Source organism: Quercus suber, unplaced genomic scaffold (genome assembly GCF_002906115.3).
Source record: "Quercus suber isolate HL8 unplaced genomic scaffold, Cork oak 2.0 scaffold_8, whole genome shotgun sequence".
NCBI lineage: Eukaryota > Viridiplantae > Streptophyta > Magnoliopsida > Fagales > Fagaceae > Quercus > Quercus suber.
In genome coordinates, this window is record NW_027069474.1 from 868,544 (window position 1) to 927,934 (window position 59,391).

At 33.2% G+C, this 59,391-nt stretch overlaps 5 protein-coding genes across 7 annotated transcripts in view; 3 read left to right on the plus strand and 2 right to left on the minus strand.

The window, feature by feature from the left end:
- Window positions 1–3,367, plus strand: part of LOC112009231 (sugar transporter ERD6-like 16) — a 4,367-nt gene extending 1,000 nt beyond the window's left edge. The window contains exons 4-18 of the mRNA XM_065775438.1: window positions 220–279; window positions 418–483; window positions 569–634; window positions 744–819; window positions 924–988; window positions 1,085–1,177; window positions 1,263–1,343; window positions 1,530–1,614; window positions 1,754–1,800; window positions 1,880–1,942; window positions 2,051–2,110; window positions 2,214–2,267; window positions 2,387–2,446; window positions 2,552–2,666; window positions 2,888–3,367. Coding sequence (XP_065631510.1) covers window positions 220–279; window positions 418–483; window positions 569–634; window positions 744–819; window positions 924–988; window positions 1,085–1,177; window positions 1,263–1,343; window positions 1,530–1,614; window positions 1,754–1,800; window positions 1,880–1,942; window positions 2,051–2,110; window positions 2,214–2,267; window positions 2,387–2,446; window positions 2,552–2,666; window positions 2,888–3,003 — 1,107 coding nt within the window. The 3' untranslated portion in view covers window positions 3,004–3,367. The remainder of the gene's footprint in view (window positions 1–219; window positions 280–417; window positions 484–568; window positions 635–743; window positions 820–923; window positions 989–1,084; window positions 1,178–1,262; window positions 1,344–1,529; window positions 1,615–1,753; window positions 1,801–1,879; window positions 1,943–2,050; window positions 2,111–2,213; window positions 2,268–2,386; window positions 2,447–2,551; window positions 2,667–2,887) is intronic.
- Window positions 3,368–25,541: 22,174 nt separating this feature from the next.
- On the minus strand, window positions 25,542–26,418 carry LOC136068629 (sugar transporter ERD6-like 16). The gene is made up of 3 exons (XM_065776035.1): window positions 26,013–26,418; window positions 25,710–25,772; window positions 25,542–25,625 (listed from the first exon to the last, which is right to left on the minus strand). The coding sequence occupies exons 1-3, from the start codon at window positions 26,205–26,207 to the stop codon at window positions 25,542–25,544; spliced, it is 342 nt and encodes a 113-aa protein (XP_065632107.1). The 5' UTR covers window positions 26,208–26,418.
- A 2,534-nt stretch (window positions 26,419–28,952) lies between these two features.
- LOC112009230 (sugar transporter ERD6-like 16) lies at window positions 28,953–34,665 on the plus strand. Its single transcript, XM_065776040.1, has 18 exons — window positions 28,953–29,048; window positions 29,144–29,209; window positions 29,319–29,394; window positions 29,501–29,565; window positions 29,661–29,753; window positions 29,838–29,918; window positions 30,174–30,258; window positions 30,399–30,445; window positions 30,525–30,587; window positions 30,696–30,755; window positions 30,859–30,912; window positions 31,032–31,091; window positions 31,197–31,311; window positions 31,558–31,667; window positions 33,471–33,542; window positions 33,662–33,721; window positions 33,827–33,941; window positions 34,188–34,665. The coding sequence occupies exons 1-18, from the start codon at window positions 29,001–29,003 to the stop codon at window positions 34,301–34,303; spliced, it is 1,386 nt and encodes a 461-aa protein (XP_065632112.1). The 5' UTR covers window positions 28,953–29,000; the 3' UTR covers window positions 34,304–34,665.
- Window positions 34,666–36,258: 1,593 nt separating this feature from the next.
- LOC112014225 (LEC14B homolog) lies at window positions 36,259–40,490 on the plus strand. 3 transcript variants are annotated; one of them, XM_024046607.2, is made up of 5 exons: window positions 36,259–36,352; window positions 36,950–37,401; window positions 37,561–37,680; window positions 38,213–38,290; window positions 39,561–40,490. In XM_024046607.2, exons 2-5 carry the CDS (start codon window positions 37,222–37,224, stop codon window positions 39,642–39,644), a joined length of 462 nt encoding a protein of 153 aa, XP_023902375.1. In that variant the 5' UTR covers window positions 36,259–36,352; window positions 36,950–37,221; the 3' UTR covers window positions 39,645–40,490. The 3 variants fall into 3 exon arrangements, with proteins under 3 accessions (XP_023902375.1, XP_065631497.1, XP_065631502.1); XM_065775425.1 differs by lacking the exon at window positions 39,561–40,490 and adding an exon at window positions 38,454–39,507 and having other exon boundaries at window positions 38,213–38,289; XM_065775430.1 differs by lacking the exon at window positions 39,561–40,490 and adding an exon at window positions 38,454–39,507 and having other exon boundaries at window positions 37,029–37,401; window positions 38,213–38,289.
- A 6,554-nt stretch (window positions 40,491–47,044) lies between these two features.
- On the minus strand, window positions 47,045–48,109 carry LOC112014206 (uncharacterized). The gene has a single exon (XM_024046586.1). It carries the CDS (start codon window positions 48,107–48,109, stop codon window positions 47,045–47,047), a length of 1,065 nt encoding a protein of 354 aa, XP_023902354.1.
- Window positions 48,110–59,391: the final 11,282 nt, after the last annotated feature.

Consider the following 59,391-nt stretch of genomic DNA (forward strand, 5'->3'; position numbering starts at 1 on the left):
CGAGCTATTTCCTCCTACATCCACACCCACAACCTCATAAGCACTTATATTTACAGAGTAACCATTACGTTAAAGTTGCACAGTAGTATTTATTATTGTTGTTGATCCGGCACTAATCACATTTATTGTCACATCATTTTGTAAGATTTTTGTAGTGAAATTGGTATTAGTTTTATCATTTTCATTGTACTAAACTTTCTGGAGATTTAATGGGAGCAGGCAATGAGGATGTCAGGTGTTTTCTGCATTGCAGGATGGCTTGGTGTATATTTCTCTAAGGTATGCACTGTTTGCACGTGTTAATTCTTAAAGTAAGAAATAAACACTGTCATCTTGCTGAAATTACTAGCTGTTATGGTTTTTTTTTTTTTTTTTTTTTTAATAATTATTATTTATTTTTGCATGGCTTTAATACAGGGAGCTATTTCACTTGACATGGGAAGGTTGTTCACAGGATATGGAATTGGAGTTTTTTCTTATGTGGTAATTATTTAATATCTATATCCCTTTTTTGTTTTGTTACCTTGAAATGATAAAATTTCGAAATTTTAACAAAGTGGATGAACAGGTGCCAATATTTATTGCTGAAATTGCTCCAAAGAATTTGCGTGGAGGGCTCACGACATTGAATCAGGTGGGAGAATTAATCATGAAGATTATATTCTTTATGAATCTTGCTAACTGATTGAAGATTAATTGGTCAATATCTTAGTTCTTTCCCTTTTCTTTTGGTCGTTCTGCAGCTCATGATTGTCACTGGATCATCAGTTGCATTCTTAGTAGGATCAGTCATAACATGGAGAGCACTTGCTTTGACTGGTAAATTCTAAAATTTGAGTATTTTACTGTGTGTATACAGAGCGTGAGTGTTGAAAAGAAAATTCTAAAACTTTACTAAATGAAGTGTTGGCTTTGATTTGAAGGGCTTGTTCCATGCATATTCCTTCTTGTGGGTCTATGTTTTGTTCCGGAGTCTCCCAGATGGCTGGTGAGTATTTAAATAAAAAAATTTAAGAAATTTTGTTTTCAAATTAGATATGAGATTGAACAAGAAATGAGACCAAAAGAATGTCATTCTTTGCAGGCAAAGGTTGGCCGTGAGAAAGAATTTCAAGTTGCGCTACGAAAACTTCGTGGCAATGATGCTGATATTACTTTTGAAGCTGCTGAAATTAAAGTACTTCCCCTTCCTAACACCCATGTAAAGCTTGCTAATGTAAATTTGTATGTCTGAGGAACTGACTCCTTATGTTTCTTGGCAGGATTATATTGAAACTCTTAAGACTCTTCCAAAGGCTAAAATGCTAGATTTGTTCCAAAGAAGACATATTCGCTCCATGATTGTACGTGTCTTTTTTATATCTATAGAAATGTGCATTTGGATTAGCTTATTGTTGAAAACTTAAATGCTTATTTACTGGAAGTTAATAAAATTTCAGTTGTAAAAATTACTGAAGTATGTTTAGGCTGGTTATCCGAGAGGCCTTTTATGTTGTACTAATACTTTGCTGTTTAGTGACTATTTTCAGATTGGAGTAGGAATAATGATATGTCAACAATTCACAGGAATAAATGGAATAGGTTTCTATGCAAGTGAAACCTTTGCAGAAGCTGGTAATTCAGTGTTTCTATACACATCATTCCTTATGCCCTTTTTTTTAACGCGTCTTTTCTCTTGAAACTTATTTCTAATCCTTTCATAACACTTCATTTTTTTGGAACTTATTTTTTAATTGCATTTTCTAAACCGCAGGGGCTTCTCTGGCCAAAATTGGAACCATAGCTTATGCCTGTATTCAGGTATAATTTCTACCACTGTCCTCAAAGTCACATCATTAATTCTTAATCCAAACTCAGATTATCTGATATTGATTCACAGGTTCCAATAACTATAGTGGGCGCAATGATGATTGACAAATCTGGAAGAAAACCACTAATATTGGTAGATAATGTTATAGCATTTATCTTTTGAAACTTATGAAAATTATATCAGAGGGAGAGTAGTATTTTGATGCCTAATGAGTAATGAAAATTGTTTTTGGGTATGAAGATTTCTGCAACTGGGACATTTCTAGGCTGCTTTGTAACAGGCACTTCTTTCTTTCTCAAGGTAAGCCATCAAAATTATCCGTGTGTATTAAAAAGAACTCTTTTATCTAGTTGTTTCTTTTACATTTTAGTCTGAACTTGATTTTTTGATCATTATGAATCAGGGCCACAACTTGTTGCCTGAGTGGGCACCAATATTAGCTTTTGTTGGAGTGCTGGTAAATTAACCATTATAACTGCAAATTTGTGTAGTAAAACATGATCACCTTTTTGCTACTCCAAAATAAATATGGATTTTTATTTTATTGATTTTATTTTATTTTTTCATTTAAATCAGTTTTTCATAGCATTTTTCTCTATTGGAATGGGATCAGTCCCTTGGCTGATTATGTCTGAGGTAACTTTCTACATTTTCAAAGTGAATTTGTATGCTTGTTTAACAAATTAGCATTCAAAAACTTGATAATTTCATTGAGCTTATCTGAAACCTATTGTTTTGCAGATTTTCCCAATTGATGTGAAGGGGGCTGCTGGGAGCTTGGTGGTGCTAGTGAACTGGTTGGGTGCTTTTTTAATTTCCTATACATTCAACTTTCTTTTGACCTGGAGTTCCTCAGGTAAAGAAAAACAATAAGCCTAATGACACAACATTTTTCATAATAATTGCGATGACAGGTTGTGATTAGTAATGATCTCACGTGAAAGTGATATTGCACTAATTATAATCTGCCACCTCAAAAAATTGTAAAAAAAATTTGTGGATTTCTTGTGTCTGTAGCATTGTTAGCACCAAATTCTTGTATAACTGACACTTCTATGTTTGATTTTTCTTTTCCAGGCACTTTTTTCCTCTACTCTGCATTCTCTTTGATGGCTGTTCTATTTGTGGCAAAGGTAGTTCCAGAAACCAAAGGAAAAACACTGGAAGAAATTCAACAATGCATAAACTCCTAGAGAGGGAGAAGGCTACAAAATAAGAGAATGAACAATAGCTGGAGAAGCTCCTAGACAATTTGAGTTGATTGTGGCTCAAGAAGTATCATCTTTATTTGGTGCTGAAAATCCAAGTTCAAATGCGGCAAGAAGATATTAAACATTTTATTAACAAATTCTCTGGGCACCAAGTAGATGAAATTTATAGTAAAAAAAACCAAGGAAAGATAGATGTAATGGAAATTTTGGGTTGGACAAAAGTCAGTAGAGCCTATCAATTGTAAGAAAGATACATGAGCATGCTTCAATGCTTGTACTCATGTAAAAGAAAGCAAAGGTTGTTACTATCTTTATCCAATATATTTATGAAGAGAGTTTTCAGTTATTTGCTCAGTAATCCTAGTATAATAATTTACTAAATGCTATAACTACCTGAAGCATGAGTTGTTGGTATGAAAGTTCAATTGAAAGTTGAAACTAAAAAGAAATTCAATTAAACAGTAATGATGAGTTTTGGTCATAGCAATGTACCAAACCAGTTCTATTTTTCAAGAACTCAAATAGTTCAGAAGTTGATTGAGGGATGAGGCTTTGAAAAAGAACACGATGTCTCAGGTTCAGATTTCATTCTTTTGGCTGTTGATACACTTAATTTGTGGGTGATTATGTGTATAATAATTAATAAGATTACCCAAAAAAATAAAAATGTTCTTATTTTTCAAGTTCCCTTTTAGTTCTTGAGCACAAGTCAATGCAACTGACCTGTGTAAATAAGTGTACTAATGTACCCTACTTGACAAAAGATAAAAAGGTCAAATCACACACCCTTTGCGACTTGTAGCATAGCTTTGTGCTAGTGGTGGGCTAAGCTTAAGCCAGGCTGTTAACTTTTGAATATTTTGAACTCAATCCATATTTCATCACAGGTTTCAATGCTTAAACAAATATTGATCCTCAAAATATCATTAACAGAATCTTGAACAGTACCTGTCGACATAACAAGACAATAATAATATATAGTGTATACCATTCTACCGGTGCAAACAATAATGCTTTTTGCAAAAGAACATCTCACCATATAAAAAGAATATTTCACTATGCAAAATGGTGCATCATTCAACTGATGCAAACAATAATGTCTTTTGCAAAAGAACATCTCACTATATAAAAAGAATATTTCACTATGCAAAATGGTGCATCATTCTACCAATGCAAACAATAATGTCTTTTGCAAAAAGACATCCCACTATATAAAAAGAATATTTTACTACGTAAAATGATGCATCATTTCACCGTTGTAAACAATAAACGCATTACAATAATATTGCATCTCAATTCATAAAATTCATTCCAACTCATTTCAAAATCACAACTTTTTACATGGTGCAAATTCAAAAAAAAAGGATCAAGCCGAAGCCGGCCCATCTAGCATGTTACACATATTAGCTTAAGCCCAAGTGGGCCCGGATAATTACAGATCCTGACATACCACATGGGCCTAAAGGCCCATAAGCAATAACGAGCTTGACAGAAGAGTTCACATTTATACAATCCAACACGTTTCGCTCCAATTTCACCCAAAAAAAAAAAAAAAGATTAATTCATTTTTTAATACAAAGTGCCTTTTTTTTTTTAATTACTATTTTTAACTCTCACATAGAAAAAAATATATCATGTTTTGGTAATACCGACTCAGCATTTATTTTGGTATTTCCTACTCAATAAATGAGTGACAATTGTTTCAAAAAATCACATCGCTCCAATAAATGATTAATTTATCTTTCCAATAGTATAGAAGATTATGATTAAATTATTGGAGTAGTCTGATGTGGTTTTTTGAAATATGTGTCACCCATTTATTGAATAAGATATACTAAAATAGATACTGAGTTGGTATTACTGAAACATGGTATACTTTCTCCTCACACAGAGTTCAAATACGCAACGGAACTACCATTTTTTCTCTTTAATTCTAATTCTTGCTCTTGCTTCTGTAATTTCTTCAACCTCACATTTTATATAAAGAATATAAAATAATTATTAAATAATTAAATTCTCATTTTTTTAAAACCCTTTTACCTTTATCATATTTTCTCATTTTCAATCATGAATATTCAGGGAGCTGATATGGAGGTAATAAATCTGGCTGGATCTCAGTCGCTCATTGTATTTGTGCAGATGGACTATCAACCAACCATTTGATATGGATGGCAGTTCTTATTCCATGTTGATAATTTAAAAATCAGATCCTTGACAGTGGGAAATTCAATTGTATCAAGATTTAAAAGCAATAATGAATTCCATGACATAGGATTTAACAATTAAGATTGTTGCCCCTTTGGACAATTGTTTAGATTTGGATCACAAATGGGGATAGACGAAACTTGCAATATCGTTGTTGCAAATCAGACATTGCGCTATAAGAAGTCAGTCAAGCTTCTCGGACTTCAAAGAACTTGTATTTGTGCTACTGCAACAGCAAACGGAAGTGGAACTGGTGGCTACGATAATGTGGTCTGTTTGGTCACAAAGGAACTAGTTTCGGCTCAGACAACCTACCACCTCACTCCAACAGATTGTTCAGCTTTCAAAGGACAGGTATAGTGAATTCCTAGCTTGTGCAGCCCATGTCAGGAAGAGATGGACGCCTCCACCAGCGGATTTGGTGAAAATAAACTTCGATGGTGCGACTTGTTCAGGCACCAACAAGTCAGGTCTCAGTGTAGTTATCAGAGACAGTATGGGTCAAGTGTTGGCATCCTGTTCCAAGGTGGTAAATCAAGCGCATAGCAGCAGCGAAGTTGAAGCAATGGCAGCAGGGCTGGCGCTGTCATTTGCTGCAGAACTTGGCATGAGAAATGCGGTTTTGGAAGGGGATTCATTGCTGGTGATGAAAGCTTTGACAGAATCCGAGATCTCCATGTCTCACATAGGACCGTTGATCAATGATGCTAAGTACTACTCCAATACGTTTGAAGAATTACTGTACTCTCATGTAACGAGAGGTTGTAATAGTGTTGTCCATAGTTTGGCCAAACATGCATTTAACATTCAAGACTTTTTAGTGTACATGGAGGAAGCCTCACCACAAGTTTTTTATGTACTTCAAGCTAATTTAGCTGGTTTATTTCAATGAATTTACAGTTTTTCCTCTCAAAAAAAAAGAAAAAAAGATCAGACATTGCAAGTTGTCCTTATATTGTTACTATTTATTTCCACGAAACTGTCCAACTTTCCAAAAAAAAAAAAATCAATGCAAGTTGGCCTTATATTGTCACAATTTATTTCCATGAAATTGTCCAACTTTCCGAAAAAATCAATTTCAATTTTGGCTTTTGGGCAATTCAAGTACTCCTATTTGTTTGGACTCCCTTTCCCTATAAGAGCCTTTCTCTATTAGAGTTTGTTATTGGATCCTAAAATTTTATTCATTCAGGTTTGTTTATATATATATATATATATTCTTTTTTTTTTTTCGAGAGAGATACATTTTAGAGATTACAAAAAAAATCTACATGATCTTATCTATTTATACTTGACTACTAAATGATCTCTTCGTACTAATTGGGCAAGCTAATGCCTAATGAGTATGGTGTCAAATTATCTATGCAAGCTAATATATTTTAGGTTAAAATGTATATTTGGTTCTCAATTTTTGACATTTGTAAAGATTTGTTTCCAAATCTTTCTTACTCTTTAAAATGTTTCAAAAAGTTTCTTATAGTAATCTCATTCTCATGTATGAAAAATATTGATGCAGTAAATTTAATTTAGGAAACCCATGTCATGCTAATGACGTGGACTCTATGATATGACATGGTGTTCACATGCCATATCAACATTTTCTATTTATCAATTGACAATAAGGATATTTTGATACAATTTTTTGAAAATATAAGAATCAAAGTGAAACATTTTAAGTATGATTTTTGAACAAAGATAAAAGGTTGAAGACCAAAATGCTCTACAAATTACTGTTCATACTTATTTATTTTAATTTGGCAAATGCTCCAAACGCTAAAAAGTTTTTCTTTTAAATCTACAAGGTATTGTTTGGTTTTGTTTTTGGTGTTTTAAGTGGGTTAAACCTCATTTAGTTGAAAAGCTTTGTAGCGTTTGTCAAATTATAGTGAATAATATTTTAAAGTCATGATTTTATACATTATTGATAATGGATTGTCCAACTTTCCCAAAAAAATCAATGTCATTATCGGCTTTGGCGCAATTCAAGCATATGCTTGGAATTTGGAGTTTGGACTCCCTTTATCTATTTAGAGTTTGTTACTTGTTCCCAAAAGAAATCAATGTCGTTGTCAACTTTGGGGCAATTCAAGCTTTTCATTTGGACCCGCTTTCTCTATAAGAGCATTTCTCTATTTATTGGATCCTAAAATTTTATTCATCCATTTTAAATGAGTGGTTTAATTTTTTAACGTCATCAATTAATACCATATTTATTTATTTAGATTATTGATTAATTGACGGAATGCAATTTAAAGTGTATGAATAGGATTTATTTATTTTATTTTATTGTAAAGAAGGTAGAAAAGTGTATGAATAAAAATTTAGAAATTACTTTTCTTTTTTAGAGGGAGATTTTAGAAATTACTTGAAAACTCTAGATGATCTTATTCATTTATACCTAACTACAAAATGAACTCTTAATAATGAGTGGACTAATGAATATGGTGTCAAATTATCCATGCAAACTAATACATTTTAGGTTAAATTGTGTATATATATTTTTTGAGAATTAACGTGGCCTTGATTAAATTGTATATTTGGTTATCAATCTTTGACATTTGTTCCCAAATCATCCTTACCTTTAAAATATTTCAAAAAGTTTCTTCTAGCAATATTATATAAGGAAAAATACTAACATAGTAAATTTAATTCAGGAAATTGAGGCCACAAGTTAATGACATGGAGTCTATGATGTGGCATGATGTTCGTATGTCACATCAATATTTTTCCATCTATGATAAGAACATTTTGATACAATATTTTGAAAGTATAATGACTAAAGAGAAACATTTTAAGTATAACAATAAATATGATTTTTGAACAAATAAAAGGTTGAAAACCAAAAAACTCTACAAATTACTATTCATACTTTATAAATCTAAAGTTTTAAAATACCGTTCATTTTAATTTGCCAAATGCTCCAAACACTAAATTTATTTTTCAGTTAAAGGGTTAAAATTAAGAGGAGCTTGAAAAACTTTGTAGCGTTTTGAGTCTTTATCAAATTAAAGTGAATAGTGCTTTTAAATTAATGGATTTATAGAATATAAATAATGAATTTTAGAGCTTTTCATAAAAGCTCCAAATTTGAGTTTTACACTAAATATGCTTCAATTCTAAGAGCTTTTCCTTAACGAGTTCTGGTCAATTTCATAAATGGTGGTGCTTCTACAATGTCAAAGGTGCCCGGCTGCAAGAACTTGCTGACAGGAAATATGTATGGGAAAGTAGCCTGAAGCTAGCACTGGTGCGTTGTTAAAAGCCTGTGCAGTAAGATTTTTATTTTTATTTTTTATTTTATAGTCACTGTGCAGTAAGATTTTGAACTTGCAGAAGATGATCAAAAGGGAGATGAACCCTGCAGGTATTAATTGCAATGACATTCCACAGTTGCCTCCCCCATCATTTTCATGCCGACCAATAATTCAGTCTCTTCCCCAGCTGTTATCTATCCACAACTTTACTGCACTACTCACTATAATTTCTTATACACTTAAAACACTGCAAAACTTTTTAAATAAAGTTTTATATCTCAAAAAATCTATACATTTATATCCCCCTCCATTCTAGGTTAACTCTGCTCTATTTCCCTTTCTCACTCTCTATCTCATTTCAATCCAAACAAACCATTAATAGTTGTTATAGCATTGCTAAATGTTCATTATATTGTGAAAGCTCTAATAAAATTCTACTTCTTGCAGGCAAACATATGCACCTAATATGATGGCGCGGATGTGTGATTATAAAAGAGAATGATGCTAGGATACTACCAAAGAAAAATGTTAAAGATATTACAAATTTTACCATATAACCTTTATAATTAAACTGATCAAATTGGTGGATATCAATAACATAATAAATGAATGTCAATATTACTTTTTTTTTTAATTGATGACATATTGGTTTTTTAAAGATGTAATAAGATAGTAGTATCTCTAGCATCAGTCATATTACAAATTTTATTACATAACCTTTACAAACTAATGTATTATAAATTACCAAAATAAAATAAAATAAACATTCATTATTATGTTATTAAAATAAGAAACAATACTAAGTAAAAGCAACAACAAAAAGTTGAGGAAAATACCAAAACTATTAAGAATTATACTATAAAAAGCTTACAAATTGATTTAGTAAAAATATGGTCAGTGCTACTTCAATAACATAATAAATGAATGTTTAAATACTTTCTTGTGATTGATGACCCCTTAATTTGTAAGTTTTATGAGGGGTTTTAGTTAACTTAACTAGTAAATTTTTTTGTAGTTGAATAAAATATCAGAGATTCAAACTTGGACTACACTAAAAATTAGTTGATGTCTTTGATAAATCCTTAGAGCATCAGCAACGCAACGGGTAAATGCCAAATTCAAGCTTATTTTACCATTCAGTCCAAAATGCCCACTCTATTAGATGTTGTAAAATGTAATTATTGTAAAAAAAAATAAAAAATACAATTGTGCTACAGTGCGATTCTAAATGTAGAATCACTGTAACTCAATTGTAAAACCAAATATTAATATTTTATTATATTTACTGTTTGCTTTATCAAAGCCTCACTCTCTCATCGGTCGCACTCTCATCTCTTCTCTTTTTCTTCTTTTTCTTTCTTCTTTTTCAGTTCTGATTCTTTCATTCAATCCTTCCCCCTCTCTCGTCCATGTCTTCCCTTTCTTTTTCTTTTTTTTTTCTTTTTCTTTTTTCTCTATTTTCCCTTGAATCAAGCCTTCGTGGGTCTCATATTTGGTGGAGCTTATGGTTTGATGTGGCAGATTGAGGTGGTGCCGTGGTGGTGGATCAGGGTGGTGCTGTGGTTTATGGATTGGGGTGGTGCCGTGCTCACCGTGACTAAGTTGCCGTGGGTCTCATGGGTTGTTGGAGCTCATGGGTTTGATGTGGCGATAGATGTGGCAGATTAGGGCAGTGCCGAGATGGTGTATCGATGGGTGGTGGATTGATTTGGGTTTGCTGTTAAGATTTGTTGGTGGATTGATTTGGGTTTTCTTGATACTGTTAAGATTTTACTGGGTTTGCTGGGTTTGTTGGGTATTTTAATGGGTTTGCTGGGTATGTTTAATGGATTTGCTAGGTATGTTTTATTGGGTAGATATGAAGATGGAAGATGGAAGGAGAAGGAGAAGAAGGTGAAAAGCAAAGGTATGGAGGAGTCAGGAAGATACATAAAATTGGGAATATATATATATATATATATATATTATCGTGTAAATATATTATTTTAATAAGTAGGATAGGAAAATAGAAGTTGGGATGTTGGGGTATTGTAAAATGGTATGGTATAATTGATAAAGTAACCTTTTGGGATAGTAAAATAAGATAGGATTGAAAAAACCATTGTGGATGCTCTTAGAATCACTCGTCAACAGTTAAAAGGCATCCTAGTTTTCCATCTTTAACTTAGTGGGGATAAACTCTGGTTTGACAAATGGGTATTTAACTTTCCATAAAGCTGTGACGAGTTAAAGACAATTGCATTTGGGTTCCACCACCTGTCATTGGCATTCACAAAAAGCGGTGCATAGCTTGCCATTTCAACAATGTCACTGTTCTTTTCAATCCCAAAAAGGAATGCGGCCTCAGCTAGTCCTGCTAAAAGACTTCCTCTACCAGCATTTGTCCCAGTTATGGCATATTTAACTTAAGTCTCACTTAGTGGAGGTAAACTCTGGTTTGACAAATGGGTCTTGGCTTCCCTATCTTGTGAGTTTGACTTCTTGGACTTAATAGTAATAAAATAATAATAATTATGAAAAAGTGATAGATTTGAAAAATGAAAGTTTATTGTATATTAAATAGATATTAAAAGCAATCGATAGTTGTTTTTGTTTTTTTTGTCCCTTCCTAAGGAAGACTACGATGTCAACCTCACCTCACATCTAAAGAGAGATTTGATTTCTCTTGTTTGGTAGCCATTTGTCTAGATTTATCAAGTTAACCAAAGGCCCCTAGTGTATAGATTTATCAAGTTTTATATGGGTAACACTCATAATGACCTCTCTATGCTTCTAAGAAAAGTTATCAAGTTTTAGATGGGTAACATTCACATTCAACTCTCTGTAGTTCTAATAAAAGTTTTGCTAGAAACCCAATTTTCACCATGAGCTTTATTTTGGTGTGAGTCTTTCTCCACCCTTTATGTGGTTTATTCTCTGTTTTTTTTTTTTTTTGGGTGGCCCTTTTCCATCGTTTGTGGTGGTTTTCATTATCCCCTTCATTGATAGGTAGTTAGACTCTTAAATGCTTTTAGGGGGTGGCATTGGTCCAAATCTGACATTGATTGGTTTGGATCTAAACTCTTTTGTACCTAATGGTTAGATCTCGAGGCTAGAGTTCTAACACTAGGGTGGGTTCCTACAAATAGGGGTGGAGGGAGTAGGAATGGCAACGGGTCGGATTCGGGTTGGGTTTTTTTAATACCCAGACTTGACCCGTGAGCCCTGACTCGCGATCTGGACCTAGCCCAATTATTAAATGGATTTTTTTTTCCAGGGCCTAGACCCGCCCTATCGGAACCCGTTAGGCCATGCAACTTCAGGGCCCATTTCGTGGCGCAATAAAAAAAAATTGTTTACCTGATATTGATTTTCTTAGCAACCAAACAAGGGAAAATGAACACAAGGAAATCCAGATCTAAACAGATTGGAAACCCACAAAACCCATTATTTTCTTAGCAACCAACAGATCAGAAACCCTTTTTTTTAGGGGAGATTGTCATTTTGCTATTCTTAACTTCCACAATTATATTGAGCTAACAATGGCGGAATGAAAAGGAGGGTAGAGAAAATATAAGCCTATGTAAGTGTATTAGCAACACTGAATGAATTACAAAGAGTACTCGCTCATTATATAGAGTTGTACAATAAGGTTAGGCTTTTGACACCAAAACTGTTCTAACGAATCCCTAAAGTTCGGAATCAATTACACTTAAGTATGCCCGTGATTCAAGGTGCTTTTAGCAGAAAATATCTCATTGAGAAAGCTTCAGATATCCAAGATGTGTAGAACGAAGAACAAGGAAGAAGATGAGCTGACTTGTACACGTGTGTTATCAAAATGGTGTCATCAGATTTAGTGAGTAAATGCCCTTCAGAACGAGGAGAGTGGGCGTTGAGATTGAGAGTGAGTGAGAGTGGGAGAGGAGAGTGGGCGGTTGGAGGCTGATGGGTGTGTGTTGTGAAATGAGAGGATTAGAGTTTATAAGTGTATATATGTGTGTCTGTATATATATATATATATATTAGGGTTTTTTTTTTGTAATTTTATTAACTTGTAACCGGGTCTAGTCGGGTAGGGACTGAGTTCGGGCTAGATTTTATAAAAAACTCAAACTCGACCTGGACCTGCTTTGGGTTTTTTTTAAAAACCCAAACCTGCCCCTATTCTTTATTAGGCCGGGTAAAACCTGGCCCATTAGAGTCAGGTCGGGCGGGGTATCTACGGGTCGAGCTACAATTGCCATCCCTAGGAGGGAGTAGGGGCAAGTGCCCCCTGAACTCATAGAAAGTTCTAAAGTAATACTACTAAAAGGTCTTATTTACCGCTCCTGACATAAATGACAAATAACTTTCTATTTATTGTATAGTACATGATTACAAGCATTAGCTTCTCACACATACACTTTTTGCATGCGTTTGGATTGGGCGTTTTGCCTAGTTCGTGCGTCTGCGTTTTTTTAGTGGATTATATGGGTACTGTTCACAAACCCACAAAATTCAGCAAAACACAGATTCCTAGGTAAATTTAGTTCCCACAGCACTATTCACACATTTAAACATTATTTTTTACAGTGTTTTCAGTAATAAGTTTTCAGTTTTCAGCAAATAAACGGTATCCAAACACACCCTTACATAAAATTTTTCCATGACAACTTTTTCTTTTTTTTGGTTAACGGGCTTGAATATAAAAACAACAAAACAGAGCAATATTATAAACTGGCCATAGAGGCCAATGTCGTGGCTACAAGCCTAAGGTCAGACCAACCATTAACATCCGACATAACCAAATTAACTAAATCAACAGAGGGTGGGGCATCAAAAATAACAGAATTTTACCTTATAGAGCAACCCCTCCTAGCCAAAAAATCAGCGAATTTGTTCGCCTCTCTAAAAACATGGACCACCCAAGCCTGCGTGAGCCTTAACAAGAGGGACCTGCAATCATGTAACAGAGGGGCAGGAGTGTTTTCTGTTAGAACAATCAGTACTGTTAAGCATCTCCATTACTACCTTGGCATCAAGTTCCACTTCAAGAAAGTTTATTCCCAACTAAATGGCTAAATATAGGTTATTTCTCAACGCCCACAACTCAGCCATCACACTAGTCGTAAACCAAATAGATCTCGAAAAACCTTTAATCCAATTCCCTAGACTATTCCTAATAAGGCCTCCACCACCAGCCTTACCTAGGTTACTGATGGATGCACTATCAATATTTAACTTATGCCAACTCGATGAAGGTTTAGTCCAGCTGACTGAGATGGCGACTTTGGATGCTAACTTCTTAACTTTACTCACGCAATAGAAGTATTCCTTAGCTGGGCTAGTGCAGACTCTATCAAGTATCAGGCTTGGAATGGTGTTATCAAAAATCACATTGTTTTGATTTTTCCATAAAGACCACACAACAAACAGAAACAGAGTGGACCAAGGGACTGCACATTTATACCCCACCGTGCTCAAACAATTCATTTGCAACCAACTATTAAAATTTTCAGTAAAGGAGCTTACAATGAGGGAGGGACCTCCAGTTTTCTCCAAAACTCTCGAGCAATTCCACAATCCTGAACAAGGTGCACAATGGTTTCATCTTGGCATTTGCACACTGGGCAAACCCCATTACAGTTTATACCCCTTGATGCCAAGACATCTCTCACAAGAATGCTACCATGCATGCATAACTAAACAAAGTTAGTAATCTTAGGTAAAATATCCAATTTCCATATCCACTGCCCATGAAACTGAGTGTCTAAGATCTCTCCTTGGTTAGCAAGTTGATAAGCCAATTTGGTGGAGAATTCCCCATCCTTTGAGTACTTCCACATGATAGTATCCTTTCCATCCCCAAACAATCGGATTGGAATAGCTCTAATTCTTTTTTTGACACACTCAGGGAGGTCGAAAGAAATGAGCTCCCAATTCCAATCATGACCACATCTTAAATCAGCCACTTTTATGATTTGCTCTTCCTTCCTTAAAGGACCTTCGATCATGGCCCTAAGGGAGTCACCATTAATCCAATTATCTAACCACATACTAACTCCTATGCCATTTCCTATTCCCCAGAAAATTCTGTCGAATCGTGAGCTATGCCATTCCATCTCAAAATCAATTGGTGATGAGAAAGACACATTTAAATCTTTTATAGCATTCGACATCATGCCATGCTGGCCTGTTTTTAGAGTGGTTGTAGGGAGTCAAATTATGGTTCCCCCCAACAATCCCTCCCTCACAATGACACTCCCATGACCCAAACCCATGACCTTGGCTCTGATACCATTTTTCAAACCGTGAGCTATGTCATTCCATCTCAAAACCAATTGGTGATAAGAAAGACACACTCAAATATTTTATAACATTCGACATCACGCCATGCTGGCCTGTTTTTAGAGTGGTTGTAGAGAGTCAAATTGTGGTTTCCCTAACAAATTCCTTTCTTGAAAGTGGGAAATCCGAGATTGATAGCTTTCCAGTTTGGAGAAGAAGGGAGTTTCTCCGGATCTCTCAACCTCACTCTTAATGAGGAGCAATATTTGTTGAGGATTACTTTTGCCCACGCAGCCTTTTGCTTTTGATACATTCTCCAATTTAGTTTTGATAACAAGGCTATTTTTTTAGCTCTAGCCTCCTGTATCCCTAAACCCCCTTTTTCCTTGGATTTTACGATTTTATTCCATCCCACCATGTGCATTATCCTCTTTTCATTTGTAGAGTCCCATAAAAAGTCTCTATTAATTTTGTCCAATTTCTCACAAACATGTACTGGCAGCGTTGACCCTTGCATCACATAATTAGGGATAACAGACATGATTGATTTAATGAGAATAGCCCGACCAGCGAAAGAGAGGAATTTTGCTTTCCACCCAGCAAGCTTACTCATAACCCTTTTCGCGATGAAATTATATGGATTTCTAGAGATCCCTCTATGCCTAAGGGGAAATCCAAGATACTTCCCAATGTTATGAGTCTCTTGGATACCTAATCTCTCACACACTTCCTCCTTCAACTCATCATTGAAATTCGGAGAAAAATATACACGTGATTTGTCCTGGCTGATTTTTTGTCCAGATTCACAACAAAATTTCTCAAGCACTTCCATCATTGCATCACAAGCACGAGGGTCCACTTTGCTGAATAGGATGATATCATCCGCAAAAAGAAGATGGGAGAAGCCCAAGTTTTGCTTTGAAGCCTTCAAAGGGACCCAATCACCATCCACACATTTTTGTTCAATGAGGTGTCCCAAATATTCCATACATAAGATAAAAAGATATGGGGACAAAGGATCCCCTTGTCTTATGCCCCTCGTAGGTTCAAAGGACTCCAAAGCACCCCTATTAACCAAAATGGAAGTGCTTGGAGATGTGACACAGCCCATAATGATCCTTAATAATTTTGGGGGAAAGTGGAATGCTTGAAGCACTCTATGGATGAAACTCTATTTCAGCCGGTCATATGCTTTTTCCAAATCTAACTTCACAGCCATGTAGCCTGTTTTTCCTTCCTTTCTATCCAAAGCATAAAACAACTCTTGAGCGATAAGCATATTATCAGTGCCCCTACGGCCAGGAACAAAAGTCATTTGCACGGAAACTTTTCTTACACCACCTACACTCTTACACAATCTCTTATATTAAACCAATGGGTTCCACCTAGTAATGATAAAAGTAAAACAACTTGTAAAATATCTCACTTCTTTACTAGGATTTAGATATTGCACCTAATGTAGTTGTTATGAATGATTGAGATTTAAAATTGTAAAAAGCAATTTTAAATTTGAATCATTGAATAAAAAAAATTAAAGTTAAAAAGTAAAATTGGTAAAAAAATGTTGTAAAAGGGAGAGAGGTTAATCACACCTTGCACTAGATCCTAATCCTTTTACCGCTACTTTTAAGCACACCTCTCATCAATTTTTTTTTTCTTTTTTTCTTTTGGTATTAGACTCTTTTAGTCTGAAGCCTAGAGTTTCTATTAATTTTATAAAACCATTCAAGCCATTGAGTCACTTGTAAATATTCATAGGTAAATTGCCATACTTTTAATACTTTTACATTGATTTATTTTATTTATTTATTTTGAAGAATCAAATTATATTTTAATCTTGCCCCTTTTAACCTAAATTCCTGGCTCTGCCATTGCTTACAAATACTTTTAAAATACATTTCCACCAAACTCTCTCTATTTTTCCTCTTCTATACTCTATTAAAATATCCCCCCCCCCTTTTTTTAATAATATTTATATGAAACAATAATTTTATCACAAATCTGTACAAATCAGCCAAAAGATATCAAACCTCAGTTACACACATTTCTACACCCATGCCAAAATCTACAAATCAACAACATAACCCAATCAACTTTAATTTATAGTTTATACTTTATGCCTATACCCTCCCATACGGCCATACCCAAACCACCGAGTCACCGTCAACACCCCACGCTGGAACTCATCTCATCAAGAACTACCACTTTGCAGTGTCGCAACTCACTATTAAGCCAAGACAGATGTGCTACACTAATAATAAATTTTTTTATATATATTTTTTAAAGCATGAAGTGACACAATTTGGCTGTTATACTGTAAACCTAATAATAATATAATCAGGGCAGAGCTAGGATTTTTTGTTTGGGAGGCCAAATTTTGGTATTAATACTAGTATTATGCCTGTGCGATGCACGACTTAGTCAAGAATCATGTGTAAATTAATGAAAATATTTTTTTTTATTTTAATTAAAATTAAATAGATAATACAAATAAAGTAATCTTTTACTCTGTTTAAAAAAAAAAACAAATAACCTTTTATTTTAAGTTATATAATGAATGCATATTGTGTAGGATTAAGTTTTTATAAATAAATAAAACCATATATAAGTCCAAAATTAATTGAATGAAATATAGTAGATAACTATGCAACTAATAAAAGGAGATGCCTAAAAAAATATACAGTGAGTTTGCATAATTAAATCTCAAGTGAATATTTAAATGAAAAACCGTGAATTCAATAATTAAAAATAATAATTGAAAGCATATTTAAGTAGTAATCTCAATGTAAAATTTGAGAATTATGAGCAACCTTAATTACTAAACATTAAAAATAAAAGTAGATACACTTACATAATTGTGGGGGGAGAAAAACCCAGCCCAGCTTATTCGGCCCAAGGCCCTAAAAGAGGAACATTCTTCATCCGAGGAGATGAAGCCTTCAGTCGGAAGCCCACGCCAATGGGGGATGCCTGGAGACGAACACGTATACCATCCGAGGAGATGCTCATACGTCCGAGCAGTCATGAGTCCTCGGATCCGAAGAGGTTTGATCAAACGCGAGTATGGGAGGTTCAAGTGATCTATTTGACAAGTGTAAGGAGGGAGAGGAACCTCGAACACACATGAAGATAACAGCAACAGGGGAATATCAAGGAGGCGTACTTCAACCACCACATTTAATTGCCCTTACCTACCTTTCTGGCCGCATTTATGTGGACAGGACACCTGAACGGTGCTTTCTCAGCTACCGCCACTCACATAAGGCTAAAGGTGGGATGATGGGACATGTACTCGAGTGGATGCCTGGATGATGAACAAGTGGACGGAGGAGATGTAAGAAGGTAATGCTATATAAGGGAAGGGTACCTCTGATGGAAGGGGATCGAAAAACAGGAGAGAGAAAGGGTACCTTAGATGGTTGTAGCTCCAGCAATTGTAACCCTTGATTATCAATGAACAACTTCTCTTCGGACAGAGTACTCATATTAGTCCGAGAGCACATTAATTCAACTTCTCTCATTGGTGTTGCTGTTTAATACTGTCATTTTCATTATTTGCCTAGCCCTTTCGCCCACTCTCTACAAAATTTATTGTTTTGGGCTCAGAGGGTTCCAAATCCATACCTCCTTGGACTTGGGCCGCAAAAACTGACCCTACAATAATAATTGAATTTTTGTCTTTGATAATGAGGTAGGAGGCACCGAATTTCACCCTATCAAAACAAAATGTGTAAATATAAACTTTAAGAAATTTTTTGGGAAAATCTCAATACCAAGAGTATTGTTTGATCGACTTCTTCGAAGCCTCAAGGAAGCTCCAAAAGGAAAAAAAAAAGGAATAACATAAACAAACAAACAAAATTAAACAAATAACAAATAACCCTAAAAAATGATAGATACTTGGACGTTCAAAATATTAATGAAAAAATCATGAATCTGGCCCTATTTTTTATAGTGTCCTTGAACTCTAAAGATGAGAGTCATAGTATAATAAAACAATTATCTATAATCATTCCTATATTTATCCAACAAACAAATTAAATTAAACTTCAACCAAAAAACAAAAGTTGATAAGAAGTTGTTTCTATTTAAAACAATAATTTTAAGTTGTGAAGAAGTTGATATAAGCAAAAAAAGAAGAAATTAAAATTAAAATCCAATACAATAAAAATCAAGTTGGATAAATATCAAACAACATGATTTTTACAGTATAACAGAAACAAAAAATCTGTAATTAACGTTATCTACTTTGTTATCTACTTTTTTTTTTCAAATATTTTTTAATTTAATTTTTTTGATAAATATCAATTTTTTTGATAACAAAAAAAGAGAGGCTAATAACGTTAATTAACAACATGATTTTTATGAATTTTTTTTTTTGGGTATAAAGTAGAAACAGTGAAGCACTCCTTTAATTTCTATTAAGCCGTGCGACTTGAGCTAACAAATTTAATTCTATTGTAATATTAATTTTCCAGGAAGGCACATGTTTGCAAGATAAGGTTGTATATGGAATAGAACTTTAATGTGTTTCTTCCTAACGCTAATTCTTATCACCAATCATTAGATTGTAATCAAATTATGATTTTATCAACTTAGAAATTATAGGAGAAGTTAAAATCATATAAACGTTACTATCTTGCTGGTTTTTTTTTTAATTAAGATTTTTCTCAACTTAGAAATTATAAGAGAAGAAAAATTATATATATATATATATATTTGTAATCTAAAAATTTTAATTAAGATTTTTCTCAACTTAGAAATTATAAGAGAAGAAAAATTATATATATATATATATATTTGTAATCTAAAAATCTGGAAAATTTTCTGTAATTTGGTATGGCCATTTGGCGCAACCACAGTTTTTAAGTCCAACTTTTATTATATAGTATATGATATTAGTTTGGAGTTAAAATAAACCATTGTATACATGCGTAAATATACATACACAAATATAAACATTAATATTTTGATACTAGAGTATGTCATAATTTATAAATATATTGTATATAAAATTAATGACTTTCAAATATGTATATTCACAAGATAGTTTTTTAGGGGAATTTATCATCTTTTAAACTCTAATGATCGAGTATACAAAAGCTGTCCAGTTTGATATTAAACATGTACAAAAAACGAATGAAAGAAAACAAATACTACATTGGTTCTATAACTATCAGACCAATTGACAAATTCTATTGGTTTTTAAGAGTATTATTGGACTAACTCAAACATTTGGGACAAAATTGCAAAATGCCTCTTTTGGGCAAACTAAACAGCGTTTTGCCCTCTTTCTTAAACTAATTAGGGAAATGTCCATCTTTTGAAAATCAAGTTTCTCAAAATTAATTTAGGCCCTATAACGGCGTTTTTAAGGAGCCTATAGTGACGTTTTCAGGACCTATAGTGGCGTTTTGTAACTCGATTTATATAAAATCAAGTTATAGGTAAAATAAAAAATAAAAAAAAATTGCCTATAACTTGATTTATTGGAAGTCGAGTTACAAAACGTCACTATATGTATTGAAAACGTCACTATAAGTCTTTAAAAACGCCGCTATAGGGCTCCATTTTTTTATTTTTTTTTTTATAACTCGATTTTGAAAATATCGAGTTTCAAAAGAGGGGCATTTCCTTAATTAGTTTGAGAAAGAGGGTAAAACACTGCTTAGTTTGCCCAAAAGAGGCATTTTGCAATTTTGTCCCAAACATTTGGAGAAGCCAACTTCTATTTTTGTATCTAAATATTTAAAGTTTTAATACTTATACATAATATAAAATAATTTTTTAAAATATTGGGGGGCCAAGCCATGCTATAGCTCCGCCCCTGAATATAATAACCTTCATCAACAGGACCACATTTGACCCAATTTAGCGTGAGAAAAATATTCACGTTTTCTTCGTTATTGCTTTCATAATTGCGTATTTGCATTAACAAACACAGACACAGCTAGCTATACATATTTTTTTTTCAACGATTCAATCCTTCTTTTTATATAATATTGTTTTGGTTAGGTGAACAAGCTGTTGCCTATTTATAGAATGAAAAAAAGAAAAGGGTTCACATGACACACACGTTCATATATTTATTAATTAATGATGGGGTTTAATTTATCATTTATGATAAGCTTTACGTCTACATGTTGTTAGGCTTTCAGTACAAAGTTTGGCTGAACGTGCATGTTGTAAGTAGGCAAATATTGATGGGGTCCTAAGGTTGGATGAAATGAGAGGAAACATTTGTGATTGTTTCGTTGGATCCACATCAGACTGACGTTAGAGATTTATTATCTTCTCCTCATGTTGGGTCCAATGGCAGCTAACACTGTCCTAAATCAAGATGATATAACCATCAAACTAATAGTCTTTTTTTTTTTTAATAATTCAATAGTTTCAACAAAGAAATGAGAAATTTAAATCCTAAATATCTTCGTAGGAAATATCAAGAAGTGTTAATCAGTTGAATTATAAAGTTTTTTTTTAGAGTTTTTAATTTTTTTTTTTTTAATAAAGCTCTCTGAAAAAAAAGTTGAATTATAAAGCTCTTGACAATAAAAAACTAGCACTTAGTTTATTAAATATCTTTCCAAAAAAATAAAATCTTTTTTTAACTTTAAATAAATTATCTATATTTAAACCAATTTATATTTGAATTTGATGGCAAAAAACAATTATTATGAAATATATTATAAGTTTTAAATCTTATAGTTAAAGATATATATTTTTTAAATTGTTATCCTAAATTATTTGAATCCAACATGTTATTTAATGTGGGTTCCGGTCAATTTAATTAGTAAAAACTTTTATTATTGAATAAAAGATGTGAGATCAAATTTTGGCTACATGAATATATTAACATGATGTGAAAGAGAAAGTTCTTTACCATCAAATTTGGCCTAAATCAAGATATTAACATGATGTTGTATCTTTTAGTATTTTCAATTAAGAAATTTATGATTTAAATCCTCCCATCTTGTTGTACTATCGAATTATAAAAAAATCAAGATATTAATAGAGATTATATCTAATATATTGTGTTATCATCATGGGGCAAAGGAACGAGCTATCATAAAAAGAAAAAAATTATAAAAAAGAGAATGTTACGATAATTTTTCCTTTCCCAGAAAATGTCAATTCGGGATGAGTAACAAACAGCTTCTGCGGTTGTGCCTAGTTGTTGTTCATTTTTATAGTAGTTGTTATTTTTTTATTGAATGCCTTTGACTAAATAATTTGTCTTTTGTCCATGACGTTGGCTGCATAATAGTACTTCCAATGAAAATATCATAGGTCATACTTTAGGATATTTCATATTTGTTAATTGATTATTGTTTAGCAAAAAAAAATTTGTTAATTGATTATTTTAAGAAAATTTTAATACTGTTTTTTTTGGAAAATATAAAAATTGTAAGGAAAAGTGAATTAAAATTTCTTTTTCAATAAAATGTTTCTAAAAATAGTTCTCAAACTAGTGCTTAAACCAATGCTCTCAGAATATTCGTTAACTTTTCTCAAATATCATTTATAAAACAAAAAATCAATGGTATTCTTTTCAAATGATAAGCTTCTAAAATAATGGAAAGAAATGGTGTGAAGCCAAGTTGCTGAAAGATAAATGTTTTGTCTGTGGGAGTATTGGAGGATTTTCAAATGATGATAAGCTTCTAAAATAATAAAAAGAAATGGTGTGAAGATAACTTGCCCAAGGATATAAGGTCTCGTTTGGTACGTGAGTTTAAACATATGTTTTTAATTTTTAAACAATATTACACGTATTTCTACATATTTTTTTCACTCACATATATTTTTAAAAAAACTGAAAACTATTGTTTAAACACACGTACCAAACGGGTCTTAAATGTTTTGTTTGCGGGAGTAAAGAGTAAATAGTATTCAAATGATAAGAAAGATTCTAATTACTTGCAAGAAAAGAAATGGTGTGACTTTTGAAGCAAATTGCTCAAAGATACGATGTTTTACTTTTATTTGTGGGCGCCTTTATTTTCCATTAATCAAGCTTCCAAAATAGTGGAAACTGGGAGGTAAAAGTAATGGTTTGAACTTTGGAGGCCAACTTGCTCAAAGATATGATGTTTTGTGGGCTTCTTCTAGATGTAATTGGGAGGATGACTGTGGTGCCGACTTTTGGTAGGCATTTCCTTCTCTATGATTTTTTTTAGTCTAAAGACTAGAGTTGTTCCAAATATATATATATATATATATATAAGTTATGCTCAATATCACTTATTTTATGACTAATATTTGTTCACAGCACTGGTTGCACACAATCGTAACATACAATTTTTGCAATAAACAATTTTAGTTCAAAACTTTACGAACTAAAATCGTGATTTGAAGTCATACTTTCAGTGTAAAAATTGTATATATATAATTGTGCAACAATTTTTTATATATTTAAATTTTAAAAAACAACAGTATGCACTAGTATTTTTGCACCCTTATTTAAAGTACTGTATTAAAAAAAAAAAAAAGTAAAAAAAGTGGGTTTGTAGCTTTTATTAAGAAAATGCAATCATATTATCTAAGACTATAGCACTAAGAATCTAAGGTGTGGAATGTTCTCTCCACACTAAAAAACCGCTAACATGTTTAGCAAAGTTGGGAACTACAAAGTCGCCCTATTTACAAATATATGAAAGACTAACATTAGCAAAAGAACTTAAAATTTTTGTCTTCTCATTCAAATGACCATAGAAGGCAAAAGATTCTTCATTGCTTTTCAAAGATTTGATGATTATCTCTAAATCACCCTTAGGAATGATATAAGAAATGCTGATATTTTGAGTAAAAAGCAAAGCTCTCATTGCCGCCAAAGCTTCAACATCATCAATTGATTGAGGGAGAACAATCCTTTCAAACATAGCAGCTATGACCAACCCCAGTTCAGGAATGAGGAAGATGGTGGTGAAGAACTTGTTAATATAATAATATTATTATAATAAACCTTAATTTAATATAAAGAGGCAAGAAAGTTATTAATATAGATTGTATTTTCCTTTCTCTCATTTTTCTTTTTAACCAAACAAAAAAAATTATTCATCCTTTGAGTCAAAAAAAAAAAAAAAAAATCAAAGATGAAAAGACGAAAACAACTAAAAAATTGATAGTTCCTTGGTGAAAAATGCGAATAGGAAAAAATAGATAAAAATTTGTTCAAAGCGGATGGGTAATTTTGTTCAAAATGCCGAGGAGCTTTGCTCCTCATTTTCACTCTCATTTTCTTTAGAGATAAAGTTTTGATGAGCCCTGAGAGAAAATAGTCAGGCTCTCCCAATTTTCTCCCCCCTCCTCCTTCCAATCAAGTTCCGATAATTTTCTTTCATATTTATCATTCACATTTTTTCATCCTCCCAAAAATCACACCAACTAGACATATTCTTAAATCAAACATAGTGATAGTGTTAGGCCGAAAGCAATAATATATTTTTAACAATTTTCTTTATCTGGCCAGTAAATGTGGACATGAGAAAAATCAAACCATGCATCTAAATTTTTTAGATGAAAAATATCCTACTGTCGATTATTTTATTTGTAACATCCCAAATGGATGACATCAATAGTTTGAATGTGTGATTTCTGCTTTGTTCATTAATAATGACAACTACAAGCGATTTTTACGCATCATACAGTCATTGATATTAAGAGTTTTGGTTTGGACTTTGAAGTTTGGGTACAGGGACAGAGTCACAGAAGTAGCAATTTAAAAATTATAAAAAAAAAAAAAAATTCTTATCCCCTTATAAAATTTAGAAAATTGGCACAATGTGAGATCGTGCATGTGTGTGTTATTTTCGAATCTTTATGAATTTCAAAACATGCTTTGTTAATTTTTTTTAATAAAAAATAAATAAAAGATTGCATGTTTTAAGTTGTTTAGATTTGATTGTTTGTTATTGCGAAACAAATCGTCTTTTAATGAGTGTGATTAAGTTGTACTTGAGGGTGTATCATATTATAGTGTGATAATCCCAAAAACTTGCAACAATGTTGCCTAGTTGTACCTAGCAGATTTGCTTGGGTGTTTTTGTTCCCATATTTTACTTGGCAACATTAACTAATTTTTTAACTTGGAAAAAATTTATAGATATATATGAATTTATTTTATCAGTAGATTTTGGGAAAACCAATTACATTATTTTATTTTTTGTAAAAGTAAAAATGTAAATAGGTTGAAAACATTTGTTGACTTTGTGTAAATACTAAAATATATGTAAATTATTTGTTTAAAGTTTAAACTAATGGAGAAAGAAGGTAGTATAGGCGTGATAAAAATTAAGTACTCCGTATAAGAAAATAGGCAAATAAGCCTATACAAACAACAATTGAAATTTTTTACTAAATATTTGGTTTTTGAAATTTATTCAGTTACAAACTTACAAAGCCTTTATATTGTAACTTATTTAGTTATATAGTCTATTTTTGGAACTTGATTTTCTAAAGTCTAGCTCCAATGTGAAACTTGATTTCATCAAAGTCAAGTTTTATACAATTCAAAGGAGAGAGGCGCTACGTCTACAATATTTTCACAACAAATCATAGGTGGTTAGTCATTATTGGTTTAAATTTGAACCTAATACTAAGATTACTGTTTTGCCCTAACAATAACAATCAGTAACAACTTGCAACTTAGAATTTGTTGTGAAAATGTTGTGGACATATCATTTCTTATTCAAAGAAACATGGAACTCTAATTTGAGAAAATTGAGTTCCACATTTGCCACATATAATTGAATTGCATGGAGCTTGATTTTGACGAAATCAAGTTCTACTTTGAACTCAATTTTGAGAAAATCAAGGTGAAAAAATTGCAATTTTACCACTTGTGATGGCACCAAACATTGCACCAATTGTTAATATGGAGCCAAACATGGAGTACTGTCATATGACATACAATAAATTAGTAGCAACTCATATAATTTTGATACTATATCTTAAAAGAGAGAGGAAAAGAAGCCCTACCTCAGCTACAGAAAGATTTAGATCTTCTGTGATAGCTGATTGAGTGGGTGCTGAATAGCCCACCTGCCAAAATAATAACTTGAGCTAAACAAACCTGATATCTTTTTTTTTTGTTTTTTTTGTTTTGTTTTGTTTTTTGGTTCCTAACCAAAAGAAAAAACAAAAAAGAAATAGATTTAGTAACCCAGAAACTCTCTTAAACCATGAATGACATTACATTTTGGAAAAAAGAACAACCTTTTTCCTAAACTCCTAAGCTGCTCTTTGTTGGACACGTATAAGAGAGAAGTGAAATGTACTTACACATGATCCAAATTCAAAAGAGCCACAAACAGCAACACATGTACTGAGCAAAACCATTCCAATGGATCCACCTTCAACATTTTTATCATCTTTATGGGAAACAATATTATCTTGCTGGATGAATGGCTGTTCCAAATCTTCAAGGCCATTTATTTCATCACTACTTTCAGCATCCTTAACTTGTCCAATTGCCATATCTCTCTCTCTCTCCAAACAGTACACCGAACTAGTATGAAAAAAAATAAGAAGTGGGAAAGGAGTAAGGAATCAAGGACTAGTACTTGTGAGCAAAGATATGGATTTGTTCTGAGGTATTTATACTTGTCGTAAACAACTAGATTTATTTTAGATTTTGTCTGATAGCACCGACTGATAAACAAAAAATTTGGTTAACAATTAGAAAGATGTAAAAGAAACATATAGAATACAATTGCATGTGGGATAAAGCTGGCACTGACGTAGTGATTATACAAGATTATACAACCAATATTCAGACTTTTGAAAATGGAGTGGGGAACCATAGATCTGATGAAACTGGGCAAGGAATTTGCATATGAATTCTCTTTTGTCTAGAATGCATGATTACTTCTTATTGTTTATCTCTGCTTACGTGGTTCTTACTTGGACTGATGGGTACAGTTTTAAAATATATATATATATATATATAAAGAAAAAATTTAAGACCACAGAATTTTATGTTTGAAAATGATGAGTTTATGCGTGAGTGAATTAATCACTCACAGCCTAGCCAAAGAGTCGACGAATAATTTACGATGCCAACTACCCTTTATAAAATAGATCCAGAGCTTACAAAGTTTATCTCTGCTTACCATTTTCTAATAATATAATGGGCGGCAAATGCAACGATTGTTGGGACATTGGCAATTTTCCATGTTGGCCAATTGTAACTTTTTTCACAGAGTGCAAAAGGTAGATTAGAGAATATTAATTAGTTGACGAGTAAAAAAGCAAAGTTAGTATCATTATTAGGACCATTTGTCTTGCTATTGTCCCAGCAGGGACAATGAAAATAAAATTCTTGATGAGGTCCTATTGGGAAGCTGAAATGGTCTATACTATAATTATCTTTGCTAAAAGATCATAGGAGAGTCATAACGGTGCTTGTATGATTTTTTTTTTTTTTTTTTACTTCTTTTATGCTTTCCTCACACTTTTTTTTTTAATATTTAAATTATAAAGTTTCAATTTATTGCATCAACTTATAATAATTATACTATTTATCATTAAAATAAGACACTAATTAATTTTCAGTGTAAGCAAAAATTGAACACCAAATCTCTTATTCAATTATTAAAACTTTAACTGTTGAGGTAAATGAAACCCACACCAAAACATAGCATTGTGGAGAAGTCAATAGAACCAAAGGATGGACTAACATATTATAATTGATGTCAAGCATGAAGAATGAGGGAAGTTTATGGAACTATGGAACTCTTTTTAACATTTTTTATTGCTTTTGAATCGAAGGAGCTAGCACTTTGTCGCTCTTGGCTTGTATTCTTTTCTTTACCGAAGACAGTCAAACGTTATGGAAGCAAGTGTTGAGTTTTTTTTTTTTTTTTTGGGGGTTAAATATTCGGTTTTAAAATTATTTTGTTATAAAGCCTTTTCTAAATGAAGTACTCTTTTTTAAATCAACAAATAAAATTTATATCTTACTTTTTTCTTTATTTAAAAAGTTAATACCATTTTTTTTCTATAGTTTAAATTAATGAGGATAGTTTTGAAAATTTATAAATTTTTATACAACAGATAAGATAATAAATAATGTTCCTTTAAAAAGTTAGATTTTTTAAACAATAACAAAACTTAGGTATAGTACTTAGGTGCTATTCTTTAGGTTCTCTTCTTAAGATTCAATCATGTGATTTTTTTCCTCATAGGATGAAAGTTTATTTTTAAATGAGTACTCTTTTTTAAATCAACAAATAAAATTTATATCTTACTTTTTTCTTTATTTAAAAAGTTAATACCATTTTTTTTCTATAGTTTAAATTAATGAGGATAGTTTTGAAAATTTATAAATTTTTATACAACAGATAAGATAATAAATAATGTTCCTTTAAAAAGTTAGATTTTTTAAAAATAACAAAACTTAGGTATAGTACTTAGGTGCTATTCTTTAAGTTCTCTTCTTAAGATTCAATCATGTGATTTTTTTCCTTATAGGATAAAAGTTTATTTTTAGCTAAGTACAACCACATGGCTGAATCTTAGAAAGAGAATCTAAAGAAAAGAACATAAGCATTGTACCTAAATTTTGCTATTTAAACAAGACAAACAAATTAAGATAGAGGGAGTAGCTTTTTTCACCTTGATTTTCTCAAAATTGAGTTCAAAGTAGAACTTGATTTCGTCAAAATCAAGCTCCATGCAATTCAATTATATGTGGCAAATGTGGAACTCAATTTTCTCAAATTAGAGTTCCATGTTTCTTTGAATAAGAAATGATATGTCCACAACATTTTCACAACAAATTCTAAGTTGCAAGTTGTTACTGATTGTTATTGTTAGGGCAAAACAGTAATCTTAGTATTAGGTTCAAATTTAAACCAATAATGACTAACCACCTATGATTTGTTGTGAAAATATTGTAGACGTAGCGCCTCTCTCCTTTGAATTGTATAAAACTTGACTTTGATGAAATCAAGTTTCACATTGGAGCTAGACTTTAGAAAATCAAGTTCCAAAAATAGACTATATAACTAAATAAGTTACAATATAAAGGCTTTGTAAGTTTGTAACTGAATAAATTTCAAAAACCAAATATTTAGTAAAAAATTTCAATTGTTGTTTGTATAGGCTTATTTGCCTATTTTCTTATACGGAGTACTTAATTTTTATCACGCCTATACTACCTTCTTTCTCCATTNAATTACTAGCTGTTATGGCTTTTTTTTTTTTTTTCAATTATTATTTATTTTTGCATGGCTTTAATTATTAATATAGGGAGCTATTTCACTTGACATGGGAAGGTTGTTCACAGGATATGGAATTGGAGTTTTTTCTTATGTGGTAATTATTTAATATCTATATCCCTTTTTTGTTTTGTCACCTTGTAATGATAAAATTTCGAAATTTTAACAAAATTTAACAAAGTGGATGAACAGGTGCCAATATTTATTGCTGAAATTGCTCCGAAGAATTTGCGTGGAGGGCTCACAACATTGAATCAGGTGGGATAATTAATGATGAAGATTATATTCTTTATGAATCTTACTAACTGATTGAAGATTAATTGGTCAATATCTTAGTTCTTTCCCTTTTCTTTTGCTTGTTCTGCAGCTCATGATTGTCACTGGATCATCAGTTGCATTCTTAGTAGGATCAGTCATAACATGGAGAGCACTTGCTTTGACTGGTAAATTCTAAAATTTGAGTATTTTACTCTATATGTGTACAGAAGTGTGAGTGTTGAAAGGAAATTCTAAAACTTTACTAAATGAAGTGTTGGCTTTGATTTGAAGGGCTTGTTCCATGCATATTCCTTCTTGTGGGTCTGTGTTTTGTTCCGGAGTCTCCCAGATGGCTGGTGAGTATTTAAATAAGAAATTTAAGCAATTTTGTTTTCAGATTAGATACGAGATTGAACAAGAAATGAGACCAAAAGAATGTCATTCTTTGCAGGCAAAGGTGGGCCGTGAGAAAGAATTTCAAGATGCACTACGAAAACTTCGTGGCAAAGATGCTGATATTACTTTTGAAGCTGCTGAAATTAAAGTACTTCCCTTCCTAACACCCATGTAAAGCTTGCTAATGTAAATTTGTATGTCTGAGGAACTGACTCCTTATGTTTCTTGGCAGGATTATATTGAAACTCTTAAGACTCTTCCAAAGGCTAAAATGCTGGATTTGTTCCAAAGAAGACATATTCGCTCCATGATTGTACGTGTCTTTTTTATATCTATAGAAATGTGTATTTGGATTAGCTTATTGTTGAAAACTTATATGCTTATTTACTGGAAGTTAATAAAATCTCAGTTGTACATAGAAGAAGGGAGACTTCAATAAATTGTACATATGCAAATAAGTAGAAAAATTAAAAGAAGCTGATCCAAACTTACTGAAGTATGTTTAGGCTGGTTATCTGAGAGGCCTTTTATGTTGTACTAATACTTGCTGTTTGGTGACTATTTTCAGATTGGAGTAGGAATAATGATATGTCAACAATTCACAGGAATAAATGGAATAGGTTTCTATGCAAGTGAAACCTTTGCAGAAGCTGGTAATTCATTGTTTCTATACACTTCATTCCTTATGCCCTTTTTTTTTAACGTGTCTTTTCTCTTGAAACTTATTTCTAATCCTTTCATATCACTTCATTTTTTTGGAACTTATTTTTTAATTGAATTATCTAAACTGCAGGGGCTTCTCTGGCCAAAATTGGAACCATAGCTTATGCCTGTATTCAGGTATAATTTCTACCACTGTCCTCAAAGTCACATCATTAATTCTTAATCCAAACTCAGATTATCTGATATTGATTCACAGGTTCCAATAACTATAGTGGGCGCAATGATGATTGACAAATCTGGAAGAAAGCCACTTATAATGGTAGATAATGTTATAGCATTTATCTTTTGAAACTTATGAAAATTATATCAGAGGGAGAGTAGTATTTTGATGCCTAATGAGTAATGAAAATTGTTTTTGCGTATGAAGATTTCTGCAACTGGGACATTTCTAGGCTGCTTTGTAACAGGCTCTTCTTTCTTTCTCGAGGTAAGCCATTAAAATTATCCTTGTGTATTAAAAAGAACTCTTTTATCTAGTTATTTCTTTTACATTTTAATCTGAACTTGATTTTTGGATCATTATGAATCAGGGCCACAACTTGTTGCCTGAGTGGGCACCGATATTAGCTTTTGTTGGAGTGCTGGTAAATTAACCATTATAACTGCAAATTTGTGTAGTAAAACATGATCACCTTTTTGCCACTCCAAAATAAATATGGATTTTTATTTTATTGATTTAATTTAATTTTTTCATTTAAATCAGTTTTTCATAGCATCTTTCTCTATTGGAATGGGAGCAGTCCCTTGGCTGATTATGTCCGAGGTAACTTTCTACATTTTCAAAGGGAATTTGTATGCCTGTTTAACAAATCAGTATTTGATAACTCGACAATTTCATTGAGCTTATCTGAAACCTATTGTTTTGCAGATTTTCCCAATTGATGTGAAGGGGGCTGCTGGGAGCTTGGTGGTGCTAGTGAACTGGTTGGGTGCTTGGTTAATTTCCTATACATTCAACTTTCTTTTGACCTGGAGTTCCTCAGGTAAAGAAAAACAATAAGCCTAATGACACAACATTTTTCATAATAACTGAGATGACAGGTTGTGATCAATGATGAACCCACGTGAAAGTGATGTTACGCTAATTATAATCTGTCACTTCAACAAATTGTGAATAAAATTGTGAATTTCTTGTGCTTGTAGCATAGTTAGCACCAAACAAGTACATTGTAAGCTTGCATTTTTTATAACTGACACTAACATTTCTATGTTTGATTTTTCTTTTCCAGGCACTTTTTTCCTCTACTCTGCATTCTCTGTGATGGCTGTTCTATTTGTGGCAAAGGTAGTCCCAGAAACCAAAGGAAAAACACTAGAAGAAATTCAACAATGCATAAACTCTTAGAGATGGAAAAGGCTACAAAATAACAGAATGAACAATAGCTGGAGAAGCTCCTTGACAATTTGAGTTGATTGTGGCTCAAGAAGTATCATCTTTATTTGGTGCTGAAAATGCAAGTTCAAACGTGGCAAGAAGATGATAAACATTTTATTAAAAAATTCTTTGGGCGGCAAGTAGATGAAATTTATAGGCAAAAGAAAAGGAAAGATAGATGTAATGGAAATTGTGGGTTGGACAAAAGTCAGTAGAGCCTATCAATTGTAAGAAAGATATATGAGTATGCTTCAATGCTTGTACTCATGTAAAAGAAAGCAAAGGTTGTTACTATTTTTATCCAATATATTTATGAAGAAAGTTTTCAGTTATTTGCTCAGTAATCCTAGTAAAATAATTTACTAAATGCTATAACTACCTGAAGCATGAGTTGTTGGTATGAAAGTTCAATTGAAAGTTGAAACTAAAAAAAATTCAATTAAACAGTAATATGATGAGTTTTGGTCATAGCAATGTACCAAACCAGTTCTATTTTTCAAGAACTCAAATAGTTCAGATGTTGATTGAGGGATGTGGCTTTGAAAAAGAACTCGATGTCTCAGGTTCAGATTTCATTTCTTTTGGCTGTTGATACACTTAATTTGTGGGTGATTATTTGTATAATAATTAATAAGATTACCAAAAAAATAAAAATGTTCTTATTTTTCAAGTCCCCTTTTACTTCTTGAGCACAAATCAATGCAACTGACCTGTGTAAATAACTGTAATAATGTACCCTACTTGCCAAAAGATAAAAAGGTCAAATCAGTATCACACACCCTTTACGACTTGTAGCATAGCTGTCTGCTAGTGGTGGGCAAACCTAAGCCAGGCTATTAACTTTAATAGGGGAAATCGGGAATGTTAACTTTTGAACATTTTGAATTCGATCCATATTTTATCACAGGTTTCAATGCTTAAACAAATATTGATTCTCAAAATATCATTAACAGCAGGGGCGTAGCCAGGAATAAATACTTGGGGGGGGCCGGGTTGTAACAGATATATACTAAATATAATTCTTAAGTTTATTGGATACAAAATTATCAACTTTCATATATCATCATATACTTGAACATGTTGGGAATTCAACTGAAATTCCAAAACTGTGAGAAACAAAAAAATAGAGAAAACAAAATGCCAAAAGAAAAACAATCACACGCATAAGACAGTATTTACGTGGTTCGACAATATGCCTACGTCCACGGAGTTGCAGAAATTTCACTATCATCAAAGAAAATTACAATGTGCGGCTACAATATGACTCAAAAATTAACCTAAAAAGAATTTTAAAAAATAAAATTTTAATTAGAAATTTTTTCCTTAGTTATATAGATGTTATTCATACTCAAGAAAAAACAAAATTTTCTCTATAATTTAAAAAATCAAACCCATCAATCATCATCATTCCTATTATTAAAATTTTCCTATATTTTAATTTTTTTTTAATACAACTTTAATTAATAATAACCCCTTAAAGGCTTAAACAAAAATTAAACACACAAGGATTTGTACACAACATAAATCAAACAATTTAACAACTTCTACAGCCACATGATATCTAACTAATCAAAAATATATAATATATCAAAATAATTTTACCTGTCTTCACAGAATCACAAAGTGCAAAAATGGGTGGGCCGTGTGGCAATGCTTATTTGCCTACAACTGTAGATATTCTTCCCTTCAAGACTCATCAGTCATCACAAACAAATTGAAACAATCTCCTTATCATTGGTTAGTGACCATCCAAGGCTTGATAGATAGAAGATCATTATGAATCAGGGCCACAACTTGTTGCCTGAGTGGGCACCGATATTAGCTTTTGTTGGAGTGCTGGTAAATTAACCATTATAACTGCAAATTTGTGTAGTAAAACATGATCACCTTTTTGCCACTCCAAAATAAATATGGATTTTTATTTTATTGATTTAATTTAATTTTTTCATTTAAATCAGTTTTTCATAGCATCTTTCTCTATTGGAATGGGAGCAGTCCCTTGGCTGATTATGTCCGAGGTAACTTTCTACATTTTCAAAGGGAATTTGTATGCCTGTTTAACAAATCAGTATTTGATAACTCGACAATTTCATTGAGCTTATCTGAAACCTATTGTTTTGCAGATTTTCCCAATTGATGTGAAGGGGGCTGCTGGGAGCTTGGTGGTGCTAGTGAACTGGTTGGGTGCTTGGTTAATTTCCTATACATTCAACTTTCTTTTGACCTGGAGTTCCTCAGGTAAAGAAAAACAATAAGCCTAATGACACAACATTTTTCATAATAACTGAGATGACAGGTTGTGATCAATGATGAACCCACGTGAAAGTGATGTTACGCTAATTATAATCTGTCACTTCAACAAATTGTGAATAAAATTGTGAATTTCTTGTGCTTGTAGCATAGTTGGCACCAAACAAGTACATTGTAAGCTTGCATTTTTTATAACTGACACTAACATTTCTATGTTTGATTTTTCTTTTCCAGGCACTTTTTTCCTCTACTCTGCATTCTCTGTGATGGCTGTTCTATTTGTGGCAAAGGTAGTCCCAGAAACCAAAGGAAAAACACTAGAAGAAATTCAACAATGCATAAACTCTTAGAGATGGAAAAGGCTACAAAATAACAGAATGAACAATAGCTGGAGAAGCTCCTTGACAATTTGAGTTGATTGTGGCTCAAGAAGTATCATCTTTATTTGGTGCTGAAAATGCAAGTTCAAACGTGGCAAGAAGATGATAAACATTTTATTAAAAAATTCTTTGGGCGGCAAGTAGATGAAATTTATAGGCAAAAGAAAAGGAAAGATAGATGTAATGGAAATTGTGGGTTGGACAAAAGTCAGTAGAGCCTATCAATTGTAAGAAAGATATATGAGTATGCTTCAATGCTTGTACTCATGTAAAAGAAAGCAAAGGTTGTTACTATTTTTATCCAATATATTTATGAAGAAAGTTTTCAGTTATTTGCTCAGTAATCCTAGTAAAATAATTTACTAAATGCTATAACTACCTGAAGCATGAGTTGTTGGTATGAAAGTTCAATTGAAAGTTGAAACTAAAAAAAATTCAATTAAACAGTAATATGATGAGTTTTGGTCATAGCAATGTACCAAACCAGTTCTATTTTTCAAGAACTCAAATAGTTCAGATGTTGATTGAGGGATGTGGCTTTGAAAAAGAACTCGATGTCTCAGGTTCAGATTTCATTTCTTTTGGCTGTTGATACACTTAATTTGTGGGTGATTATTTGTATAATAATTAATAAGATTACCAAAAAAATAAAAATGTTCTTATTTTTCAAGTCCCCTTTTACTTCTTGAGCACAAATCAATGCAACTGACCTGTGTAAATAACTGTAATAATGTACCCTACTTGCCAAAAGATAAAAAGGTCAAATCAGTATCACACACCCTTTACGACTTGTAGCATAGCTGTCTGCTAGTGGTGGGCAAACCTAAGCCAGGCTATTAACTTTAATAGGGGAAATCGGGAATGTTAACTTTTGAACATTTTGAATTCGATCCATATTTTATCACAGGTTTCAATGCTTAAACAAATATTGATTCTCAAAATATCATTAACAGTAATCTTGAATAGTGTCTACCGACACAACAAAACAATAATAGTATACAGTATATACCATTCCACCAATGCAAATAATAATACATTTTACAAAAGGACATCCCACCATATGAAAGGAACATTTCACTATTCAAAATGGTGCATCATTCCACCGATGCAAATAATAAATGCATTAAAATAATATTGCATCTCAATTCATAAAATTCATTCCAACTTATTTCAATATCACAACTTTTTACACAATGCAAATTCTAAAAAAAGGATCAAGCCGAAGCTGGCCCATCTAGCATCTTACACATATTAGCCTAAGCCCAAGTGGGCCCAAACAATTACAGATCCTGAATCATTCCTGATATAGCAATGGGCCTAAAGGCCCATAAGCAACAAAGAGCTTGACAGACAGACAATTCACATTTATACAATCCAACACGTTTTGCTTCAATTCCCACCCCCCACCCCCCCACACGAGATAGCAAGGGTGTAGCCAGGAATTTGTACATGGGGGGGCCGACCACTTGTGCATGGAGGTGTTGACCTACATGGACCCACCACTTTTTCCTCACCACTCACAACTCGCCGCATGGTGAGTTGTGGCAAAAATTCTGTAAATTTTTGTGGTTCTTGCATTTTTCAATAACTTAAGCCCAACACTATTTTCTTGTCTATCTCCCTCCTACTATACACCTTGACTCAAATGACTGCTAGGTTTCTTTAACGGCTTCTAGAGTTGGATTGGAAGTCTTTGATACCTAGTTGGAGTTGAGTTGTAAAGTGTGGAACATTAGAAATAGGTGACAAGTAAGAGAGAGAGAGAGAGAGAGAGAGAGAGAGAGAGAGAGAGAGAGAGAGAGAGAGAGAGAAGAATTACCCTTTTTTAATACAAAGTGTTTTTTTTTTTCCTTTTTTTTTAATTACTATTTTTAACTCTCACACAGTGTTCAAATACGCAACGGAACTACCATTTCTATATATATAAAGAATCTGAAATCATTTTCAAACTCAGTCTCTCTCTCTCTCTCTCTCTCTCTCTCTCTCAGTCTCACTCAGAATGTCTAGGGTTTTCAAGAGGTAAATTGTGCTATTTTTCTAATTGCACGTTCTCTAGCATTCCTTTGCCTGTTTGGTTGCCGCGAAAACGCTGGAAATGATAAACCAAACTTTTTTTTTTTTAATTTTAAAATTTTAAAATTTTTGTGAAGCTTGAAAAATTGCATATTTTGAATCGTGTGCTTATCAAAATTGAGTGATTTGAAGTTTAAATTGTTTTGCAGAGGAATGAATAGTGAATTTAGGATATAAAGTTGTGATTTTTATATTTTATTTTCTTGCATATATTTTAGCTATTGAACAAATCACTGATTGAATGAGCTATGGTTGTTGTTAATTATGGTCCAAATGTTCAAAATTTTGAGGATTTGGACCAAATGAATGTGTGCATTATGTTAATTATAGAGGTGAAGTGCTTAGTTTTGCTTGATTGTTTGCTTCATTGCTTGCAAGATTGGTCATTTTGGATAGAATTCTTTGTTCAAGAATAGGTAGTAGTTGCTTTCACCATTGAAAAACCATGTGGGGGGATTTGTAATTGCAAAATTTGATGTGGGTGTGTGATGGGTCATGGGTGTGTAGAAATTCTTCCTAAGGTTTAAAGCATGTTGTTTGTAGGATCAAAATGGTCATGAGTAGATTGTGGTGAGTTGAAGGCCAATACGGTTCGTTAGCGTTAACAGTCAATGATGTGTAGGTTCGTCAAGGATACCAGCAGTTGTGGTGGTGAGGGTTCCGCCAAAGGATCTTTTGCTAGTGAAGGACCTAGTCAACCATGAAATCACCTTGATCATGAAATTGCCCATCTCACAAAACTTGGGTCCGAGCCCCACAAACTTTTGACCCACGCTGCACCTGGCAGGTCAAAGTTGCCCATTTCAACGGTTAAAATGTTGGTTGCTCGAGAAACTAACCACTCAGGTCGAGGCAGGTTTTCATCGGCCGACAGTTGTCATGTATTAAGTCGGTATTTACCCATCAATGGACCTTGGAGGGTGGACCGGATGAAAAGTGGTGCTTATACTTCTCAATTTTCAGCTGATGGTTCTCTTTTCGTTGCTGGATTTCAGGTATTTTATGTGTTTTGTTAAGCTAGAGATGAATTGGTGGTAATAGAAGAATGCATTTCATCAAATGTAATTATGAACTGTTCAATTCTTAATATACTGGACAAAAGTGTTTGGAGTTCTACCTGTATAATTATTGTCCATTTTTTTTTTATATTACAGGGAAGCCACATTAGGATATATAATGTGAACAAGGGATGGAAAGTTCAGAAGGACATTCTAGCGAAAAGCTTGAGATGGACCATTACAGATACATCTCTGTCACCAGATCAGCAATACCTTGTAAGTTTTCAGTGATTGCTAAAATAGAAGGCACTGGGTATAATATTGTTAGGATGGAAAAATTATTCACCTGTGCAAGTTTAAATGTCAAAACTTAGTAATGTTAGGTTGTTTGGGTTGGATGGAGGTTGCCTTTTCTTCTATTAATTCGACAGAGAAACTTTCTGTGAACTCTTAGCTGATCAATTATGATGCAAATGGCAAATAGTCTTATTTCATTTAGGTGTTCATATCTGGTATAAATTGAACTAAATTTTTTCCATTTCAAGCAAGGCCCAACTTAAAATGTTGTTTATGGTATAATATAGATTACATTGATGAATTCTACTGGGTTTGTGGTTTGGCTGTTTTATCTACATTCTACACTTACGATTTTGTTATTTATTTTCTTCCTGGTCTTCTAGATCTAATAATATATTGTAAGATATTGATAGTTTTGGGATCATGTTTATTTTATTCCTCCTCATAATTTATTTGTTGTGTAGTGTTAATCTGATCCTTTTTTACTTTGTTTTTAATGGAAAAACTGCAGGTCTATGCTAGTATGTCACCAATGGTACATATTGTTAATGTTGGATCTGCGGCAACTAAGTCAGTTGCAAACATAACGGTATGTGCTACAACCAATTCTCCTGTTCTTTTTGTTAAGCACCCTCTGAATTTACCTCTATTTTTTTCTAAGGGAATTGGAGTTATTAGAATGCCTAATAAAGTAGCCTTTTAGTACATTTATGGATTATTGTCTCTCATCTAAATGCACCCTTTAATTTGCTGGAAATTCATGATGGTTTGGATTTTTCTGTTGATGACAATAATGATGAATTTGGGATTTTCTCTGTAAAATATTCAAATGATGGGCGAGAGCTTGTATCCGCAAGTAGCAATAATTCAATATATGTTTGTTTAGGGATGTGTGCTGTTCTACTTCACCCTCACTAGGTTAGCGAATTTGCAGTTTCTATTCGCAGGTGTCTGTTTAATAGAATCTAGAAAAATATTGGATGTTAAAGTCTGTTTCAACCAAAATAGGGCTGACTTCCATCTGTAAATATCAATTGTAAACCAACACTAACTAAAGCTGGTCAAAGCTTTGATATATGAATGTGCTCATTGCGTTGGAAGCTTGATATCTGAGTTCAACTTGTCACATCTGCATCAGTCGAATGTTTTTGTTTGTTTGCAGGTTGAGAGTGGGGGCACTATTAGCTTGGGAATAATGTAATTCTATGTATTTTCCTCTTAGTTTTGAAAAAAAAAATCGATTTTTCTTTTTGCCGTAAGTCTGTCACATTGAGTTTTTTTGGTATCAATACATTATTCTAATATATTTTTATTGTTAATCTATTTTACATATGATATTTATGTTCAAGTTTAATTGCTTTAACAACATTTAAAACAAAAACCAGCAAAACACGAAAGTAAATTTAAATAAAATCCGCAACATTTGGTTCTTGTGGCTGTCCACGACATGCTGTACTTCCATCAATCAATTATCAAACGAGTTGCAGTTTATAGTGACAGTCACGCAGTTGAGTTGGTTTTATCTGTTGGATTGGATTGTTAGCTGTTAGGAGTCAGGGATTTGTTAGAGAATCAGTTCTGGTTTATAGTTAGAACTAATCCCTGGTTAATTAGTAGATATTTTCTGATTTGAGCTTTACCTTCCTCATACTTGTACAGATTCTATAAATAATGAGAACATATTCATTTTTCTCTTTAATTCTAATTCTTGCTCTTGCTTCTGTAATTTCTTCAACCTCACATTTTATATAAAGAAAATAATTAAATTCTCCATTTTTTTTTTAACCCTTTTACTTTTTTTGAGACAAACAGTAATTTATCTTTATCATATTTTCTCATTTTCAATCATGAATATTCAGGGAGCTGATATGGAGGTAATAAATCTGGCTGGATCTCAGTCGCTCATTGTATTTGTGCCGATGGACTATCAACCAACCATTTGATAATCAGATCCTTGACAGTGGGAAATTCAGTTGTATCAAGATTTAAATGCAATAATGAATTCCATGACATATGATTTAACAATTAAGATTGTTGCCCCTTTGGACAATTGTTTAGATTTGGATCACAAATGGGGATAGACGAAACTTGCAATATCGTTGTTGCAAATCAGACATTGCGCTATAAGAAGTCAGTCAAGCTTCTCGGACTTCAAAGAACTTGTATTTTTGCTACTGCAACAGCAAACGGAAGTGGAACTGGTGGCTACGATAATGTGGTCTGTTTGGTCACAAAGGAAATAGTTTCGGCTCAGACAACCTACCACCTCACTCCAACAGATTGTTCAGCTTTCAAAGGACAGGTATAGTGAATTCCTAGCTTGTCAGGTACCTACGACTGTTGAGTGCAGCCCATGTCAGGAAGAGATGGATGCCTCCACCAGCTGATTTGGTGAAAATAAACTTCGATGGTGCGACTTGTTCAGGCACCAACAAGTCAGGTCTCAGTGTAGTTATCAGAGACAGTATGGGTCAAGTGTTGGCATCCTGTTCCAAGATGGTAAATCAAGCGCATAGCAGCAGCGAAGTTGAAGCAATGGCAGCAGGCCTGGCGCTGTCATTTGCTGCAGAACTTGGTCATGAGAAATGCGGTTTTGGAAGGGGATTCATTGCTGGCGATGAAAGCTTTGACAGAATCTGAGATCTCCATGTCTCACATAGGACTGTTGATCAATGATGCTAAGTACTACAATACTTTTGGAAAATTACTGTACTCATGTAACGAGAGATTGTAATAGTGTTGCTCATAGAGGGCGTTTGGATTGAGATTATTCTCACGGCGCGTTTTCATTTTCACGTTTTGACCTTTTTTTTTTTTTTTTTTTTTTCAGGCGTGAGAGGGAGCAAAGCAGAACTGTGCGGCTACTGTTCACATAAACAGTAGCTGCATTTGTTGACTTCTGTTCATGAACAGTGCATTTGTGCACTGTTTACGGACCTACAAATTTCATTTTTTATCAACTTTTTCATTAAAAATGACTCCCACGGTACTATTTATACATTTAAAAATTATTTTGCTACAGTATTTTCAGTTTTCAGTTTTCAGTTTCAGTAACAATAAGTTCAATCTAAACGGACCCATAGTTTGGCCAAACATGCACTTAACATTCAAGATTTTTTAGTGTGGATGGAGGAAGTTCCGTCACAAGTTTCTCATGTACTTTAGGCTGATTTTTATTTCAATGAATTTACAGTTTTCCCCCTAAAAAAAAAAAAATCAGACATTGCGAATTGTCCTTATATTGTTACTATTTATTTCCACAAAACTGTCCAACTTTCCAAAAAAGAAAAAAAAATCAATGCAAGTTGTCCTTTTATAGTCACTATTTATTTCCACGAAATTGTCTAACTTTTCGAAAAAATCAATTTCAATTTCAGCTTTTGGGCAATTCAAGTACTCCTGTTTGTTTTTTCTCAAAAAAAAAAGTACTCCTATTTGTTTGGACTCCCTTTCCCTATAAGAGCCTTTCTCTATTTTAGAGTTTGTTATTGGATCCTAAAATTTTATTCATCCAGGTTTGTTATATATATATATATATATTATTTTTTTTTTTTTTTGAGAGAGACATTTTAGAGATTACATAAAAAATCTACATGATCTTATCCATTTATACTAAACTACTAAATGATCTCTTAGTACTAATTGGGCAGGCTAATGACTAATGAGTATGGTGTCAAATTATCTATGCAAGCTAATATATTTTAGGTTAAAATGTATATTTAGTTCTCAATCTTTGACATTTGTAAAGATTTGTTTCCAAATCTTTCTTATTCTTTAAAATGTTTCAAAAATTTTCTTATAGTAATCTCATTCTCATGTATAAAAAATACTGATGTAGTAAATTTAATTTAGGAAACCCATGTCATGCTAATGACGTGGACTCTATAATATGACATGGTGTTCACATGCCATATCAACATTTTCTATATATCAGTTGACAATAAGGATATTTTGATACAATTTTTTGAAAATATAAGAATCAAAGTGAAACATTTTAAGTATGATTTTTAAACAAAAATAAAAGGTTGAAGATCAAAAAGCTCTACAAATTACTGTTCATACTTATTCATTTTAATTTGCCAAATGCTCCAAACGCTAAAAGGTTTTTCAATTAAATCTACATGGGATTGTTTGGTTTTGTTTTAGGTGTTTTAAGTGGGTTAAACCTCATTTAGTTGAAAAGCTTTGTAGCGTTTGTCAAATTATAGTGAATAATATTTTAAAGTTATGATTTTATACATTATGAATAATGAATTGTGCAACTTTCCGAAAAAAATCAATGTCATTATCGGCTTTGGCACAATTCAAGCATACGCTTGGAATTTGGAGTTTGGACTCCGTTTATCTATTTAGAGTTTGTTACTTGTTCCTAAAACTTTATTCATCCATTTTAAATAAGCAAGTTTCCCAAAAGAAATCAATGCCGTTGTCAACTTTGGGGCAATTCAAGCTTTTCATTTGGACCCACTTTCTCTATAAGAGCATTTCTCTATTTATTGGATCCTAAAATTTTATTCATCCATTTTAAATGTGTGGTTTAATTTTTTAACGTCATCAATTAATACCATATTTATTTATTTAGATTATTGATTACTTGAAGAAATCCAATTTAAAGTGTATGAATAGGATTTATTTATTTTATTTTATTGTAAAGAAGATAGAAAAGTGTATGAATAAAAATTTAGAAATTACTTTTCTTTTTTAGAGGGAGATTTTAGAAATTACTTGAAAACTCTAGATGATCTTATTCATTAATACCTAACTACAAAATGAACTCTTCATAATGAGTGGGATAATGAATATGGTGTCAAATTTTCCATACAAGCTAATACATTTTAGGTTAAATTGTATATATAATATATATATATTTGAGAATCAACATGACCTTGATTAAATTGTATATTTGGTCATCAATCTTTGACATTTGTTCCCAAATCATCCTTACCTTTAAAATATTTCAAAAAGTTTCTTATAGAGTTATAGTAATATTATATAAGGAAAAATACTAACACAGTAAATTTTAATTCAGGAAACTGAGGCCGCAAGTTAATGACATGGAGTCTATGATGTGGCATGATGTTTGTATGTCACATCAACATTTTTCCATCTATGATAAGAACATTTTGATACAATATTTTGAAAATATAATGACTAAAGAGAAACATTTTAAGTATAACAATAAATATGATTTTTGAACAAATAAAAGGTTGAAAACCAAAAAGCTCTACAAATTACTGTTCATGCTTTATAAATCCAAAGTTTTAAAATACCGTTCATTTTAATTTGCCAAATGCTCTAAACAATAAATTTTTTTTCAGTAAAAGGGTTAAAATTAAGAGGAGCGTGAAAATCTTTGTAGCGTTTTGAGTCTTTGTCAAATTAAAGTGAATAGTATTTTTAAAGTAATGGATTTATAGAATATAAATAATGAATTTTAGTGCTTTTCATAAAAGCTCCAAATTTGAGTTTTACACTTAAATATGCTTCAATTCTAAAAGCTTTTAAGGGGTGTCCTTAACGAGTTCCGGTCAATTTCATAAATGGTGGTGCTTTTACAATGTCAAAGGTGCCCGGCTGCAAGAACTTGCTGACAGGAAATATGTATGGGAAAGTAGCCTGCGCTGAAGCTAGCACTGGTGCGTTGTTATAACTTAAAAGCCTGTGCAGTAAGATTTTTTTTTTTGGATAGTCACTGTGCAGTAAGATTTTGAACTTGTAGAAGATGATCAAAAGGGAGATGAACCCTGCAGGTATTAATTGCAATGACATTCCACAGTTGCCTCCCCCATCATTTTCATGCCGATCAATAATTCTGTCTCTTCCCCGGCTGTTATCTATCAACAGGGCTGGCCCAACCTAATTTAAGGTATAAGGCGAAAGATTTATGTGAGACCTTTTATATGGATATATTAATTAAATAAAATTATTTTAATTAATCAAATTGAGGTTAATTTGATGTATTAAATTCATAATTTAATGAATAATACTAACTAAAACTAAGGTTAATTTTATATAGAGAATTGAATATCATTGTTGAAACATAAATTTAACAAAAAGAAAAAAAATATATTATTTTTTAAAAAGAAAATTAATTTATCTTGGATTTATGACGATACATAGTTAATTACATTTATAATCTAATATATAATCTATGATATTAATTGATGTGTGGCTTTGTAGTTTATTAGTTTACAAATATGAAAGTTTCAAACTATTAAGGGGATTAATCATCATTGACAATAACAATGTTTTTTTTTTTTTTTTTTTTTTTTTTTTTTTTTGAGAAGGAAGAGTACGTGCTGCTACTTCTTATTATGAAAAACGAAGATCATGCAAAAAGAAAGAAACAATGTCTTGTGGAACATGCTCCACCAAGACAGATAAAGGAAAAGAATGTCTAGCTCTATGGGCTAAGGCATGTGCAACTGCATTACCTTGCCATACAACATGAGAGAAAGAAATACTTTGAAAAGAGTTTTTTAAAATAGAGATATCATGAATAAGGTGACCCCCCTGAGCTAACTCCCAACCACCGAGTTGGATTGCCTTGATCACTGTAGCAGAATCTCCTTCAACTAGTGCCCGAGTCGTACCAGTTTCAAGTGAAAAAGTCATCGCTCGCTTGGCAGCAAGCAACTCCAGCACATCTACGGTAGGTGGTTTCTTGATCTTTTCTGACAAAGCAGCCTTCACCTCACCCCTGGAATCTCGGATAACCACAACTATTCCAGCTTCATCGAACTCACCAAACATTGCACCATTGAAATTTACCTTCCACACATCATCTACAGGTGGGCACCATCTCCGAGGGGTTGTGCAAACTGAGCAAGAAGGAATACAAGTCAGATTTTGAAAATCACGAATGTAATCCCGAGCAAAACTCCTAATCTATCCCAACGGTCTAGATGGTTCATCCAGATGAAGCTTATTTCTGTGATACCAGATAGACCACACCAAAGCTGCAAACAGAGCAACCAAGTGTGGTTTTGTTTGAATGAGCTTCAAAAGCTTAGAGAAAGAGGTCAACTAGACTCCTGAACCGTGCACCTAGCCAAACTCCACCACATTCCAAACCTCCCTCAAATCATCACAGCTCCACAAAGAGTGTACCACGTCCTCTAAACCATTCAAACAACGCTGACACACTGAGTCTTGAAGGATTCTTCGTTTCATCAAATTTTCCTTTGTCGGCAACAAATTGGCACATGCTTTCCAAAGGAAATGCTTAATCTTCCTTGGGACTTTTATCTTCCAAATACTACTCCAAAAGTTCTTTTCAGTGTCAGGAATCTGTGGTTTATTCAACTCCACCTTTTGCCACTCACACAGAAGCTTGTACCCCGATTTGACAAAGTAAATTCCTGTTTTTTCCTTTGGCCAAATCAGCATATCTGACTGTGGGATTGAACATAGAGGGAGAGATTTTATAAGCTTTGCATTTGGTGGATGGAAGTACCGGTCAATGAGGCGAATGTTCCACCAACCCGAGGCTGGGATTATGAGCATAACTACTTTTGCATTCGGAGCTAAATCAGATTGATGTGAAAAGATTTTGCCACTTTCAGTTGGTAACCAAGCATCTTGGAAAATCCTAATGGATTGCCCATCACCCACCCTCCACCGTGCCCTCTTCTCAATCAATTGTCTTGCCCATAAAATGCTCTTCCAAGCAAAAGAGCCGGAGGAGGATTTTGCTTCAAACAGAGAACAGTTTGGGAAGTATTTTGTTTTGAACACTTTGTAAAATAGAGATTCCGTGTCATGCAACAACCTCCATACTTGTTTTGCTAGCATAGCTTCATTGAACTTACATAAGTCCTTAAAACCTAACCCCCCCCCCCCCTTCCATTTTTGGTCTACACAACACCTCCCATTTACTCCAATGAATTTTTCTCCTATCACCCTTTTGACCCCACCAAAACTTACGAATGAGCATCTCAATATCTTGGCAAAGCCCAACCGGTAATCAAAAGAAACTCATAGCAAAAGTCGAAATGGCTTGAACTACTGCTTTCAATAGAACTTTCTTACCCGCCTATGATAATAATTTTTCCTTCCAACCTTGAAGTTTGTCCCAAACTCGATCTTTGATATAATTTAGGCTAGCCCTTTTATTTCGCCCTACCACTGCTGGCAAGCCTAAATACTTTTCATATTCTCTGATTTCTAGGACTTCCAGTAGATTATTCACTTGTTCCTTTGCAGACATAGGAACATTCTTGCTAAAAAAGATGGAAGTTTTTTCAGAATTTATTTTTTGACCCGAGGCAACTTCATACTTCCCTAATATTTCTTGTATTTTCAACACATCTTCCACTCGTGCTCGACAAAAAAGGAGACTGTCATCTGTAAAGAATAGATGAGATATCTTAGGGCCGTACTTAAAAAGAGAAAAACCCTCAATGTGTCTTTCATTCATCGCTTGCTCAATGAGACCACTCAAACCTTCCGAGCATAAAAGAAAGAGGTAAGGGGAAAGGGGATCCCCTTGGCGAATACCTCTCGTCGGGACAATATGACCTTTTGGCTCACCATTTATCAACATCGAGTAAGTAACTAATGTAATGCACTCCATGATCCAACCAACCCATCTCGGGTGAAAACCCATTTTTTCCATAATCCGTTGGAGAAAAATCCATTCCAACCTGTCGTACGCCTTGCTCATATCCAACTTCAAAGCCATGTGCCCTGTCTTCCTTAACTTCCTCCTTTTCATGTGATGAAGTAATTCAAAAGCCACCAGAATGTTATCGGATATTGCCTTGTCCGATTGGAAAGCACTTTGAAAGTCCAATATGATATGAGGCAAGACCATTTTCAATCTGTTAGCAAGCATTTTTTACACAAGTTTATATAAAATATTACAAAGAGAGATAGGCCGAAATTTAGTGACATACTCAGGGCTTTTAACTTTAGGAATAAGGTATATAAAGGTGTGATTCAAACCTGACAAAATAGTTCCAGAATTCAAGCATGAGAGAACAGCTTCAACCACGTCATCTCCAACAGTGTTCCAAAATTTTTTGAAAAAAATAGGGAGCATGCCATCGGGTCCTGGAGCCTTAAGGGGTGCCATTTGCTTTAGAGCAAATTCCACTTCCTCCCTAGAAAAAGCCCAATCAGGTTGCTATTCATCTCCTCTGTCACCACTGATTTTGTGAACTGCACAACGTCCTCAATTCCAACTGGACCTAATGAGGTGAATAGGCTTGAGTAATAATTTGTCACCATAGCCGAAATATTCTCTTCACCTGAAACCAGCTCACCCTCAGAGTTACGGAGCTCTGAAATGTTGTTCCGCCGAAATCATTGAGAGGCACGGTTGTGAAAATATTTGGAATTTCTATCCCCCAGACACCATCCAATGTCCATGACTCCTTTGCTGCCACATTTTCTCCTCTAATCTTAGTAAATCTCTGACTTCAGATTTGAGCTGCATGAAGACTTCAACATTCTTCCCTTGAGCTGCTTCCCTCTCGGCAACCTGAAGCAACTTCCTTTTTTCCTTCAGTTCTACAGAGACGTTGCAGAAGGAGTTTTTACTCCACTGCATTAGTTTATGTTGACAAGCTTCAAGTTTTGATACCACTGCTGCCATGGGTGAACCCGATACTGCCCTGTCCCATACCTCCACCACTGTATCATGGCAGCCCCTATTTTCGAGCCATATCTGTTCAAAGCACCAGGGCCGTTGTGATTTAACAATAAAACCAACCGGCAAAATCAAAATCGGGCTATGATCAGAGGACACGCAAGATAAGGTTTGCATCTTCGTGGCTGGGAAGAAATCGATCCAGTTCGCTGTGCTCACGGCCCTATCTAGTCTCTCCCATACCATCCCTCCATTGGGAAAATTCTTAGACCAAGTGAACTTGTTACCCACGTATCCCAAATCTAACAAGTTGCATTCATCCAAAACCTCTCTGAATTTTTCCATTTGTCCATAAGGTCTTAGACGACCACCATGCTTCTCATGGGATTTAAGAAGCTTATTAAAATCACCACCGCACAGCCAAGGTAGTGAGAATTTTCTTTGTAACTCATGTATCAGATTCCAAGTTTCCATTCTAAAGTGAGTTTCAAGCGCCCCATAAACTCCTGTGAAACGCCAAGCATTATCCTTACCCTTATTTATCACTACATCAATGTGATTTTGAGAAAAGGATTCAATTGACAAATGAAAATCCTTTTTCCAAAAGAGAGCTAGACCACCACCATGGGAAATTTTTGAAACCCCATGATGATGACCAAATTGAAGAGTATCACGAATACTACCAAGCCTTGCTTCATCCAGTAACATCTCGGCCAAAAATACTACTGAGGGATCTTGTGCTCGGACGAAATTACCAAGCTCCTGAATTGTCGGCCGGTTCCCAAGCCCCCGACAGTTCCAACACAACTGACTCATGGCCCTTGGTGGGACTGGAGACCAGCCGCTGCCAATAGCAGATTATTTTCTTTATCATCTTGGGAAACCGATTTGGAATTCTTTAGTAACCCACGATGATTGAGAGCTGAATGCAAAACTCTTTTTTCCCCTGCATGTACATCCAAAATTTCAGAAACTCCTGATGCAATCCGTGCAACACGTGTCCACTTTGGTCCCAGTAAAAGAGTGTTTTGTTGGTGAGTTCCCTGTGAGTTTGAGATATCTCGCAAAGGAGATTTGATTGACGTGGACTCTAAAGTTTGGAAATAGGAAAACCCATTTACTGGAAGTATGGGAATCTGTGAGGCTTGATTCTCCGAAGAAACAGGACTAAGTAAAGTATTAGAGTCCTGATTTGGTAAAGAATCTGCATTCATGTCAATTCCTTCCATACCATCAAATTTCGTCAACTCCTCATCAATCTCTTGCAATTGCTGTGTGAAGTTTCCTTTTTTGAAATTTTGACCCTCAAAACCCGGAGGAAAATCCTCGGAAATCCTGGAATCATTATTCAAAATAGGATTAGCAATAATGGGGGGGCGGAGATTTAGTAGTTACCTTCTGTGTATGGACTGCCGGAGCAGATCGTGACACCGGAGGAGTTTGCGGCTTAGACTTGGGTGCAGAACCACTAGTAGTGGTGGTTGGACGTAAATTCTCCTTTTTCTGTTCATAAAACCCCGGAACAACCACTGTGGATTTTCGGATTGGATTAAACAGAGGTGCTTGTAACCATGCTCCATATTGACGAGCTTTAACAGGCAGAGTGCCTTCACTGTCGATCCATAAATCGCAATCTTTATCACCATGAGTGATACACCCACACCAATAGCAAATATTAGGAAGTCTTTCATATTTGAAAGACACCCAACCCACTGAATCATCATCAAGATTAATCTTACGTCCACGACTAAGGGGCTTTGAAATATCAAGAATGACTTGTACTCTCAAAAAATCACCACCCTCCATCACAAAGAAATCTGATGGGCAAACTTCTCCAATACCAGAACATATCCCTTCAGCCACCACCTTATTTGCGAATTGAAAGGGAATGTCATACACTTGCACACAAAAGGGAACCCTGTCAAAAACTAAATCACGTGCAGGTGTACTTTTTTCATACCATTGAAAGACCATCAAAAACTTATCGAAGCTCCAGGGTTAGCTTGCTAGAACTCTATTAGCATCAAGTTTATTTTCAAAAATCAAAAGAACAATGTGATTACCCAGGTCCTTGATCTTAAAACAATTCCGAGAACAATAACAATGGTTGATAAACTTCAATAATGTAATTGATGAATATTTAAAATACCTCTTTGTGATTGGTAACATGTCAATTTATAAATCTATAGTAAAATTTGTGATATCCCTAACATCACTAATAATTAAAAGTGCACAACTATTTGAAAAAATTCATATCTTTTATAAAATTTTTGGTCTTTTACAATTGGATGGGGGCCTTTTTTGTAAAGGGCAAATATTTTTTTGTGGTGGGGGCCTTAGGCCTAGGCCTAAGTTGCCTAGGCCTTAGGTCGGCCATGTCTATCCATAACTTTATTGCACTATTCACTATAATTTGATAAACATTTAAAACACTGCACAACTTTTTAAATAAAGTTTTATATCTCAAAAAATCTATACATTTATATCCCCCTCCTTCCTAGGCTAACTCTACTCTATTTCCCTTTCTCACTCTCTATCTCCTCTCAATCCAAATAGACCATTAATACTTATTATAGCATTGCTAAATGTTCATTATATTGCGAAAGCTCTAATAAAATTCTACTTCCTGTAGACAAACAGATGCACCTAATATGATGGCGTGGATGTGTGATTATAAACGAGAATGCTGCTAGGATACTACCAAAGAAAAATGCTAGAGATACTATAAATTTTACCACATAACCTTTATAATTAAACTGATCAAATTAGTGGATATCAATAACATAATAAATGAATGTCAATATTACCTTTTTTTTTTAATTGATGACATATTTGTTTTTTAAAGATGTAATAAGATTAGTAGTTTCGCTAGCATCAATCATTTACAAATTTTACTACATAACCTTTAGAAACTAATGTGTTATAAATTACCAAAAATAAAATAAAATAAAATAAACTAAGAAACAATACTAAGAGCATTCTCAACAAAGAATGCTAATATTTTAGCATTTACCATCTTAAAATCTTACTTTATCAATTTTAATATACCACTTTACAATACTCCCAACATCAAATATTCTATTTTTTTTTTTTTTACAACTTCTTTTAAATAATATTATTTTTATTTTACCACTGTGTCACTCTCTTTCTTTGATGAAACTCACCACTTTCTTCTCAGTCCAAGCAACCCTAGTCATAGCCACACCTACACCCACGGCTATCCACTGCCAACCACCACCGCAGCCCAGCCTCACCCCAATACCAACAACCACAACAGCCACCACAAAACCCACCACCCTGATCTCAACCCCAACCAAAACCCACCACCACCCACCCACCCCGTTCTCAACCCTAACTAAAACCCACCGCCACCCATACCCAACTTAACCCAACCAAACCCATGACCCATCACCATCCACGGCTAAAAACCCATCACCAAAACCACACACATGGCCAAACACTACAGCCATAGCCACGAACAGAATCAAACCCGAATAAAAACCCACCACCCATACCCAGATGGACCAAACACCCACCAAACATTACAGCCACAGCTCTGGTCACAACAAGAACCACCAAGAAACCACCACCACAAGAACCACAAAAAATTGCCACTAGTAGGGGTGTGCAGAAAACTCATCGACCCGCCAAACCCGACTTGACCCAACCCGACCCGTCGGGTTAGGTTGGTTTTTAAGGCTTGGTGGGTTGGGTTGGGTTGGGTTACAATTTTTTTTTTTTTTTTTTATAGCGGGTCGAGTTGGGTTTGGGTCATAAAATTACAAACCCGCCAAACTTGACCTGACCCACCCATATTTAATATATATTTAAAATATATTATATATTTAATAATTTTTTTTAAATCAGCTGTGGGGCACTTATATATATATATATATATAATAATTTTAAAAAAAAAACAGCTGTAGAGCAGCACTTCCTCAGTTCCTCCTACTAATACTAATTTAATATATATAATATATTATATAATTAATAATTTTTTTAAAATAACTAGTTCTTCATATCCTATATAAAAGTCAATTAGTTCACACAAAACCTAATAAATTACTATTGTTGTTTAGTCATTAGTGTTGTTTGCCTTTAAAGAGTTACATTGATAATAATCTTTAGGTTTTTTTAATATATTAAAATTTATATTTTTTTTCTACTCAATTTAATAATAATAATAATAATAAAAATTTGTCAAACCCATGGGTTCAACTCGACCCAACCCGACCCATGTGGGTTGGGTTGGACTTATGTGATGGGTTGGGTTGGGTTGAATTTTTTTGACCCACCATGGTGGGTTGGGTCAAAAAATCTTCTCAACCCGACCCATGCACACCCTAGCCACAAGAACCACAAGACATCGGCCACAACAACAACAAAAAAACACACAACACGTTGATCTCCACACCAGTCTCCACATCGATCTCCTCCATGTCGATCTCATGCCATCACGCTGTTCTCCTCGCCACCAAGCCGATCTCAAATGTACGATCTCAACCATGCCACCAGGTTGATCTCCATGCAGATCGGTCCAACCTAACTCCGGTGGCAAGTTTTGAATGAGAAAGATAGAGGGAGTCAGGACAGAGAGAACCAAGGAATGAGAGAGATGTGGGAGACGGAGAGACAAAGAGTTGGAGAGAGAATAAATAAATTAATAAAATATTATATCATCTTGCTACAGTGCGCTCTCAAAAACGAGAGTGCACTGTAGCAAGGTGGCAAATCTTTTAGCATATGCAAGTTTTGATGGAGTGGGTTTTTTGGGTTTTAGATGCTAAAATTTAAGATTTAGCATTTTTGCATTCTTTGATGAGAATGCTCTAAGTAAAAGCAACAACAAAAAGTTGAGGAAAATACTAAAACTATTACAAATTTTACTATAAAAAACTTACAAACTGATTTAGCAAAAATATGGTCATTGGTTAGTGCTACTTCAATAACATAATAAATGAATGTTTAAATAAATAAATAAAAAATACTACGTAAAAGCAACAATAAAAAGTTGAGAAAAATACCAAAACTATTACAAATTATACTATAAAAAGCTTACAAATTGATTTAGCAAAAATATGGTTAGTGCTACTTCAATAACATAATGGGTTCGTTTGGATTGAACTTATTGTTGCTGAAACTGAAAACTGAAAACTAAAAACACTGTAGCAAAATAATTTTTAAATATATAAATAGTACCGTGGGACCCATTTTTAATAAAAAAGTTGATAAAAAATGAAATTTGTGGGTCCGTGAACAGTGCACAAATGCACTGTTCATGGACAGAAGTCAACAAATGCGGCTACTGTTCATGTGAACAGTAGCCGCACAGTAGCACACAGTTCCGCTTTGCTCTCTCTCACGCCTGAAAAAATAAAAATAAAAATAAAAATAAAAATAAAAGGTCAAAACGTGAAAATGAAAACGCGCCGTGAGAATAATCTCAATCCAAACGCCCTCAATAAATGAATGTTTAAATACTTTCTTGTGATTGATGACCCCTTAATTTGTAAGTTTTATGGAGGTTTTAGTTAACTTAACTAGTAAAGTTTTTTATAATTGAATAAAATATTAGGGATTTGAACTTCGATTACACTAAAAATTAATTGATGTTTTAGCTTGATAATTCCTTAGAATCACTCGTCAATAGTCAAATGGCATCCTAGTTTTCTATTAACTCAGTGGGGATAAACTCTGGTTTGACAAATGGGTTGGCAAATGGGTATTTAAGTCTCACTCAGTGGAGGTAAACTCTGGTTTGACAAATGGGTCTTGGCTTCCCTATCTTGTGAGTTTGACTTCTTGGACTTAATGGTAATAAAATAATAATAATTATGAAAAAGTGAGATTTGAAAAGAAAGTCTATTAAAAGCAATCAACAATTGTTTTTGTTTTTTTTTTCCCCATTCCTGAGGAAGACTAGGATGTCAACCTCACCCACATCTAAAGAGAGATTTGATTTCACTTATTTGGTAGCCAATTGTCTAGATTTATCAAGTTAACCAAAGGCCCCTAGTGTATAGATTTATCAAATTTTAGATGGGTAACACTCACAATGACCTCTCTATGCTTCTAAGAAAAGTTTTGCTAGATACCCATTTTTCACCACGAGCTCTATTTTGGCGTGAGTCTTTCTCCACCCTTTATGTGGGTTATTGTTTGTTTGTTTGTTTGTTTTTTTTTTTTTTTTTTTTTTTTTTTTTTTTTTTTTTTTTTTCGATGGCCCTTTTCCGTCCTTTGTGGTGGTTTTCACTATCCCCTTCATGAGTCTCTAATCAGTCTTATGTGGTTGTGTTTCTTTCATTGATAGGTAGTTAGACCCTTAAATGCTCTTAGGGGGGTGGCATCGATCCAAATCTGACACTGATTGGTCTGGATCTAAACTCTTTTGTACCTAATGGTTAGATCTCAAGGCTAGAGTTCTAACACTAGGGTGGGTTTCTACAAACAGGGGTGGAGGGAGGAGGGGCAAGTGCCCCCTGAACTCATAGAAAGTTCTAAAGTAATACTACTAAAATGTCTTATTTACCCCTCTTGACACAAATGACAAATAACTATCTATTTATTGTATAGTACATGATTACATCCAATAGCTTCTCACACATACACTCTTACATAAGCTTTTCCCTCGGCAACTTTTCTTACACCACCTACACTCTGACATAATCTCTTATATTAAACCAATGGGTTCCACCTAGTAATGATAAAATAAAACAACTTGTAAAATATCTCACTTCTTTACTAGGATTGAGATATTGCACCTAATGTAGTTGTTATGAATGACTAAGATTTAAATTGTAAAAAGCAATTTTAAATCTCAATCATTGAATAAAAATATTAAAGTTAAAAAGTAAAACTAGTAAAAAAATGTTGTAAGAGGGAGAGAGGTTAATGGCACCTTGCACTAGATCCTAATCCTTTTATCACTACTTTTAAGCCCACCTCCCATCATTTTTTATTTATTTTTTCCTTTTGGTATTAGACTCTTTCAGTCTGAAACCTAGAGTTTCTATTAAGTTTATAAAACCATTCAAGGCATTGAGTCACCTGTAAATATTCATAGGTATATAGCTAAACTTTCAATACTTTTACATTGATTTATTTTATTTATTTATTTTGAAGAATCAAATTATATTTTTAATCTTGCCCCTTTTAACTTAAATTCCTAGCTCTGCCATTGCTTACAAATACTTTTAAAATACATTTCCACCAAACTCTCTCTATTTTTCCTCTTCTATACTCTATTAAAATATCCTCCACCCCCCCCCCCCCCTTTTTAATAATCTTTATATAAAACAATAATTTTATCACAAATCTGCACAAATCAGCCAAAAGATTTCAAACCTCAGTGACACCCATTTCTACACCCATGCCAAAATCTACAAATCAACAACATAACCCAATCAACTTTTATAGTTTATACTTTATACCCATACCCTCCCATACGGCCATACCCAAACGGGCCAAACCACCGGGTCACCATCAACACCCCACGCTAGAAGTCATCTCATCAAGAACTACCACTTTGCGGTGTTGCAACTCACCATTAAGCCAAGACAGATGTGCTACACTAATAATAATTTTTTTATTTATATTTTTAAAGCATGAAGGGACACAATTTGGCTACCATACTATTAAGTATTAACCTAATAATAATATAATTAGGGCTGGAGCTAAGATTTTTTGTTTGGGAGGACCAAATTTTGGTATTAATATATTAGTTTTGAGTCAAAATAAACCATCGTACATATGTGTAAACATACATACACAAATATAAACATTAATATTTTGATACTAGAGTAGGTCATAATTTATAAATATATTGTATATAAAATTAACAACTTTCAAATATGAATATTCGCAAGATAATTTTTTGGGGTAACTTATCATCTTTTAAACTCTAATGAGTATACAAAAGCTGTCTAGTTTGATATTAAACATTTACAAAAAATGAATTAGAGAAAACAAAAACTACCTTATCTTTATAACTACTAGACCAATTGACAAAAGGTTCACATGACACACACGCTCATACATTTATACACACGTTCATATATTTATTAATTAATGATGGGGTTTTATCATTTATGATAAGCTTTACGTCTACATGTTGTTAGGCTTTCAGTACAAAGTTTGGCTGTACGTGCATGTTGTAAGTAGGCAAATATTGATGGGGTCCTAAGGTTGGATGAAATGAGAGGAAACATTTGTGATTTGTTTCGTTGGATCCACATCAGACTGACGTTAGAGATTTATTACCTTCATTGTATCTTCTCATCGTGTTGGGTCCAATGACAGCTAACACTGTCCCAAATCAAGATGATATGTAACCATCAAACTAATAGTTTTTTTTTATTTATAATAATTCAATAGTTTCAACAAAGAAATGAGAAATTTAAATCTTAAATATTTTCGTTGGAAATATTATGAAGTGTTAACCAGTTGAATTATAAAATTCTCTTTTTAGAGAGGTTTTTTTTTTTTTTTTTTTAATTCTTTTTAAAAAGCTCTCTAAAAAAAGCTCTTAACAATAGAACACTTAGTTTGTTAAATATCTTTCCCAAAAAGAAAGAAAAAGAAGAAGCTCTTTTTAACATTAAATAAAGGATCTATATTTAAACCCATCCATATCTGGATTAGTTGGTAAAAAACAATTATTATGACATATATATTATAAGTTTTAAATCTTATAGTTAAAGATATATATATATTTTTTAAATTGTTATCCTAAATTATTTGAACCCAACATGTTATTTAACGTGGGTTTCATTTCAATTTAATTAGTAAAAGCTTTTATTGTTGAATAAAAGATGTGAGATCAAATTTTGCCTACATTAGGATATTAACATGATGTGAAAGAGAAAATTCTTTACTATCAAATCAAGAGTCTTGTAACTCAATTAATTGATATATCTTTTGGTATTTTCAATGAAGAAATTTATGATTTAAATCTTCCTACCCTGTTGTAACTATCGAATTATAAAAAAAATATATATATATATATATTAAAAGAGATGATATCTAATATATTGTGTAAGGGGTGAAGGAACGAGCTGTCATTAAAAAAATTATAAAAAAGAGAATGTTATGATAATTTTTCCTTTCCTAGAAAATGTCAGTTTGGGATAGGGGTGTGCAGCCAACCTGCCAAGCTGCTAAAATCGACACGACCTAACTCAACCCTTTGGGTTTGGTCGGTTTTTAGGGCTTGGTGGGTTGGGTTGGGTTACAAAATTTTTTTGATAGCGGGTCGGGTTGGGTTCGGGTCATAAAATTCTAAACCCACCAAACCCGACCTGACCCACCCATATATTTAATATATATTTAAAATATATTATATACTAATTATATCATCCACTATAATATTGTTATATACTTATTCATTTGTTTATTTATTAGGTTTGCTTAAGATTTAATATTTTTTATGTGTCTTATGAAAATTATGATATGAAAAATATATTTGAAAGATAAATTTCATATTTATTTGGAGACTATTTTAGCTAATTTTTCTATTTTTACTAATTTGATGTATTTATATATATTTTAAATAATTATTAAATTAATTATGACGTCATCATGGTTCAATTTCGGTTCAACCTCGGTTCGACCTCAAAAACCTTAAATCTCTCCCTTTTAAGGTTCAATGAACGGTCCGGGTTTCAAAACCTTGCTCCTTCCTTCTCCCATTGATATACCCATTGAGAGGAGGTTTGTACCCAAACACAACTCACACCCAGTGTTGAGAGTGTTTTTGGAGCTTGGGTAGCATTGGAAGATGCCAAAGATGACGGATGCAATACGGAGCTTATTATGGGATCCGGAAAGCTAGAGAAGACACGATTAGGCTTAACCTTGTTGTAGCAAAAAGCTTGGAAGGCTTAGGTGCATTGGGTAGATTAGGCTTGGAGGGTCTATTACTATTCATGTATCTCAATTTTATTTTCTAATGGATTATTTTACTGCTTGGAGGGCAGTGGAGAGGTTTTTCGTTGAGTTTCTTGGTTTCTTCTTTGATAACACGTGCCAGTATTATCCTTGTATTTGCATTTCTCTTTCCTTACTCTTTAACCATTAATTGATGCTGTATTTGTGATTAATTATGTGTTAAAGTAGTTTGCCAGATTAGGTATTGCTTATATTTCATATTCCGCACATATATTGTTTGAATATAAGTTTGCATTGGTAATTTTGTAATTGATGGTTTAAACATTCACTAGTGTTTTACACACTAAGTGAACTTTCAAATAGGTTGAAAACATTTGTTGACTTTCTGTAAATACTAAAATATATGTAAATTATTTGTTTAAAGTTTAAACTAATGGACAAAGAAGGTAGTAGGTGTGATAAAAATTAAGTACTCCGTATAAGAAAATAACCAAATAAGCCTATACAATCAACCATTGAAATTTTTTACTAAGAGTCTGTTTGGATATCGCTTATTGCTGAAAACTGAAAATACTGTAACAAAATAATTTTTAAATGTGTGAATAGTGCCATGAGATCCATTTTTAATGAAAGTTTTGCTGAAAAAGAAGATTTGTGGGTCTCGTGATCAGTGCACGGGACCTATGCGCAAAATGCTGGACGCTTGTCGCTATCCAAACGTTTACTAAATATTCGGTTTTTGAAATTTATTCAGTTACAAACTTACAAAGCATTTATTGTAACTTATTTAGTTATATAGTCTATTTTTGGAACTTGATTTTTTGAAAGTCTAGCTCCAATGTGAAGCTTGATTTCATCAAGTTTTATACAATTCAAAGGAACATGGAACTCTAATTTGAGAAAATTGAGTTCCACATTTGCCACATATAATTGAATTGCACGGAGCATGATTTTGAAGAAATCAAGTTCTTCTTTGAACTCAATTTTGAGAAAATCAAGGTGAAAAATAGCTACTCCCTCTGTCTTAATTTGTATGCAAAATTTAGATACAATACTTATGTGTTTTTTCTTAAGTTCATTTCCTAAGATTCTGTCATGTGGCTGTACTTAACTAAAAATACACTTTCATCCTATGAGGAAAAAAAAAAAAAAAAACCACATAATTGAATCTTAAGAAGGAAACCTAAAGAACAACACCTAAGTAATGTATCTAAGTTTTGTCCTTATTTAAAAAACCCAACTTTTTAAGGAAACATCATTCATTGTCTAATCTGTTGTATAAAAATTTATAAATTTTCAAAACTACGAAAAATTATACAGTACTCATGGTGGACCACGTCACTTGTCCACCATTCTACTAAAAGAGTCTCACTTATTTAAAATTGCTGAGTCAGTAATTAGTTTTTGTTTTTTTTAAAAAGAAATTTTGACTCAGCAATTTTAAACACGGTAGTTTTGGAGAAATTATAAAGTCCTAATGGTGTACAAGTGACGTGGTCCACCATTCGGACCTTATAATTTCTCCAAAACTACTCTCATTAATTTAAACTATAGAAAAAAGAATGATATTAACTTTTTAAATAAAGAAAATAGTAAGATATAAATTTAATTATTGATTTTAAAAAGAGTACTTCATTTAGAAAAGGCTTTATAACAAAATAATTTTAAAACCGAATATTTAACTCCAAAAAAAAAAAAAATACTCAACACTTGCTTCCATAACGTTTGACTGTCTTCTACAAAGAAAAGAATACAAGCCAAGAGCGACAAAGAGCTAGCTCCTTCGATTTAGAACCAATAAAAAATGTTAAAAAGAGTTCCATAAACTTCCCTCATGCTTCATGCTTGACGTCAATTATAATATGTTAGTCCATTCTTTGGTTCTATTGACCTCTCTACATTAATTTAGTGTGAGTTTCAATTAATTCAATTGGTAAAATTTTTAATAGTTAAATAAGATATTTGGTGTTCAATTTCTGTTTACACTGAAAATTAATTGATGTCTTGTTCTATGATAAATAGTACAATTATTAGAAGTTGACACAATAGGTTTAAACTCTATAATTTAAATAAATAAATAAAGTGTGAGGAAAGCATAAAAGAAGTCACAAAAAAAAAAAAAATCACACAAGCACCTATTATGACTCTCCTATGATCTTTTAGCAAAGATAATTATAGAACATTTCAGCTTCCCAATAGGACCTCATCAAGAA

Excerpts from the sequence above, each read along its gene's own strand:
- LOC136068629 (XM_065776035.1), bottom strand. The coding sequence starts at position 26,207 with ATGGCAATTGGACAAGTTAAGGATGCTGAAAGTAGTGATGAAATAAAT. Across the intron at positions 25,773-26,012 it reads CTTTTGAATTTGGATCATGT|GTGGGCTATTCAGCACCCAC; the intron begins GTAAGTACATTT and ends TTATTTTGGCAG. Across the intron at positions 25,626-25,709 it reads TAAATCTTTCTGTAGCTGAG|TACTCCATGTTTGGCTCCAT; the intron begins GTAGGGCTTCTT and ends GTCATATGACAG.
- LOC112009230 (XM_065776040.1), top strand. The coding sequence starts at position 29,001 with ATGGGAAGGTTGTTCACAGGATATGGAATTGGAGTTTTTTCTTATGTG. Across the intron at positions 30,756-30,858 it reads GCTCTTCTTTCTTTCTCGAG|GGCCACAACTTGTTGCCTGA; the intron begins GTAAGCCATTAA and ends ATTATGAATCAG. Across the intron at positions 31,312-31,557 it reads TTTGACCTGGAGTTCCTCAG|GCACTTTTTTCCTCTACTCT; the intron begins GTAAAGAAAAAC and ends TTTCTTTTCCAG.
- LOC112014225 (XM_065775425.1), top strand. The coding sequence starts at position 37,222 with ATGTTGGTTGCTCGAGAAACTAACCACTCAGGTCGAGGCAGGTTTTCA. Across the intron at positions 37,681-38,212 it reads CACCAGATCAGCAATACCTT|GTCTATGCTAGTATGTCACC; the intron begins GTAAGTTTTCAG and ends GAAAAACTGCAG. Across the intron at positions 38,290-38,453 it reads AAGTCAGTTGCAAACATAAC|GGAAATTCATGATGGTTTGG; the intron begins GGTATGTGCTAC and ends CTTTAATTTGCT.
- LOC112014206 (XM_024046586.1), bottom strand. The coding sequence starts at position 48,109 with ATGAGTCAGTTGTGTTGGAACTGTCGGGGGCTTGGGAACCGGCCGACA.